The sequence below is a fragment of the Bufo gargarizans genome, chromosome 3 (genome assembly GCF_014858855.1).
Source record: "Bufo gargarizans isolate SCDJY-AF-19 chromosome 3, ASM1485885v1, whole genome shotgun sequence".
In the NCBI taxonomy this organism is placed as follows: Eukaryota; Metazoa; Chordata; class Amphibia; order Anura; family Bufonidae; genus Bufo; species Bufo gargarizans.
Genome location: NC_058082.1, coordinates 526,296,675 through 526,368,763, shown reverse-complemented (window position 1 = coordinate 526,368,763; position 72,089 = coordinate 526,296,675). Strand labels below are relative to the sequence as shown.

The window sequence follows — 72,089 nt, the reverse complement described above, 5'->3', positions numbered from 1 at the left end:
CCCCTGATGCACCCCTGGAGTCGAAACTCCCTAAAAGTGACCCCATTTTGAAACTACGGGATAAGGTGGCATTTTTTGGGGGAGTATTTTTAGGGTAAATATAATTTTTGGTTGCTCTATATTACATTTTTGTGAGGCAAGGTTACCAAAAATTGAAATTCTGATATTTCATCTCCATTTGCCATTAACTGTTGAGGAACACCTAAAGGGTTAATAAAGTTTGTATAATCATTTTTGAATACCTTGAGGGGTGTAGTTTCTTAGATGGGGTCAATTTTAGGGAGTTTTTACTCTAGGGGGGCATCAGGGGGGCTTCAAAAGGGATATGGTGTCAATAAAAAAGGCCATCAAAATCGGCCTTCCAGAAACCATGTCGGTCCTTTCCTTTTGCAGCCTCCCTTTTACGGATACAGCAGTTTACGACCACAAATGTGGCGTTTCTGTAAACTGCAGTATCAGGGTAATAAATTTTAACTTTTGTTTGGTTGTTAACCCTTGTTTTGTTACCGGAAAAAACGGACTGAAATATATAGCGGTTTTGGCACAGTTTTTTTGTTTTTTTTTTAACCGTGTTAATCTGGGTAGTTAGGTCATGGGATATTGTTATAGAGGAGATTCTTACGGACGCGGCAATATCTAATAAGTCTACTTTTTTTTTACAATTATTTAGGTTTTTGACTATATTATCTTTTTTGATACAACATTTTTTTTTTGGTATCTCTAAAGTCTAAGTGTCATTTTTTTTATTTTCTTTTAGCCAATTATCTTATGTGGGGGCTCATTTTTTGCGGGATGAGCGGACGGTTTTATTGGCACTATTTTGGGGGCTATATGACTTTTTGATCGCTTGCTATTAAACTTTTTGTTATGTAAGGTGACAAAAAAAATATTTTTTTGCACCTATTTTTATTTTATTTTTTACTGTGTTAATCTGGGGGGTTGGGTCATGGGGTATTTTTTTAGAGGAGATTCTTACGGACGTGGCGATACCTAATAAGTCAACTTTTCTTTTTACAATTATTTAGGTTTTAGACTATATTATCCTTTTTGATACCCTAAAAAAAATTTTGTATCTCTAAAGTCTAAGAGTCATTTTCTATTTATTTTTTTATATGATTATCTTATGTGGGGGCTCATTTTTTGCGGGATGAGATGACGGTTTTATTGGCACTAATTTGGGGGCTATATGACTTTTTGATCGCTTGCTATTAAACTTTTTATTATGTAAGGTGACAAAAAAAAACTTTTTTTGCACCTTTTTTTTTTTTTTCTGGACCGTGTTAATCTGGGGGGTTAGGTCATGGGGCATTTTTATAGAGGAGATTATTACCGATGCGGCAATACCTATGTCTACTTTTAATAAATTATTTTCGTTTTTTTGGGTGTCTCAAGTCTGAGAACCATTTTTTTTTATCCGATGTCAGTGCTAAATTGGGATATAAATTTAGTACTCCATGGAAGTGTGATACTCCCTGAAGCAACCGTCAATGCAGAGGCCCGGATGATCGGGGCATGTGTCGCACTGAGTAGTCGTGTCCTTCCGTATCCCCCTCCTGCGACACACTCTGCACTTTTTTTGGGTTCGTCCCTTCTTTCCAGTATGGGGGACCACACCTGGAAAGTGTTGGCCAGGGACGATCCGGGCGCCTACAGTTCCCGAGGTACTCCGGCCTGCTCTTTCCCGGTCCGAAAAGATCAGGGCCTTGAGGACTGCCTCATAGAACTGGAGGAATGTCCCTGTGCTGCCAGCGCTTCGGGATAGTACAAAAGAGTTGTACATGGCAACCTGTACCAAGTAGACCGCAACTTTTTTGTACCATGCCCGGGTTTTGCGCATGGCGTTATATGGCTTGAGGACTTGATCCGAGAGATCAACTCCTCCCATATACCGATTGTAGGCGACGATACAATCGGGCTTGAGGACCGTTGCCGCGGTACCTCGCACAGGGACAGGGGTGATGCCGTTACCATGAATTGTGGACAGCATAAGGACATCCCTCTTGTCCTTATACCTGACCAGCAACAGGTTTCCAGTGGTAAGGGCACGGGTCTCACCCCTGGGGATAGGTACCTGGAGGGGGTGGGCAGGGAGACCGCGTTGATTTTTCCGCACGGTCCCACAAGCGGACGTGGATCTGGCGGCAAGGGACTGGAACAAGGGGATACTGGTATAAAAGTTATCCACGTACAAGTGGTAACCCTTATCCAGCAGTGGGTGCATAAGGTCCCACACAAGTTTCCCGGTAACACCCAGAGTGGGGGGACATTCTGGGGGTTGAATCCGGGAATCTCGCCCCTCGTATACACGAAATTTGTAAGTGTACCCTGAGGTACTCTCACAAATTTTGTATAGCTTCACGCCATACCTCGCCCGCTTGGAAGGCACATACTGGCGGAAAATGAGTCTCCCCTTGAACGCAATGAGAGACTCATCAACCACGACCTCCCTTCCAGGTACATAGGCCTCCATGAATTTGGCCCCAAAGTGATCGATGACCGGCCGTATCTTGTACAGACGGTCATGGGCAGGATCACCTCGGGGTGGACATGCTGCATTATCGGAATAATGCAGACATTTCCGGATGGCCTCAAACCGGGAGCGTGTCATAACCGTACTGTAAAGTGGGGTCTGATATAGGACGTCCCCACTCCAGTACATCCTGGCACTGGGTTTCTTGACCAGGCCCATATGCAGCACGAGGCCCCAAAATGTCCTCATTTCGGCTGCACTGACCGGGGTCCAGCCACCGGGCCTGGCCAAAAAGGAGCCCGGGTGTTGAGCGACGAACTGTTGGGCGTACAGATTCGTCTGCTCCACCATCAGATTTACCAGTGGGTCACTGAAAAAATGACAAAAAAAGTCATATTCAGTGTAGCCCACTGTGGAAATCTGGATTCCTGATTGGCCTACGAAATCAGGAATCACGGGCTCGTATCGCTCTGGGCTACACCAGACAAGTTCACCGGCAGGGTGCTCCGGTGGATTTAACTGGTGGGCCGGGAAACCAGTACGAGCCCCAGAGCTGCTCGTACTAGTGTGGGCCACAGGGTCCCTAACATGGCGGTCCCCTTGCTCCGCCTGGCGGCGCCTCCGCCGCCTTGGGGGCTCATCATCATCGCTAGATGATGAGGAGGATGCGGATGACAACAGGAATGTGGGGTCATCCTCATCCTCACTGGGACTCTCGGACTCGGAGGCAAGCTGGGCGTATGCCTCCTCAGCCGAGAACGTCCGGCGGGCCATAGGGGAGTGTGTGTCTGCGTGTATATGTGCGTGTGTGTAACTCTTTATTTGGTGTGCGTGTGTGAGGGGGCACGGGTGTTCACGAACTCACCCTAAAACTAACAGAAAAAATAAATAAACTAACTAAAAAAAGGGCAAAAAAGTGAGGAAAAAAATTTCAAAACTGCTGATCAACCGTCCGAAGTTGATCAGCGGTGGGGTGTGCGATGCGCTAACAGTGGCCGGACGCTAAGTGCCGGTCACAGTCAGCGAACTCAAAAAAAAAAAAAAGCACCCCAAAAAAGGTGGGGGGGGGGCAAGTGGCAGGGGGAGGGGGGCAAGTGGCAGCACCCCTGGGGGGTCTAGGGTCACACAGCTGTGCTGTGGACCCCAGACACCCTAACTGGGGTGATGCAATAAAAGTTCAAAAAAACTACCTTTCCCTTTTTTTCCCCTGCCTATCCCAAACTTTCCCTAGCTGTCCCTATGTACCTGATGGGGTGCTGGGGGCAGAGATCGGGTCCTGGGGGGCACAGATCGGGGTGCAGGCAGCGGTGGCAGACACGTGCAGGCAGCTCCTCTCTCCTCCGGCGCCGGAACACAAAAGGAGGAGGAGAGGGGCGCCTGCCTCTTTTGAATCTGCCGCCGGACCGCCCACAGACCAATCAGAAAGCGATCCTGAGTGGTGATGTCACCATCACCACTCAGGATCGCTGGATGGTGATTGGTGGAGTGAAATCACACCACCATCACCATCCTGTTCCGGGTTATCGGGTCTTCAGAGACCCGAATAACCCGGAAACGCAGAAAACCGCAGGTCTGAATTGACCTGCGGTTTTCTGCGATCGCATACATGGGGGGGTCACCGGACCCCCCGACGCATTTGCCCCAAGTGCCTGCTCAATGATTTGAGCAGGCACGGGGTTCCGATCGCCGCCGGCCGCGCGGCGGTGATTGAAAATGCACAGGGCGTACATGTACGCCCTGTGTCCTTAAGTACCAGGGCACAAGGGCGTACCTGTACGCCCTGTGTCCTTAAGGGGTTAAAGAATTAATTTTTTTCTGTCCCAGTTGACAAGTAGACACGGACACTTTTTGCTTTCACATTTAAATTTTGCCAGTATACTTGGTGTAGAATGCCTCAGGGTTAGCAACTGCCACATTTAAAGTTACCTTTAGGCAGCCTTTCCTGTAGCCGGTTGCTCTTCTTCTCTCCTACGAACCTGCTCCTAACTATTTTATCTCTAATTGTATGGCTTCTTCTGAAGGTTATTAGGGGATTCTCATTTACATGATCTACAAGGCCTACATATTTTTTTAAAATATATATATTTTTTAATATGGCCGCCCGTATCGAGGGCGCACGGCAAGGCGCAGAAGGAAAGGACTGCTGCATGGTTTTAGGAATGGCAGATTTTGCTGGACTGGTTTTTAAACACCATGTCCACTTTAAAGCCCCCCTGATGCACCCCTACAATAGAAACTCCCAAAAGTGACCCCATTTTGGAAACTAGGGGATAAGGTGACAGTTTTATTGGTGCTATTTTGGGGTACATATGATTTTTAATCGCTCCATATTATGTTTTTTGTGAGGCAAGGTAACCAAAAAATTGCTGTTTTGACGCAGTTTTTATTTATTTATGTTTACAGCATTCACTTGAGGGGTTAGGTCACATAATATTTTTATAGAGCAGGTCATTAAGGACATGGCAATACCTAATATGTATACTTTTTCTTATTTATTTAAAGGGAACCTGTCATCTCCAAAAACCATCTGAAGCCGCTAGCAGTACCTGAGAGTAGCCAGCAGCGTTTTCCGTTCAGAAAACGTTCTTTTGTCCCCTTGCTTCTCTAGTCATTCTTGAAGTCAAGGGGGCCTCTTTGCTTCAAGTCAAGATAATCATGCCCCCTTCCCTGCCCCTGCCCCTTCCCTGCCCCTTTGCCTGTGACGATAAAAGAACGTTTTCTGAGCTTTAGCTGCATCGGCCTTCAGGAAGAAAATTATCATCGGAAACACGCTGCTGGCTACTCTCAGGTACTTCTGGTGGCTTGGGATGGTTCTTGGAGGTGACTTAAGTAGGGGCTCAGACCTTCACCCCTAATGTTTTATATGGTAAGATTAGCAGCAGGCCCTCACCCCTAATGTTTTAGGGGGTCAACTCAGCAGCAGACCCTTGCCCCTAATGTTTTAGATGGTCAGATCAGCAGCAGGCCATCGCCCCTAAGGTCTTAGATGGTCAAATCAGTAGGACCATGCTCCAAATGTTTTTGATGGTCTCCAGCATGCCATCAATCATAATTTTTCAAGGGTGTGTATGATGCCCTCCTTTATGTGTAAAAAAGATTGTATTGGAGTGCTGGTTCCTTGTAATTTTTGGCAGCCCTTTCACTTAGTGCATAGGCTTTATCAGTGTAGGAGTCTCACTACCTGAACAATTGTACAACAATTTGAATAATGCCTTCCTTTATGTGATATACAGGTTGTATCAAAGTGCCTCTTGCTTGTAATTTTTGGTAGCACTTGCACTTCATATACAAGTAAATATACAGGAAAGAATGTTTCCCAACAATTTTGGTTTTGTGCGTATTATTGTCAGTCTGTAAAAGTGGCGTACTACTCGGACAACATAGTTCCCAGCAGCGACCTGGGAGTCCAAGATGCAACCAGACATCCTCCCCATGCTGTTACCGAACTATTTCAGTGGTGTTTCCATCAATTTCGGACCTTTTCCTGTGAACTAGACACCCTCAACTCTTTAGAGCAGGGGGTACCTGGTTTAATGCTTTGGTTCTCCCATTGACTTTCATTGTGCTCGGGTGCTCCCTAAGTGTTCTACTCGAGCACCAGAGCGCAACAAAAGCACTTTGCTGCTCGATAAACACTAATATATATATATATATATATATATATATATATATATATACGGTATATATATATATATATACAGGGTGGGCCATTTATATGGATACACCTTAACAAAATGGGAATGGTTGGTGATATTAACTTCCTGTTTGTGGCACATTAGTGCATGTGAGGGGGGAAACTTTTCAAGATGGGTGGTGACCATGGCGACCATTTTGAAGTTGGACATTTTGAATCCAACTTTTGTTTTTTCATCAAACTTATTGGGAATTTCACAAGAAAAACAATGGTGTGCTTGGTTTTAACGTAACTTTATTCTTTCATGAGTTATTTACAAGTTTCTGACCACTTATAAAATGTGTTCAATGTGCTGCCCATTGTGTTGGATTGTCAATGCAACCCTCTTCTCCCACTCTTTACACACTGATAGCAACACCGCATGAAAAATGCTAGCACAGGCTTCCAGTATCCGTAGTTTCAGGTGCTGCACATCTCGTATCTTCACAGCATATGACTATAGACTACTGGCCAAGTCTAACAGATAAATTCTTTAGGCAAGAATTTAAAAGAGGAATCCTTTAGGGAAGGATTTAAAAGAGGAATTATTTTGGGAAGAATTCAAATAGTGTCTGCTCCCTTTTTTTTTTTTTTTTTTTTCTTGTCAGCAAATTTCTATCGCTTCTTATCTGTCGCTTTCTTTATGCTCTCTTGTATTTTATGATGTTATGAAGCATTAAGTAATTTTATGCTGAAGGTAAGCAGCAAATGAAGTAATTTTTATGCTGAAGGTAAGCAGCAAATGATACTGTAAAAACTGTACTATCTTTATTGTGCGTGTCCTGGATAACTGTAAGACGCTGCCCACAGTGCAGCTCTCTGCCCCCCTTCTTCTCCTCATGGCGTTGCGTGGACAGGGCTCGAGTGGCAGCGGAGGGGGGAGGGGGGAGGCTCCTGGGATAAGAAGAAGTTTGAAACAACTTAAGATTAACCGGTTACAGTTCTAGAACAAAATGTAGAAAAAAATTCACACATCTCTAACACTAGGGATGTCATAGCTCCCATGCGCCTTAGATCACAAAAGTATTTTCCCAAACTTGAACATATACCTCATCATGATGAGGACAGTGACCTTGAGGAACAGTTCACTTTTATGACTGTAGAGGACACCTTGTTAGAGAAACCTATTTAAGTTGATGATATTAATAAGATTGTTATTATACCCATAGTCCCTGTGGTTCCAGACGTACCATCTCTGCTATCAGCTATTCCTGCCCATGCAGAGTTTTTTCTCTGTTGTTTAACCCCTTAAGGACACAGCCTTTTTACACCTTAGGACCAGGCCATTTTTTGCAAATCTGACCAGTGTCACTTTAAGTGCTGATAACTTTAAAACGCTTTGACTTATCCAGGCCGTTCTGAGATTGTTTTTTCGTCACATATTGTACTTCATGACACTGGTGAAATGAAGTCAAAAAAATATTTTTTTTTGCACCAAAAAATACCTAATTTAACAAATTTTTGGAAAAATTAGCAAATTTCAAAGTTTCAGTTTCTCTACTTCTGTAATACATAGTAATACCCCCAAAAATTGTGATGACTTTACATTCCCCATATGTCTACTTTATGTTTGAATTGTTTTGGGAATGATATTTTATTTTTTGGGGATGTTATAAGGCTTAGAAGTTTAGAAGCAAATCTTGAAATTTTTCAGCAATTTACAAAAACTACATTTTTAGGGACCAGTTCAGGTCTGAAGTCACTTTGCGAGGCTTACATAATAGAAACCACCCAAAAATGACCCCATCTAAGAAACTACACCCCTCAAGGTATTCAAAACTGATTTTACATACGTTGTTAACCCTTTAGGTGTTGCACAAGAGTTATTGGCAAATGGGGATGAAATTTGAGAATTTCTTTTTTTTGTCAAATTTTTTATTTTAACCCATTTTTTCCACTAACAAAGCAAGGGTTAACAGCCAAACAAGACTGTATCTTTATTACCCTGACTCTGCCGTTTACAGAAACACCCAATATGTGGCCGTAAACTACTGTACGGCCACACAGCGGGGCATAGAGTGAAAGGTGCGCCGTTTGGTTTTTGGAGGGCTGATTTTTATGGACTGGTTTATTTACACCATGTCCCATTTGAAGACCCCTGATGCACCCCTAAAGTAGAAACTCCCTAAAAGTGACCCCATCTAAGAAACTACACCCCTCAAGGTATTCAAAACTGATTTTACATACGTCGTTAACCCTTTAGGTGTTGCACAAGAGTTATTGGCAAATGGGGATGAAATTAGCAAATTTAATTTTTTTGTCTAATTTTCCATTTTAACACATTTTTTCCACTAACAAATCAAGGGTTAACAGCCAAACAAGACTGTATCTTTATTGCCCTGACTCTGCCGTTTACAGAAACACCCAATATGTGGCCGTAAACTACTGTACGGCCACACAGCGGGGCGTAGAGGGAAAGGTGCGCCGTTTGGTTTTTGGAGGGCTGATTTTTATGGACTGGTTTATTTACACCATGTCCCATTTGAAGCCCCCTGATGCACCCCTGGAGTAGAAACTCCCTAAAAGTGACCCCATCTAAGAAACTACACCCCTCAAGGTATTCAAAACTGGTTTTACATACGTCGTTAACCCTTTAGGTGTTGACCAAGAGTTAATGGCAAATGGGGATGAAATTTGAAAATTTCATTTTTTTGCCTTATTTTCCATTTTAACCCATGTTTTCCACTAACAAAGCAAGGGTTAACAGCCAAACAAGACTGTATCTTTATTACCCTGACTCTGCCGTTTACAGAAATACCCAATATGTGGCCGTACACTACTGTACGGCCACACAGCGGGGCATAGAGTGAAAGGTGCGCCGTTTGGTTTTTGGAGGGCTGATTTTTATGGACCGGTTTATTTACACCGTGTCCTGTTTCAACCCCCCTGATGCACCCCTGGAGTCGAAACTCCCTAAAAGTGACCCCATCTAAGAAACTACACCCCTCAAGGTATTCAAAACTGATTTTACATACGTCGTTAACCCTTTAGGTGTTGCACAAGAGTTATTGGCAAATGGGGATGAAATTGGAAAATTTCATTTTTTTGCCTTATTTTCCATTTTAACCCATGTTTTCTACTAACAAAGCAAGGGTTAACAGCCAAACAAGACTGTATCTTTATTACCCTGACTCTGCCGTTTACAGAAACACCCAATATGTGGCCGTACACTACTGTACGGCCACACAGCGGGGCGTAGAGTGAAAGGTGCGCCGTTTGGTTTTTGGAGGGCTGATTTTTATGGACCGGTTTATTTACACCGTGTCCTGTTTCAACCCCCCTGATGCACCCCTGGAGTCGAAACTCCCTAAAAGTGACCCCATTTTGAAACTACGGGATAAGGTGGCATTTTTTGGGGGAGTATTTTTAGGGTAAATATAATTTTTGGTTGCTCTATATTACATTTTTGTGAGGCAAGGTTACCAAAAATTGAAATTCTGATATTTCATCTCCATTTGCCATTAACTGTTGAGGAACACCTAAAGGGTTAATAAAGTTTGTATAATCATTTTTGAATACCTTGAGGGGTGTAGTTTCTTAGATGGGGTCAATTTTAGGGAGTTTTTACTCTAGGGGGGCATCAGGGGGGCTTCAAAAGGGATATGGTGTCAATAAAAAAGGCCATCAAAATCGGCCTTCCAGAAACCATGTCGGTCCTTTCCTTTTGCAGCCTCCCTTTTACGGATACAGCAGTTTACGACCACAAATGTGGCGTTTCTGTAAACTGCAGTATCAGGGTAATAAATTTTAACTTTTGTTTGGTTGTTAACCCTTGTTTTGTTACCGGAAAAAACGGACTGAAATGGAAAAGTGCCAAAAATAGCGGTTTTGGCACAGTTTTTTTGTTTTTTTTTTAACCGTGTTAATCTGGGTAGTTAGGTCATGGGATATTGTTATAGAGGAGATTCTTACGGACGCGGCAATATCTAATAAGTCTACTTTTTTTTTACAATTATTTAGGTTTTTGACTATATTATCTTTTTTGATACACTATTTTTTATTGGGTATCTCTAAAGTCTAAGTGTCATTTTTTTTATTTTCTTTTAGCCAATTATCTTATGTGGGGGCTCATTTTTTTTTGCGGGATGAGCGGACGGTTTTATTGGCACTATTTTGGGGGCTATATGACTTTTTGATCGCTTGCTAATAAACTTTTTGTTATGTAAGGTGACAAAAAAAATATTTTTTTGCACCTATTTTTTTTTTTTTTTTTACTGTGTTAATCTGGGGGGTTGGGTCATGGGGTATTTTTTTAGAGGAGATTCTTACGGACGTGGCGATACCTAATAAGTCAACTTTTTTTTTACAATTATTTAGGTTTTAGACTATATTATCCTTTTTGATACCCTAAAAAAATTTTTGTATCTCTAAAGTCTAAGAGTCATTTTCTATTTATTTTTTTATCTGATTATCTTATGTGGGGGCTCATTTTTTGCGGGATGAGATGACGGTTTTATTGGCACTAATTTGGGGGCTATATGACTTTTTGATCGCTTGCTATTAAACTTTTTATTATGTAAGGTGACAAAAAAAACCTTTTTTTGCACCTTTTTTTTTTTTTTCTGGACCGTGTTAATCTGGGGGGTTAGGTCATGGGGCATTTTTATAGAGGAGATTATTACCGATGCGGCAATACCTATGTCTACTTTTAATAAATTATTTTCGTTTTTTTGGGTGTCTCAAGTCTGAGAACCATTTTTTTTTATCCGATGTCAGTGCTAAATTGGGATATAAATTTAGTACTCCATGGAAGTGTGATACTCCCTGAAGCAACCGTCAATGCAGAGGCCCGGATGATCGGGGCATGTGTCGCACTGAGTAGTCGTGTCCTTCCGTATCCCCCTCCTGCGACACACTCTGCACTTTTTTTGGGTTCGTCCCTTCTTTCCAGTATGGGGGACCACACCTGGAAAGTGTTGGCCAGGGACGATCCGGGCGCCTACAGTTCCCGAGGTACTCCGGCCTGCTCTTTCCCGGTCCGAAAAGATCAGGGCCTTGAGGACTGCCTCATAGAACTGGAGGAATGTCCCTGTGCTGCCAGCGCTTCGGGATAGTACAAAAGAGTTGTACATGGCAACCTGTACCAAGTAGACCGCAACTTTTTTGTACCATGCCCGGGTTTTGCGCATGGCGTTATATGGCTTGAGGACTTGATCCGAGAGATCAACTCCTCCCATATACCGATTGTAGGCGACGATACAATCGGGCTTGAGGACCGTTGCCGCGGTACCTCGCACAGGGACAGGGGTGATGCCGTTACCATGAATTGTGGACAGCATAAGGACATCCCTCTTGTCCTTATACCTGACCAGCAACAGGTTTCCAGTGGTAAGGGCACGGGTCTCACCCCTGGGGATAGGTACCTGGAGGGGGTGGGCAGGGAGGCCGCGTTGATTTTTCCGCACGGTCCCACAAGCGGACGTGGATCTGGCGGCAAGGGACTGGAACAAGGGGATACTGGTATAAAAGTTATCCACGTACAAGTGGTAACCCTTATCCAGCAGTGGGTGCATAAGGTCCCACACAAGTTTCCCGGTAACACCCAGAGTGGGGGGACATTCTGGGGGTTGAATCCGGGAATCTCGCCCCTCGTATACACGAAATTTGTAAGTGTACCCTGAGGTACTCTCACAAATTTTGTATAGCTTCACGCCATACCTCGCCCGCTTGGAAGGCACATACTGGCGGAAAATGAGTCTCCCCTTGAACGCAATGAGAGACTCATCAACCACGACCTCCCTTCCAGGTACATAGGCCTCCATGAATTTGGCCCCAAAGTGATCGATGACCGGCCGTATCTTGTACAGACGGTCATGGGCAGGATCACCTCGGGGTGGACATGCTGCATTATCGGAATAATGCAGACATTTCCGGATGGCCTCAAACCGGGAGCGTGTCATAACCGTACTGTAAAGTGGGGTCTGATATAGGACGTCCCCACTCCAGTACATCCTGGCACTGGGTTTCTTGACCAGGCCCATATGCAGCACGAGGCCCCAAAATGTCCTCATTTCGGCTGCACTGACCGGGGTCCAGCCACCGGGCCTGGCCAAAAAGGAGCCCGGGTGTTGAGCGACGAACTGTTGGGCGTACAGATTCGTCTGCTCCACCATCAGATTTACCAGTGGGTCACTGAAAAAATGACAAAAAAAGTCATATTCAGTGTAGCCCACTGTGGAAATCTGGATTCCTGATTGGCCTACGAAATCAGGAATCACGGGCTCGTATCGCTCTGGGCTACACCAGACAAGTTCACCGGCAGGGTGCTCCGGTGGATTTAACTGGTGGGCCGGGAAACCAGTACGAGCCCCAGAGCTGCTCGTACTAGTGTGGGCCACAGGGTCCCTAACATGGCGGTCCCCTTGCTCCGCCTTGGGGGCTCATCATCATCGCTAGATGATGAGGAGGATGCGGATGACAACAGGAATGTGGGGTCATCCTCATCCTCACTGGGACTCTCGGACTCGGAGGCAAGCTGGGCGTATGCCTCCTCAGCCGAGAACGTCCGGCGGGCCATAGGGGAGTGTGTGTCTGCGTGTATATGTGCGTGTGTGTAACTCTTTATTTGGTGTGCGTGTGTGAGGGGGCACGGGTGTTCACGAACTCACCCTAAAACTAACAGAAAAAATAAATAAACTAACTAAAAAAAGGGCAAAAAAGTGAGGAAAAAAAATTCAAAACTGCTGATCAACCGTCCGAAGTTGATCAGCGGTGGGGTGTGCGATGCACTAACAGTGGCCGGACGCTAAGTGCCGGTCACAGTCAGCGAACTAAAAAAAAAAAAAAGCACCCCAAAAAAGGTGGGGCGGGGCAAGTGGCAGGGGGAGGGGGGCAAGTGGCAGCACCCCTGGGGGGTCTAGGGTCACACAGCTGTGCTGTGGACCCCAGACACCCTAACTGGGGTGATGCAATAAAAGTTCAAAAAAACTACCTTTCCCTTTTTTTCCCCTGCCTATCCCAAACTTTCCCTAGCTGTCCCTATGTACCTGATGGGGTGCTGGGGGCAGAGATCGGGTCCTGGGGGGCACAGATCGGGGTGCAGGCAGCGGTGGCAGACACGTGCAGGCAGCTCCTCTCTCCTCCGGCGCCGGAACACAACACAAAAGGAGGAGGAGAGGGGCGCCTGCCTCTTTTGAATCTGCCGCCGGACCGCCCACAGACCAATCAGAAAGCGATCCTGAGTGGTGATGTCACCATCACCACTCAGGATCGCTGGATGGTGATTGGTGGAGTGAAATCACACCACCATCACCATCCTGTTCCGGGTTATCGGGTCTTCAGAGACCCGAATAACCCGGAAACGCAGAAAACCGCAGGTCTGAATTGACCTGCGGTTTTCTGCGATCGCATACATGGGGGGGTCACCGGACCCCCCGACGCATTTGCCCCAAGTGCCTGCTCAATGATTTGAGCAGGCACGGGGTTCCGATCGCCGCCGGCCGCGCGGCGGTGATTGAAAATGCACAGGGCGTACATGTACGCCCTGTGTCCTTAAGTACCAGGGCACAAGGGCGTACCTGTACGCCCTGTGTCCTTAAGGGGTTAAAGAATTCATTTTTTTCTGTCCCAGTTGACAAGTAGACACGGACACTTTTTGCTTTCACATTTCAATTTTGCCAGTATACTTGGTGTAGAATGCCTCAGGGTTATGTAGACTCCCCAGTAGGCTACTCCATTGTCCTCCAAGTTACACTGCACCCTTGGACTGCCCCTCATGGTTCTGTCCTTCTACAATATGTGGAAAATCTCCTCATATGTAGTCCTACTCGGGAGGCCTGCCAGGCAGACTGTGTTAGCTTATTACTGTGGTTATGTGAATGTGGTCACAAAGTTTCTAGGAAGAAATTACAATGGTGTATGGAAAGTGTTGAGTATTTGGGCTTTGTTCTCAGTAAAGGTGAGAGGAAAATCAGCCATGGCAGAATTACCTCTATACTGGGTCTGCCCCGCCCACAAACCAAGAAAGACATGTTGACCTTTTTTGGCATGATTGGTTACTGCCGCCAATGGATTGCTGATTGTTCCTACTATGATAATATTCTGAGACAAGCCACTAATACTGAGATGCCTGACTTCATTAAATGGTCTGATGAAATGTTACAAGTTTTTAGTCATTTGAAATGTTTCAAGTCCTGGTTTGGGCCTACCCGACTATGGCGTGATGTTTCACTTATTTGCCAGGGACAATTGTAAAACCATGGCGGGATTACTGGCGCAAGATCATGGAGGCAAATTCCGCCTTGTTGTTTTTTGTTTTCTTTTGTTTGTTTTTTCTCACAAGTGGTTCCCGTACAGGTTCAGGGCATGCCTGCGTGTCTCAGGAGTTTGGCAGCCTGTGCCATGGTCGCTGAGATGGCTACACCTATAACCCTAATTCACCCACCACATCTGCTGTGACTTTATGGTCCTTGTAGTTCCACAAGAAATTCTCCTGTTTGCACCCTGGAAAGTGCTCTCAAAAAGAACCCCTCCCATCATGTATTCACATCCCCCTCCTGTGCTCTTACTGAAACCCCCCCTCAGGAATTCAGGGTTGGGGAAGTGGAGGGGGGCTGGTAATTGGTAATGCATCTGCAGACTGTGAAGATATTTATGTATGTTATCCATAGATCTTCCAGACAGGGCTCCAGCATTGGATTAGATACAATGAGGTTTGCACATAACCTTTCTAAATTGTATGTTTCACTAGTCACGGAAGTGCCCACAGTGATTGCTCCATGATGCCAATTGGAAGTGTCCAATCCTATCAATTTAAATTGCACCCATTCTATGTCCTTATTCAGATATGAGTGAAAGTGTAGGGATATCTGCATCATTATATGATGTATGACATCTACCACACCCGGTAGTAACATCAATTTTGCCATGATGAATAGAATTCCCAATTCAGAGAACTTACTTATGCTGCTTAATAGAAAATTAGTTAAAATATGGAGAATTTTCTCATATTATTGGTGAGATTTGGAAAATGTAGTCCAATGTAGAGCTGGGGATTTAACCCCTTAGTGACCAAGCCTGTTTGGGCCTTTATGACCAAGCGTTTTTCTTCCTTTTTTCATCGTCGCGTTCCAAGAGCTATAACTTTTTTATTTTTTCGTCTATATAGCTTTATGAGGGCTTGTTTTTTACGGGACAAGTTGTAGTTTTTAATGGAACCATTTTTGGGTACACATAACTTTCTGATTAACTTTTATTAACTCTTTCTGGGAGGGAGATGGGGGAAAATAGCAATACTGCCACTGCGTTTTTACATTATAAATTTTACGGCGTTCATTTTTCGGTACAAATAACATAATATCTTTATTCTCTGGGTCAGTACGATTACAGTGATACTAAATACTTATAATTTTTTTTACGTTTTACTACTTTTTTTTCCAATAAAACCCCTTTTATTAACCAAAAAAATGATTTTGCATTGCCACTTCACAAGACCCATAACTTTTTTTTTTCTTTTTCTATGGAGTTGTGTGAGGGCTTGATTTTTGAGGGACAACTTGTATTTTTCATTGGTATCATTTTGGAGTAAATGGCGCTTTTTGATCGCTTGTTATTACGTTTTTTTCGGTGGAAACTAAGAATAAATTAGAAATTCTTTATTTTTTTTATTTTTATTTTTTACGGCGTTCACCATAGGGGATAATTTATGTAATATTTATGTAGTCCGGGTCGTTACGGACGCGGCAATACCAAACATATGGGGGATATTTTTTTTTTGCAATTTTTTTCATTGAAAAGCGTATTTTCAATGAAAAAAAAAGCATATTTTTTTATTTTATGGAATTTTTTTTATTTAATAAATGTGTATTTATTTATTTATTTTTTTACTACTTAAAAGTCCCACAAAGGGACTATAATATACAGTATTTTGATTGCTTTTAAAATGTAATGCATTATCTCTATAAGGCATTACATTTCAATAGCATTTCAATAGCATTTGAATAGCGATGCTATTCAAACCTTGACCAGCAGGTGGCGCCAGAGAGGCACGGCCTGCTGGAAATAACTGAAGACAGGCTCGGGGCCCTGATCGGAAGTGAGGTAAGCTTCCGAACACATCAGCACCCCGCGATCTTATTTTCGGGGTGCTGATGGGAGACAGAGGGAGTCCGCTCCCTCTGTCACCACTTTACATGCAGCGGGCGCCATTGCGCCCGGCATGTAAAGGGTTAAACAGCCCGGATCGGCACTCCTGCCGGTCCGGGCTGTTAGAGCAGGGTCCCGGCTCTCATGTGAGAGCTGGGTCCGTGCTCCCCGCTGCACGGGGGAGCCGTGCAGCGCTTAGACCGGGCCGCCGTAAAAACGCGGCAGCCCAGCCTAAGGCCCCTTAGTGACCGCCGTAAAAACACGTATGGGTGGTCACTAAGGGGTTAATGCATAGTGAAGATACTTGAGTCTGGGAGGAAGTGTTTAGGTCATCAGTCAGTCATATTGTCATCAGGACAGAGAGTGTGGAGAAAGTTTTCACTAGTCTCTAGGAAAGTTGGGTGGATTTGGATTTTTGAGCTTTCTTTAGCTATGCATGGGAAAATCCTAAGTGCTGCCTTTGTGGATGATCTTGGGATTCATCTGGAAATGTCTAGTGTAGGCTTGAGAGAAGTTCATTTTGTCCATCGTTGTTAAAGTTAAATCACACAAAGACCTACGCCGGGCGTGGCTGCCTATAAGTCCTCCCCACAAATGGGGGGAGGAAAGACTTTGTACAGTTGTGTTCAAAATTATTCAACCCCCACTGAAATTGAGTGTTTTGGCCAGTTTGACATTGATTTTGATCATTTCAGTCATCTTGTTTACAATTAAATCAAAGAGGCACTTGTAAGTCAGACAAATATAACATAACATTTATAATGAAATAACCACAAATGTATTTTCTGTGCTCACATCATTATCAGTTTTATTCAACCCCCAAGTGACATTCAATCTTAGTACTTAGTACAACATCCTTTTCCAGTTATAACAGCTTTTAAACATGAAGCATAGCTTGACACAAGTGTCTTGCAGCGATCTACGGGTATCTTCGCCCATTCTTCATGGGCAAAAGCCTCCAGTTCAGTCACATTCTTAGGCTTGCGCCCTGCAACTGCTTTCTTTAAAGGGCTTCTGTCACCCCACTAAAGTGATTTTTTTTTTTTGGGCTAGTGAAATTAGTTATATTGTGATATATGACAATATAATTGTGTTACTTACTTTGATCCAGCAGTTTCTGCAAAAAACGAAGTTTTAATATATGTAAATTCGGTCTCTACCAGCAAGTAGGGCGGCTACTTGCTGGTAGCTGCTGCAGAAATCCGTCCCCTCGTCGTGTTGATTGACAGGGCCAGCCGGGATCTCCTCCTCCGGCCAGCCCTGTCAGTATTTCAAAAATCGCGCGCCTGTGTGGATTCGGCGCAGGCACTCTGAGATGAGGAGGCTCGTCTCCTCAGCACTCCCTCAGTGCGCCTGCGCCGATGACGTCTTCTATTTCGGTGATGTCATCGGCGCAGGCGCACTGAGGGAGTTCTGAGGAGACGAGCCTCCTCATCTCAGAGCGCCTGCGCCGAATCCACACAGGCGCGCAATTTTTGAAATGCCGACAGGGCTGGCCGGAGGAGGAGATCCCGGCTGGCCCTGTCAATCAACACGACGAGGGGGCGGATTTCTGCAGCAGCTACCAGCAAGTAGCCGCCCTACTTGCTGGTAGAGACCGAATTTACATATATTAAAACTTAGTTTTTTGCAGAAACTGCTGGATCAAAGTAAGTAACACAATTATATTGTCATATATTGCAATATAACTAATTTGACTAGCCCAAAAAAAAAAAAAATCACTTTAGTGGGGTGACAGAAGCCCTTTAAGTCCCACCGGAGGTTATCAATCGGATTTAAGTCTGGTGACTGCGATGGCCACTTCAAAATGTTCCAGCCTTTAATCTGCAACCATGCTCTAGTGGACTTGGAGGTATGCTTGTGATCATTGTCCTGTTGAAAGGTCCAACGTCTCCCAAGCCAGACTGTGAGGCCTGGGCCATATCAGCCAGTCTTGAGTGGGACTCGCAGACTCCTCCCTCCTCCCATAGCAAGCATGGCTGCATGCTGGAGGTAACTGGTGAGCTGTTTGTGAGTCGGCCTCATGCTCCTGTATTGCCCATACGGCTTAGGTAGGAGAGTGTTAGGTCCCAGGCTACTTGAGAAACCTTGGCGTGGTGCCTGGGCTTAGACATGTTCTACACCGTAGGACATGTTGACTAATCTCTCAATTTTAAAATCAGTTTGAGGGTTTAGTGAGACTGCAGAGTGCATCTGTCTTTGCTATTGTTTTGTTATATTGTTATATTGATTATGACATCAGCACTTGCTACCTTGTGTGAGATGTCTATTGTGGTACTTGTGATTCGCCGCCGGCATCCTCCACCGTATGCATTTTGCTGGGGATAGGCATTAGCAGCGGGCCACAAGTGCAGGATTTGCTCCCCTGTATATATGCACGACTGCATGTGGGTTTGAGCACTTCCTGCTAATGCCACCCAGTCTTTCTAGTTTGTACAAAAAGGGGAGCTCAGAAGAAGTTTCCCTGAAAAGTGCCTTGCCACAGGCTGAAGATGAGTATTAGTGTTGATCACGAATATTCGAATTGCAATTTTATTCGCGAATATCGGCACTTCGATAATTCGCGAATATTTAGAATGTCGCAAAATATATTTGTAATTGCGAATATTCGATTTTTGTGAGAATACCAGTCCATGTGAATTTTTATACGAAAATTGATGAGCGGCAGGGGCAATATTCGAATTCGCAATATTTCACGAATATTTGGGCGAATATTCGCCATATATTCGAGAATTCGCGAATTCATGATCTCCAGGCATTATTTTCTTGATTGCGAAAATTTGCATACAAATTTTTGCATATAAAATTCGCATGAACTGGTATTTTCACAAAAATCGAATATTCGCAATTACGAATATATTTAGCGAAATTTGAAATATTTGCGAATTCTCGAAGTGCCGATATTCGCGATTAAACTTTGCAATTCGAATATTCGTGATCAACACTACTGGAGATCATGAATTCGCAAATTCGCGAATATATGGCGAATATTCGCCCAAATATTCGTGAAATATCGCAAATTCGAATATTGCCCCTGCCGCTCATCACTAGTCCCAAATATGGCACGCCACCTCCATTTTCACACAAGCAGCCACCTTGACAAGAGTATCGGAGCAGTCTATGCTCTGAGGCTCTCCTGTGGACGTTGCTACATTGTGCATGGCAAAGGAATTTTTTTTTTGTTATGTTCGCGTACCTTGCTCTCACTGGAGCTACCAGAAACACTGGATTTGTTAACTGCACTGATGCATAGCCTTTAGTGGCGCCCTATCCAGTAAAATGGCGAGGGCAGCGCATTATAACGAACATCTGAGTCGTTGACGTCACATTACACACTGCTGTGTGGAAGCTTCCGCCAATATAGCCTTTACACTGCGCAATCTTGCACAGGGCAAAGGATAGCATTGTTCATAAACTGCTTTGTTGCTCTTGTTAGAGGGGGTTGCAAGGATGAAAATGGAGCTTTGTTTGTACTGTTTTGAACATGCACGACACCTTTAAAAAGAATGTTGATTTTAACCTTCTGCTTTTTCTTGTGAGTTGGCTATCCTTTGTCTTCCAACTTTTTGTCCATATAACTATAGCCATTACTTTCCAAAGACGATACTCATGTGCACTACAGCTAAACTAGTGAAAGATATGTTATTATTTATCACACAACAGCCTGTCAGATATCCCTGCAAATAGTGTCAAAGTACCCAAATCAGTACTAACTTTCAAGTAAGTAACTTTCAAGATGTTTAAGGCTACTTTAACAACTGTGTTAGGTGCTTATCCCTCAGCTATTTACATAGACGTATCCGCAGCTATAATGCAATAGTTTTTATCCGGTCAGAATGCATCCGTTTGCATTACCTTTGAAATAAAATCTTAAAGTAAATGTGTAATGATTAGTTTCCAAATGCACCACATTGTGTCAGTGGAAATTGAAACATAACCAGTTACTTACATATTATTAACAAAATGATATGTTTTGGTCATTTTAGTCAGACCTACATATAAACACTTCAAACTAAATTTATTTGTATGTCTCCATGACGGAATCCAAAACACAGGTGTTAAAGAAGCCTAATAGGTAAAATTATAGTGTCATTTCAATTGAAAACACAATTTTTCTACTTTTGAAACATTAGTTATCAAATGAATAATCACAGACATGTAAAATTTGGTTAACAAATTTATTTAATCAAAAAAAAAAATATTAAATACAACTTTATTATGGAAAGTATAAACAATGTATCAACAACTAATTTGAATTAATGTATTTAAAAGGAATCTTTCATCAAGTTTATATTACCGTACTGAGGGCAGTTACAGAAATGTTGATTTCAGCGGTGTAACTTCACAATCATTGTTGCACAGGTATTGTAAACAGTCCTGGCCACTTGAGAAAAGTCAAGATTTTCATTTATTCCTAGTATTCACCTTTTATCGCTAGGAGAAAACTGTCAATGATCAGGAGATGGGTGAGAGAGATAGAGATTATGAATATCCATGACTCTTCTCATGTAGAATTGACTCTTTTCAAGGACCGGGCTGTAATGATTATGATGCTGTTTATCAGCAACCACTATCTTTTATCCAATGACACACCGCTGAAATCAGCATTTCTGTTACTACTTTGTACTGGCCGAAGTAAGGTCAGCCTAAAGTTGATGACAGGTTCCCACTTTTTCCGTTAAAGAGTAGGTGATTGACATTGAAATTGTAATCACTTAATTTAACACCCATATGTTAATTGTAAACAGATTTTATACAAGTTTCCTGGTTTATTCTATGTGGTTGTGTTCATTCTGCCGCCAATTGTAAAGGCTGAATAATTTTGAATGTTGAGTATATATTACAGTTTGTTAAAGAGGACCTTTCACTAGAATAAAACATCTAAACTAACTATACAGAAATGGAGAGCGGCGCCCAGGGATCTCCCCGCACTTACTATTATCTCTGGGCGCCGCTCCGTTCTCCCGGTATAGGCTCCGGTAGCTTCATACTTAGGCTCCACCCAGTAGAACCTGCCGGCGTCTCCTTCTCCCAGGCTGTAGCGCTGGCCAATCGCAGTGCTCAGCTAATAGGCTTCTTTTTATCTCGGGCTATGAGCTGAGCGCTGCGATTGGCCAGCAAAACAGCATGGGAGAATGAGACGCTGGCAGGTTCCTCTGGGTGGAGCCTAACTATGAAGCTACCGGAGCCGATACCGGGAGAACGGAGCGGCACCCAGGTATAACAGTAAGTGCGGGGGGATCCCTGAGCGCCGCTCTCAATGTCTGGATAGTTAGTTTAGATGTATTATTCTAGTGAAAGGTCCTCTTTAATTAATATCTTTCAATTTTTGAACTGTGATGATAATAATTATTCATCTTGAAATCTATCTATTCTAAGGTAACCAGTCATCAATGTAATGATTATAGCACTGATAGCTGCATTATTCTAGTGAAAGGTCCTCTTTAATTAATATCTTTCAATTTTTGAACTGTGATTATAATAATTATTCATCTTGAAATCTATCTATTCTAAGGTAACCAGTCATCAATGTAATGATTATAGCACTGATAGCTGCATAAAATAGATACATACAGACGTGGACAAAATTGTTGGTACCCTTTGGTCAATGAAAGAAAAAGTCACAATGGTCACAGAAATAACTTTAATCTGACAAAAGTAATAATAAATTAAAATTCTATAAATGTTAACCAATGAAAGTCAGACATTGTTTTTCAACCATGCTTCAACAGAATTATGTAAAAAAATAAACTCATGAAACAGGCATGGACAAAAATGATGGTACCCCTAACTTAATATTTTGTTGCGCAACCTTTTGAGGCAATCACTGCAATCAAACGCTTCCTGTAACTGTCAATGAGACATCTGCACCTCTCAGCAGGTATTTTGGCCCACTCCTCATGAGCAAACTGCTCCAGTTGTGTCCGGTTTGAAGGGTGCCTTTTCCAGACTGCATGTTTCAGCTCCTTCCAAAGATGCTCAATAGGATTGAGGTCAGGGCTCATAGAAGGCCACTTTAGAATAGTCCAATTTTTTCCTCTTAGCCATTCTTGGGTGTTTTTAGCGGTGTGTTTTGGGTCATTGTCCTGTTGCAAGACCCATGACCTGCGACTGAGACCAAGCTTTCTGACACTGGCTAGTACATTTCTCTCTAGAATTCCTTGATAGTCTTGAGATTTCATTGTACCCTGCACAGATTCAAGACACCCTGTGCCAGACGCAGCAAAGCAGCCCCAGAACATAACAGAGCCTCCTCCATGTTTCACAGTAGGGACAGTGTTCTTTTCTTGATATGCTTCATTTTTTCGTCTGTGAACATACAGCTGATGTGCCTTGGCAAAAACTTCGATTTTTGTCTCATCTGTCCACAGGACATTCTCCCAGAAGCTTTGTGGCTTGTCAACATGTAGTTTGGCATATTCCAGTCTTGCTTTTTTATGATTCGTTTTCAACAATGGTGTCCTCCTTGGTCGTCTCCCATGTAGTCCACTTTGGCTCAAACAACGACGGATGGTGCGATCTGACACTGATGTTCCTTGAGCATGAAGTTCACCTTGAATCTCTTTAGAAGTCTTTCTAGGCTCTTTTGTTACCATTCGGATTATCCGTCTCTTAGATTTGTCATCAATTTTCCTCCTGCGGCCACGTCCAGGGAGGTTGGCTACAGTCCCATGGATCTTAAACTTATGAATAATATGTGCAACTGTACTCACAGGAACATCTAGTTGCTTGGAGATGGTCTTATAGCCTTTACCTTTAACATGCTTGTCTATAATTTTCTTTCTGATCTCTTGAGACAGCTCTTTCCTTTGCTTCCTCTGGTCCATGTCGAGTGTGGTACACACCATATCACCAAACAACACAGTGATTACCTGGAGCCATATATATAGGCCCAATGGCTGATTACAAGGTTGTAGACACCTGTGATGCTAATTAGTGGACACACCTTGAATTAACATGTCCCTTTGGTCACATTATGTTCTGTGTTTTCTAGGGGTACCATCATTTTTGTCCATGCCTGTTTCATGAGTTTATTTTTTTACATAATTCTGTTGAAGCATGGTTGAAAAACAATGTCTGACTTTCATTGGTTAACATTTATAGAATTTTAATTTATTATTACTTTTGTCAGATTAAAGTTATTTCTGTGACCATTGTGACTTTTTCTTTCATTGACCAAAGGGTACCAACAATTTTGTCCACGTCTGTATATGCTGATTTCAGCGGTGTGTCACTTAAGAACTAAAAGTAAGTTGTTGTTGACAATCAGCATCATAATCATTACAGCCCGGGCCTTGAAAAGAGACAAATCTACCTGAGAGGAGTTTTAATTATTCATAACCTCATGCTCTCCCTGTCCATCTGCTGATGATTTACATTTTTCTCCTAGCGAGAAAGGGAGAAAACTAGGTAGAAGACTGTCAGTCATCAGAAGGTGGGCAGGAGAGCATGAAATATTTTTATTAACCATGACTCCTCTCAGTTGACTCTTTTCAAGGCCCAGTCTGCAATGATCGTGATGTTTGTTCTTGACAATCACTTACTTTTTACTTATAAATTATAGACCGCTGAAATCAAATCGCCTGTCTCTACATTATTATGCCGTTACTGTGGGCAGGATAAAGTTGATGACAGGTTCATTTTGACAGACCAAAGAATGTGTTAAAAGTTTTATTGTTTATTTTTTTTTTTGTTTAGTTAAATTTTATTTGATCTATGTAATATTTTTTGATAATTGTAGTACAATGCAAAGTGTTTAATAATTTTTTTAAAATTTTATTTATTCAGTTATGTAATTTAAATTATTTCATCTTTGTTTGGACACTCCATATTTGCTATATTGGGTGGTAGAGTTGGTGTTCGTGAAGTCCATAGTGATTGTATTTTCTGGTTCACTAATTTCAATTCTTTTATTGTCAAGTCTTCTAGATACTTTACATCCATTTTTTCATAAACATTTTTTACCGACCACCTGCTTTGGGTTTTTGGAAGAAATAGCTTTGTTCGGACGGTGCCCTTAGGTTCTGTATTTCTTTTCGGAAATTTCACAGTGGCTAGTTCTCTTCCTACGTTATAATTGTGGGTGAGAGCAGCCAACTTTGTTCTTGCCTCCATCGCATCTATCATGAAGTGAATCCTCTTCGTCCTATATTTTAATACCAAGCTGTGAAAGTTTTCTAATTTTCCAGTGTGACAATTATTTACAAGATGTTTCAAATCATCCAAAGGGGTTTTGTTACTTACAATTTTTTGAATGCTTAAAAAGGGTTGATGTTCGGGATTTAACCAAATAACTTTTTCTTCTTCTTTATCCATTGGCAATGTACCGTGGCTACAATGATTATATATATATCACTGTCCCATTCATGTATGTCCGTTACATGGTGTAATAGAGAGATCCATCTTTCTTTCAAATTTTCTACGTTGTCCCCGCAAGTTTGGATTGACCACCAGAAATGTAAAACAATCTTATCAATCCAAGGTGTAATTTCCTTGCAGAACTTCTGTATCCCCTTGAAAGCAATCTTTCCATGGTAATTTCAAAGGCATATTTCTCCATCGCTACTGAGGAAGAACACTGTGATCGTTGAACAATTTCAAAATCTAAAATCTTCTCTGTCATATTGTCTATGACAGTGTAGGTACAATATTTAGCATTGTGTCCTGGGCTGTCACATTGCCCATCTCCAGAAATGCAATGGGGATTATTTTTTAACTCTTCAAAGTTTCGTGATTGTTCTTCAATCCAGGCCAGATCTATTGCTGGAAAAAGAAATTTAGATTGATATCTGTAGTAAGATTTTTCAGAAATACTTACCATACCAAAAATGACCAAAAATTCTTTAACTTTTTGGAAATTTAAGCCACTGAATAAAATAGAGGAGGCTAACAATATGTTGCCAGAGCTGTATCGCGGAATTCTGGGCTGTGATTCAAAGACTGTAAATGTATGTCCTAGGTAACACTTAGCTTTGATCCTTACGGAGGATCCCTCAATAGATCTTGAAAAAGAACTTACAAGATAATTACAATCAGAATACTGACATTTAACTTACGGATAAAACTATCCAAGCAGGATTTAAAGACAATAAATTTCCTTTCTTGCACAATTTCTGCTTCTGTTAATTCTATTAACACTGGCTTTTTCGGTTGTTCTTTGGTTATCATTATCGCTGAAAAACCGTCAAAATCTGAATTGTTAAAACTTAGTTCTTCTGGTTGATAATCTTCATCATTTTCATCTAATGTTGGTTCATCCAATGAAATCACAGAATAATCTTCTACAGGAAGCAACAAATTTGTCAACGGCGACAAAGAATCATTGTTCTCCTTGGCTGTAAAATATAAATCTTCCTGGTCTTTATCCAACATTTGTTTTTTCTTCGACGGTGAATCAAAATCGGATATAACTGCCTGTATTGGTGTACTTGTAATTTGCTTACCGGAATGAGAATTGTAACTTTTTGTTGGTGAACGAAAAGCGCTTTCAGGTAATTGAATTGTATGATAAGTGTGGTCGTGAGTTTGGTTTGTAATGACTACAGAATTTTCTAAGGTGAAATCCGTTTGAGTAGAAACAGATACTTTTCCATCAACCGAGTTATCCATATAACTATCCTGAACTTCTGTGTTTGGCGGGCTGGATTTATCATTTGAAGTTGTCCCATTTTTTCTTTTTCTTTTTTGTCTCTTCTTTTTCTTCAAGTCTTCTTCAATTAAAATTTGACCTTCTTGCGCTTTAGAGAATAGCGTTGGTATAGCGTCCTTTTTCAACGTTTTTCCAACTTTGGTTGCCCTGTAACTTTCCTCAGCGAAATGCAATTAGCACATTCTGTATTTTTTAGACTTGTTATCTTCAGAAATGGTTTTAACAATTTGTTCTACAGTAGGTTGACATATATTTGGCCAGTTTGTAATAGCCATATTTTAATTTTATTTGGATCTGCTGGAAAGGGATGTAGACGAATTGATTCAGCCTGATCTTTCTTTCCTGTCTTGCTTAGACAATTTTTTATAACACACAAAGGTATTTTTTTGACCTGAAAAAAATAAAATAGTACAATATTATTATAAATGAAATTGGTTCAGTATAAAATAGTATACTATTAAATATTCAAGATTTTGCATATAGAGCTGAGGACATGGACTGCTAGATGGCCGCTAGCACATCCGTAATACTCAGTTCCCATAGCTCTGTGTGCTTTTATTGTGTAAAAAAAACGATTTGATAGATTTGCAAATTAACATAAGAGTCATATCTTACTTGTGTGACCAGAGAAGAGTCATATTTTAAAGCTTTGACTCATCTCAGGTTAATTTGCATAAGTATCAAATCGGTTTTTTTTTACACAATAAAAGCACACAGAGCTATGGGGACTGGGTATTGCGGATGTGCTAGCGCCCATCTAGCAGCCCATGTCCTCAGCTCTATACACACAATCCCGGTGACAGGTTCCTTTTAAATTAGATATTATAATGATTATTAAAATTTCATTAGCTAATATTGATAATTTAAGATGCTCAAAATAAGATTTTTTTTAACAATTTAAGTTATAACGAGATGACCAAGAGTGGAAGTATGTGCTTAATTTTAATACAAAACACATAGTGAAAATTTATATAATCAATGTGTATGACACTTAAATATTTAATAAATATATATTCCATTTTTGTTATTACTTACCAGTTATCTGTCTAATGGATACAAACCAATAACTTTGTCCACTATGAGCTGTTAAAAGTAAAAATAAATAACGTTTAAATTTAATTATATATCTATATTTAAAATAAAAAATATATAATTGTGGTGAAACCAACCTTGCCACAGTGTTTTGGAGGGGGCTGGTTGCCAGCCTCCTGCCCCAGGATTACGGCCCTTTGAGATACTTTTGCTAACTTTTAAACCCCTGAACCTATTCAAGTGAATTTTGGATAGGTTTGTCCCCAAGTTATACTGTTTAAATTGATGTAAGTTATATATATGGACAATGTAACCTCACAAAGTTGTAACAATTTATAATAAGTGTAACTTGTCAGCTTGGGAGGAATATGCTGGGTGTGGTTCTATTGTCCCATTGTCCCATTGTGTGTTTAAATGGTGATGTCTGTCCTGTTGTCTCCACATGTGTATTGGCGATCTCCCCTTTGTCCTGAGAGATAATTGGATTGCCCTCGGTTGTCTCTGGGACAGAGAGGAGGAAACCATGATGCATTGTGGGGATGTGTTGTATCTGTTCTGTGTCGCAGTCTCCCTTCTGGTCCTCTAGGGGGCGTGAACTATTGGTTGCTGTACTTGCATTGTGTGTTGTAAGATATTGATTGGTTGGATTTCAAAACCCTGTGGGCAGTACTATGTTTGTTTTTTATGAATAAAAGAGGCTGTATCTGAAGTACAGTCAGACCACTGCTGACCCTCAACACGGAGCCTTGTTTCGTCATTGGGGGGATTACCTGTATGCTGTTGGAGACTGATTGCCAGGAGTGTAAGATGACTGTACGCTTTTCCTGTTCGTCTGCCAGCAGCTATTCGCCAGGTTCCAGTTTGGAGTGCTATTTTGTATCCAGTTCTGGAGTTTGGTGTTCTGCTGTGCTGTGCCTGTCTCTCAGAAAGGGGCATATCGCCTAAACGGATCTTAACCCCTTGTCTGCTGAAACGGTCCGTTACAATAATTTATATAAAATTTTGTTTTATTTTTAAAAAAATGTATATATTGAATTTTGTTTACTATTTTTAAAATTTCTGTATAAATGATACAAACCAATAATGTAATCCACTATGAGCTGTTAATAGAAAAAAAATAATTAAAAAATTCTATATAAATAATTCTAATATATATATATATATAAATATATATATATATATATATATATTATTAAATCTTTATAAATATTTAGTTTGTTTAATACTTACCAGTATTTGTTGTAAATGATACAAACCAATTTTTTAATCCTCAGTTGAGCTGTTAAAAATTTATAAAATTGAATTAACATATATAAATTTTTATTATAAAAAAATAAAAATATTTTATTAATATTTTTTTTTTTATAAACTTACCATTTATTGGTCTAAATTATCCAAACCTATTGGGTAATTCGCTAGGAGCTGTTCAAAATAAATAACATTTTTATGATTTGGTAAACATAATTAAAATATTAGATCTTTAGGCAATGTAAACTAAAATAAGAGCAATTTCAATCGTTTTTATTCCAAAATGTTTTAAAATATGTAGAATAGATACATAACGAATACAGTCAGTCAATCACAATGTTCAAAACAGTCTCATGAAAAAGGACATGGTGAAAAATGATTGGTTTTCTGGATAAGCCAGAAGCTAGCAATCCGTAAAAATGCGGCCAGGATTAGTGCTGGACTGCAGGAGCATACAGCATGAGTGGTTGCATTGACCATGTACGCTACCTTCCACCGCTTGAGGACAGTAGTACACTGGTTTAAATAACAACAGTGTTTTACAGCATTGCGACATAAAGGAAAGCACTGAACTGAAGACATCCTGATGCATCCTGAACGGATTTCTCTCCATTCAGAATGCATGGGGATAATCCTGATCAGGATTCTTCCGGCATAGAGCCCCGACGACGGAACTCTATGCCGGAAAAGAACAACGCAAGTGTGAAAGAGCCCTAAGCCGTCCACTCCTGCTGTTCAGAAAAACTCCTGACTGCTCACGTGCAGGTTTCACTGTAGTGTAAAACTAGCCTAATGGTGCAACAATTGTTTTTGGAGAGTCTACATGCATGTGTCGATATACACAAAAAGTACTGGTACCCCATAGTGCCCCCAATATTGTGACAGTATATAGGGCCCCCATAGTGCTTCCCCTTTTCACCATAGTGACACCAATATTGTGCCAGTATATAGCCTTACAGAGGAACGGGCAAGGCAGACGCCTCTCTCCTGCTCCTCCGCAACATTCATCATTCATCTCCACCCCTGCTGCCTGTGGACAGAACGGGCCCCCCTCTGGCTATAGTTGAACGATAGAAAATAATATTTAACCAATTAACGATATTAAGAAATTTATGGTGAAAAATAACCATTTTAAAGGGAACCTGTCACCGGGATTGTGTGTATAGAGCTGAGGACATGGGTTGCTAGATGGCCGCTAGCACACCCGCAATACCCAGTCCCCATAGCTCTGTGTGCTTTATTGTGTATAAAAACCGATTTGATAAGTATGCAAATTAACCTGAGATGAGTCAGAGCTTGAAAATATGACTCTTCTCTGGTCAAACAAGTGAGATGTGACTCTTATGTTAATTTGCATATGTATCAAATCGTTTTTTTCCACAATAAAAGCACACAGAGCTATGGGGACTGGATATTTCGGATGTGCTAGCGGCGATCTAGCAACCCATGTCCTCAGTTCTATACACAAAATCCAGGTTCCCATTAAATAAAATTTTATAAAAATATACATTATACCTATTGGGGGGGCAGCAAAAATGAGACGTTAAACCATTTGGGGCCAGCCACAAACAGCCATTCTATACTGTATGGGGGCTGCTGCAAGGAGATATTATACACTGTATGTTGGAAGCCCTAAGTAGATGTTATATACTGTATGGGTCAGCCAGGAGATTTATTATACTGTATGGGGCAGACAGATGGAGACGTTATACCATATGGGGGCAGCCACAAGAAGACGTTATACAGTATAGGGGCCAGCCACAAGGAGACGTTTTACCGTATGGGGGCCAGCCACAAGGAGACGTTATACCGTATGAGGGCCAGCCACAAGGAGACGTTATACCGTATGGGGGCCAGCCACAAGGAAACGTTATACCGCATGGGGGCCAGCCACAAGGAAACGCTATACCGTATGGGGGCCAGCCACAAGGAAACTTTATACCGTTTGGGGGCCAGCCACAAGGAAACGTTACACCGTATGGGGGCCAGCCACAAGGAAACGTTATACCGTATGGGGGCCAGCCACAAGAAAACGTTATACCGTATAGGGTCCAGCCACAAGGAAAGTTTATACTGTATGAGGGCCTACCCAGCACGGTGTCCGTATAAAGGAGTCATCGGTGTGTACAGTATATACCCTGCACACTGTTAGTATACAGGGGGAGGTCTGCAGTGTGTGCATAGTATGCAGGTTGGGTGGGGGAGTCAGCAGTGTGTGCTTAGTATACAGGGTGGGGTCAGCAGTGTGTGCCCAGTATACAGGGTGGGGTCAGCAGTGTGTGCCCAGTATACTAGGGTGGGTGGTGTATTTTAGTGGGCTGGCAGAGGATGTGTCCTGTGGCCATATGATAAGGACTTCATAGGATAACCCCTTCTATTACACGGCCCCATTGACTTCTATGGGCTCACATAGGCCCCCGTAGCTGCAGTGCGAACAGCACATTTGACATGCATTCCTTGAACATTGCCATGCCACCTGGAGAGCATTAAATATCATACTGATCCAGATGCTAGTGCGTCCAGCTGCATGCAGCAAAATGATCCACCACATACAGCATGCACTTACCTTCATCCTGTCAGAGGGAAGGGGGGTTCTCATCATTGTGTGCCCAGTATACGGAGGTGCATCCCCGGCGGGCACATGTGCAGCACTTACTCCATGTCTGGCCGCGGCTCCTCATCGCTCCTCTCCCGGCGCTCCTGGGTGAGGATCTACTAGCCAACCATGCCAGTTCCATTTGCGGGGAGCCAGGCAGCACAGCCGAACCTCCACCAGCCTGGCCAGCTGCTGCCTGACGTGCCGCTACACACGCTTTGCCTGGATGACCTGCAGACTACAGCCTCCTGCTGCAGGCTGATCTTGCGTCCTGCCATGAGCGCTCAAAGGGCTCCGGTCTCCGCTCCCCGCTCACTCCTCCTCAGGCCTGTACTCCACAGGAGTTAGACCGGAGGAAGAAACATTGTCCTGCGTCTACTCAAGGCCAGCCGCAGAGGTAACGTTGGACACCGGCAGCCCCCTGCTCTTGCCGGACGATACTGCTTACAGACGGGTGACAAATATCCCAGGCGAAAGGCTGCGGCTGTGTAAAGGTAAAAAAAATATGAAAATATGAGGGACATGATTAAATATAGATAGTTAATACCTGTGAAATAGTGCACACTCGTAGTGAGTGGATCCTGTGAGGTAGGAACTCTAGCGCTGGATCTAGTATGGCAGGGGGACAAGATTGTTCGGAACTTTCTAGGATGTTGTGGCGTAATGGGGGAGGAGACATAAAACAAGCAATGTTATTGGTGGAAAGAAAAGAAAGGCGAGAGCATGCGCGAGAAAGAACGAGATGTACTGAATAGGGGGCGGGGAATAGGCTATGACATTTGGATGAAATCGAAAGCATTATGCTAATGAGGGTTACAGCGGGAAAGCATTCTGGGGGCCAAATATTCGGAACACGGGGGTGCTGATAAAATTATGGATGCATCCCTTAAAAGAGTATTCGAAGATAAGTTTGGAGGTACCTTTACTTTTATATGTATAAACAAGGTGACAGGTTCCCTTTAATAAACACTGGCTGGGCGATGCCTCCTCCTCTGTGCCCAATTCCTGCTTCATGGGGCGAAAGCCAGCATGGCAGACTTTGTATTTCCACCTGTCTTTCTTTACAGACCACAGCAGCTGACTATGGCCTGACCATTGAGGCCAAAGGCATAGGTGCTGTGGGGCCTGGGAAATGGCCGACCATTATATATACTGGCACTACAAGGGTAGCATTATATATACTGGCACTATGAGGGAAACAGAGGAGCATTACATATAGTGTGCCTACAGAGGGGAAGGGGAGCATTATATTTACTGGCACTATAGGGGGCATTATTCATACTGGCATTACAGGGGCCGTGATACAAGAGGCCCTGCAGAGGACATTACACATACTGCAACTACAAACCGGATTCCAAAAAAGTTGGGACACTATACAAATCGTGAATAAAAACTGAATGCAATGATGTGGAGGTGCCAACTTCTAATATTTTATTCAGGATAGAAAATAAGTCACGGAACAAAAGTTTAAACTGAGAAAATTTACCATTTTAAGGGAAAAATATGTTGAATCAGAATTTCATGGTGTCGACAAATCCCAAAAAAGTTGGGACAAGGCCATTTTCACCACTGTGTGGCATCTCCCCTTCTTCTTACAACACTCAACAGACGTCTGGGGACCGAGGAGACCAGTTTCTCAAGTTTAGAAATAGGAATGCTCTCCCATTTATGTCTAATACAGGCCTCTAACTGTTCAATCGTCTTGGGCCTTCTTTGTTGCACCTGCTTCTTTATGATGCACCAAATATTCTTTAAAGGTGAAAGATCTGGACTGCTGACTGGCCATTTCAGTACCCGGATCCTTCTCCTACGCAGCCATGATGTTGTGATTGATGCAGAATGTGGTCTGGCATTATCTTGTTGAAAAATGCAGGGTCTTCCCTGAAAAAGATGACGTCTGGATGGGAGCATATGTTGTTCTAGAACCTGAATATATTTTTCTGCATTGATGGTGCCTTTCCAGACATGCAAGCTGCCCATACCACAAGCACTCATGCAGCCCCATACCATCAGAGATGCAGGCTTCTGAACTGAGCGTTGATAACAACTTGGGTTGTCCTCTTTGGTCCGGGTGACATGGCGTCCCAGATTTCCAAAAAGAACTTTGAATCGTGACTCGTCTGACCACAGAACAGTCTTCCATTTTGCCACACTCCATTTTAAATGATCCCTGGCCCAGTGAAAACGCCTGAGCTTGTGGCTCTTGCTTAGAAATGGCTTCTTTTTTCCACTGTAGAGTTTCAGCTGGCAACGGCGGATGGCATGGTGGATTGTGTTCACTGACAATGGTTTCTGGAAGTATTCCTGAGCCCATTCTGTGATTTCCTTTACAGTAGCATTCCTGTTTGTGGTGCAGGGTCATTTAAGGGCCCGGAGATCACGGGCATCCAGTATGGTTTTATGGCCTTGACCCTTACGCACAGAGATTGTTCCAGATTCTCTGAATCTTCGGATGATGTTATGCACAGTTGATGATGATAGATTCAAAGTCTTTGCAATTTTTTCGCTGGGTAACACCTTTCTGATATTGCTCCACTATCTTTCTGCGCAACATTGTGGGAATTGGTGATCCTCTACCCATCTTGGCTCTGAGAATACCCACTCTGAGAATACCCAAGCTCTTTTTATACCCAATCATGTTGCCAATTGACCTAATTAGTGTTAATTGGTCTTCCAGCTCTTCGTTATGCTCAAATTTACTTTTTCCAGCCTCTTATTTCTACTTGTCCCAACTTTTTTGGGATTTGTTGACACCGTGAAAATTTGAATCAACATATTTTTCTTTTAAAATTATAAATTTTATTTCAAGACACGGAGGCTTCATATTGCTTTAACTTCCTTTACTGACAACCACAGCAGCAAAGAAAAAATGAAAGTATTAGCATATCGCCATGGTAACTGTCCCTCCCCACACAGTAGACCCTATATAATGTCCAACAGTCTTCACCACTTCCTCTTTCTTTGCTGCTGCCACAAGCTAAGTACCCTAACTGATCTTGCAGCATTGTTTAGTTGTTGTAATTCCATTTTGTGTTCTCTGTTTGAGTTAATATTCGTGTTGTCACAGGGGTAATTTGTTTCCTATTTAGTCTTTCTGTTTGTGCTATTCCGTTTTTCCCTTTAGGTTTTATTCCACAGGTTTTTTCCTGCGGTCGCCCCTGACCTTCCCCTGTGCCTCCCGCTCCTGTCTCCATTCCGGGGGCGGGATCGGGGGCCGTTTTGGCTTACCCTCTTATCGCCTTCCCCCCTGCGTGATCGCACGTGTCCCCGTTCCCCTCTCTTGCTCTGGTGGGGTCCGGTTCGTTCCCTTGCTTACCGCCATCTTCCTCGGCCTCCAGCCGGCGTCTAGTGCTGGAGCCGTATTCCCGTGAGATTTCGGCTCGGGATCTCGCGGCGGCCATTTTCTTGTGGTCTTTTTTCCTTTTCCCCTAGTGCTGTTGCTTCCGTTTGTGCTAGCCACGCCTACTTCCGCCCTCGGCTGCCGGTTTTTTCGCGCTGCTCCTTGCACACTGCTGGGTGACTACCCTCTGTGTGCCATTAGCGTTTAGGCTGCTGTAGTTAGCGCAGCCCTCCTGAGTGGCCCACATATTAGCCCACTAACATTTCTTCCCTGGGATTGTGCCGATTACTGCAGCGATCATGTCTCAATCTGAGCACCCCCTGGATTCAGAGAGAGACGCACATGTCTCTCCTCCTGCTCTTACACCCGCTGAGTCCTCATTCTCCGCAGAAGCCTTTCAGCGGTCAGTGTCTGAAGCCATTATGGCTGCTATGGGGACCGTTACCAGTACCCTGACCAGGTCCATTTCTGATGCCCTCGCAGCACGTCCTGGTGTCTCTAATGACACATTACAGGCTGACTTACCTGTTCCTCACACCTCCAGAACCACTTTGACTGGTGAGACCAATGCCACCCAAGAGAGCGCGTTATCGCGCAAAAGAGCCTCATCCCGCCGGGCAGAACGGGCGCGGAGTTGGAAGTGTGCGAGAACGCACCCTGAAAATGAGATCGACTCTGATGTCGGCTCTGATGAGGAGGTGAGATTTGAGGACATGGAGTTCCCCGAGGACGATCCGTCCGATTCTGGCCCAACCGACCTTGTGTCGGCTCCTAACTCCGCACCTCTGGGCACGTCGTCTTCGGACGCTATACAGGGTCCTTCGGGCGTCCTGACTGACCCCCTTGGGGACCCACTGTTTGACCCCGACCACCTCCACCACCCTAGGTCTTCAGAATGGTTGCCTCTGGACCATGTGGCACAATACCTGGAGGCTCGGGTGCGTTGCCCTCTATCAAAAGAGGCACGAAATAAGATGAAGGCAGAATGCCCCAGACCCATCGTGGCGAATAAGGTGTGTGAGACCCCGTCAGTGGACCCGAAAATGATCCAATTTTTAGCCAAGTCGGGGTGGAACCCCAGGAAGGGCCTTGAATCGGCCTTGAAGGCTTGCCAGGACAAACTCCTGGATATTTTCGGCCCATTGGCCAAGATTTTTGACATGGCAGAGATAGCCAGGGAGTCTAACACCTCTGTGGATCCGGAGGATCTCCGTGGGTGGATCCAGAGGGCCATCTGTATAGCGGGAAACGTCAACAGTTCCCTGTCTATTGAACGCCGTAAGGCTATTTTGTTCAAAATTGAGCCCAAGTTGGTGAACTTGTCCCTCACCGAGGCTGGTAGTGGAGCTCAGGGTCTCCTGTTTGGTGACTCTTTTATTAAGGACATGGGAAAATTTGTTGGAGCCTTTACAGCCCTTGACAAGGCTCAGTCTTCCATGAGGAAGGTGTTCCAGGGCCTTTTTTCCTCTAGGGCCGGCAATTTCAGGGGCCGTTCTGCCGGCCGCTCCTCCTTCCATGCCCGAGGCTCGGGCAGAGGCTCCTATGGTCAGAGACCTTTTGCTCAAAGATCCTCCTTCCAGGACTCAAGGCCTTCACAGAGCTTCTTCCCGTACCGAGGTGCTCCTACCCGAAGACCGTTCAGAGGAAGTTCCGGTTTCCGTCGGCCCCTTGGTAAGTGTTCCTCGTCTGTTTTCTTCTCCAGTTCGTGTAGGGGGCAGACTCCGACTTTTTTCTCGTGCCTGGGAATCAATCACGTCGGACAGCTGGGTGTTAGCGACTATCCAGGGTTTCCAGATAGAACTGGTTCAGCCCCCTTATCATCTCCCTGCTCCCCCTCATATCCCTACGTCAGGTCCAGCGGCTCTTGCCATAGACAAGGAGCTCTCGGACCTTTATCTCAAGGACGCAATCGAGTTGGTGCCTTGCCCTTCGGTAGGTCTGCTCAGCAGTATTTTCTTGGTGCGAAAGAAAGGGGGGCAGATGCGCCCCGTCATAAATCTCAAACCGCTAAACAGGTTTGTACGTTACAGGCACTTCAAGATGGAGGGGATTCATCTACTCAGGGACCTCCTCCTTCAGGGGGATTGGATGGTGAAGTTGGACTTGAAGGATGCCTACCTCACGGTCCCGGTCGAGAGGACATCCAGGGATCTCCTCCGTTTCCTGTGGAAAGGTCGGGTTTGGCGTTTCACCTGCCTTCCCTTCGGTTTGTCTTCGGCCCCCTGGTGTTTCACCAAGGTCATGCGCCCCGTGGTGGCTTGGCTCCGCAGTCGCGGAATCCGGTTAGTCATCTACCTGGACGACCTCCTTCTTATGGCCCAGGACCCCGCTGTCCTCCGCTCGCAGTTGCAGGTGACTATGAATCTTTTATCCCGTCTGGGTTTCCTCATCAACCACGAGAAGTCATCCCTGGAACCGTCCAGAGTTATGGAGTTCCTCGGGTTTTCGGTGGACTCCGTCATGGAAACCCTCAGCCTGCCTCTGGCGAAGGTCCGAGACATACGCAAGGAGCTACGCAAGACGCTGGCTGCCCAACAGATTACTCTTCGTCACCTGGCGCGGATCATAGGACTCCTCTCCTCATCCATCCAGGCGGTGTTCCCGGCTCCTCTCCATTACAGGGCCCTTCAGCGTTTGAAGCATGCGCACCTACAGACCGGGGCTTCGTACGCGGATTCGATCTCTCTGGATCCCGAGACGCGGGACGAGCTGCGCTGGTGGATTGCGAACCTTCAGGCATGGAATGGGAAAGCGATCTGCGGTCCTCGTCCGGATTTCACCCTCGACTCCGACGCCAGCCTTCTCGGGTGGGGGGCCCACTGCGACGGCATTTCCACTGGAGGTCCTTGGTCTCAGGAGGAGGCCTCACTCCATATCAACGCCCTGGAACTCCTGGCCGGATCTTTTGCTGTCCGCAGTTTTGCCAAGCACAGTGCCAGCGCCTGCATTCGCCTTCGCATGGACAACGTGTCGGCTGTCCGGTATGTCAACTCCATGGGCGGTACGCATTCGAGCATGTTATCACATTTGGCCAAGGAGTTCTGGTCCTTTTGTCTCAATCAACAGGTGACGGTGGTGGCGGAGTATCTCCCCGGTCTTCAGAACGTCCAAGCGGACTGGAGCTCTCGATATCTCAGGGATGGCAGCGATTGGAGGTTGGATGGTCGGGTGTTCTCTCATATCTCATCCCTCTGGGGTCCGTTCTGTATAGACCTGTTTGCGTCACGGCTGAACTCCCAGTTGCCGCGTTTCTTCAGCTGGCGTCCGGATCCAGACGCAGAGGCCGTGGACGCGTTCCTGCAGGATTGGCACGGGCAGCTACTCTACGCGTTTCCGCCATTCGCGATGATCCCTCGGGTCCTGACTCAGGTCCGTTGGCAACAGGCGGAGTTGGTGTTGGTTGTGCCGTTCTGGACCTCCCAGTCATGGTTCCCTCACCTGATGGACCTTCTCATCCTGCCGCCGTTGTTTCTGCCGGATTTTCCGGACCTTCTTTTGGACTCCGCAGGCGCACAACATCCACTGTTACTGGACGGCTGCCTCCGTCTACTGGCTTGCAGGATATCAGGCGTTTCGGACAGAGCGAGGAGCTTTCGGACGCTGCTAGAAGACTCTTGGAGCAGTCGTGGGCTCCTGGCACCAGAAGGGCCTATAGAGCGGCCTGGCGAGCATGGACTGGTTGGTGCGTCACACGGAGTGTGGATCCCCGCTCAGCCCCTGTCTCTGACATGGTAGAGTTTTTGACTTCTTTGTTCGAGGAAGGTAAGGCTTACCGGACCATCAACCTTTATCGGTCTGCGATTTCTTCTTTCCATCTGGGCTTCGAGGGTCGGCCTGCCGGGCAACACCCTCTGGTTTGTCGCCTTCTCAAGGGTTCCCGTTTATCGCGCCCTCCACGGCCGCGGTTTTCTTCCACCTGGGATGTTTCCCTGGTGTTGGATTTTTTCGCTGCCTGGCCATCTAACTCTCAGCTTTCTCTTCGCCAACTTTCTGCCAAGTTGGTTACCCTCCTTTGCCTGATTTCTTGCAAGAGGGTTTCTGATGTCAGGGCATTGGATGTCGATGCTAGGTCTTTTTACCCGGAGGGGGTTACTTTCAATATTTCCCGCCGTACCAAGACCCACATCCGCTCTGTGTCTTATCCCAGTTTCCCTTCCGTTCCTAACCTTTGTCCGGTAGCTTGCCTCCGGGAGTATGAGACTCGTACCTCTGGCCATAGGTCGTCTGAGAGTTATCAGTTGTTTCTCTCTTACCGGCGTCCGTTTTCTCCGGTCGCTACTCCCACTTTGGCTCGTTGGGTCAAGTGGTGTATGTCGTTGGCAGGGGTTGATACCTCTGTTTTCACCGCTCATTCCACTAGAAGCGCTGCTTCTACTTCTATGTTGATGTCGGGTGCTCGCTTGGAGGACATTATGAGGATCGCCGACTGGTCTCGGGTTTCGACTTTTAAAGAGTTTTATTTTCGTCCTGCTCCTCATGTTTTTTCTTCAATGGTTGTGCAGCTTTGAACTTGCAATATGAAGCCTCCGTGTCTTGAAATAAAATTGTGGGATTTTACTAGTCTATGACGTAAAGTCATGATTTTATGAAAGACACGGAGGCGAGTATTGCCCTCCCTTGATGTTTTCCCTCCCTTGGATTATTGATTATTGATTGTTTAATTGATACTGTGTCGTTTGACTGATTTATGTTGATAACTTTTGATCGAGTTACAGGTGGCGTTTGTTCATTGGTACGGAGCGTTTTCCTTTCATGCACTTTTGTTTTCTTGCAGGTTGACTTGTCTGGTGAGGCGCTTCCAGGTGATCCTGTGTGGTCTGTTTACCTTTCCAGTTCGGCTGTTCCGTTTGCAGGAGGACTCGTTTGGTTGACCTTCGGTTCCTAGGATGGTTCCGGTCGTGTTCTCTCCGGTGTTCCGTTTGAGGTTTCCAGTTTTTCCTGAGGTCTCCGTGAGGGTTCCAGGAGTCGTTGTTGATGGAGGTGGCATTCGCCAAGAAAGAGGAAGTGGTGAAGACTGTTGGACATTATATAGGGTCTACTGTGTGGGGAGGGACAGTTACCATGGCGATATGCTAATACTTTCATTTTTTCTTTGCTGCTGTGGTTGTCAGTAAAGGAAGTTAAAGCAATACTCGCCTCTGTGTCTTTCATAAAATCATGACTTTACGTCATAGACTAGTAAAATCCCACAATTTACTCGGATTAAACGTTTGATCTGTCATCTACGTTCTATTACAAATAAAATATTGACATTTGCCATCTCCACATCATTGCATTCAGTTTTTATTCACAATTTGTTTAGTGTCCCAACTTTTTTGGAATCCGGTTTGTACAAGGGGAATTATAATACAGGGGGCATTTTACATACTGGTGCTACTAGGGGGGCATTATACAGGAGGAAATACAGGGTATAATATACATACTGGCACTACAGGGGTATTTTAATATAGTAGGCACTACAGGCAAGTTACAGTGTATAACTTAAAGAGGGCATTAGAACTACAGGGGTCACTACGGGGGCGGGGTATTATAAATACCGGTAGCACTGTAGTGGTATTACTACTGGGGTTACTGTGGGGGCATTATTTTTTTGTATAATATAGAGGACATTATGAATGAGGGAACTCTGGGAGAGAGTTATTACTATTGGTGGGACTCTTGGTAACATGTAGGGAACTATCTGTATGGTACTTCTATTTCTGCAGTATAGCACATCGGGCACACTATTAGAGATAGCAGAAGGATGACAATGTTGGGGCACCAGGAGCAGGAGGAGGATGATCGAAAAGTGAGAAATCTGTGTGTGCAATCTCTGCTGAGACGAGACATGGCTCAAAGAACTCATCATGGTGATCTGCTCCTAGTGGAGAAGATGAGGAATGAGAACATCTAAATCAGTGGATATATTACCATATGTAGTAAGTATGTAGGGCTCTGTTCTTCTGTATATTTGGTAGTAGTGTAGTGTAATATCCATCCAAATATGTATTTAGCAGTAGGGCTTAGCATTTCCATTTTTGCATCAGACAGCAGAAAACCTAGAATCTGCCCTCAATAATGTCACTTCACCGCCCCTACCTGGACCAAACCACTGGATGCAGGGTGAATGGTGGAGAAAGAAGGTGACAGATCCCTGCTATTGTATTCAGCTTTAGCCGTAATCTGAGGATGTGAATGGAGTTGAAATAGGTTCCACTGGCAGGAGACCCCCTCTGATCCTTGGGGCCACACTATGGATGATTACTAATGTTGAGCGAAGCATCTAAAGTGGAATTCGATAAAAAAAAAAATATAGAGTAAATTTTTCCTAAAATGGTGGCTGAAAATGAAAAAAAGATACTCACCTTATCCACTTGATCGCGGAGAGGCTGTCCCCTCCTGTCTTGATTGAAAAAAATCTGCCAGAGGACCTGCGGTAAGTGTGAAGAAGTCACTATGTGCGGCCAGAGTGATCACTGGTGACATCTTCACATTCGCCACAGGTCCTTTGCTTGCTTTTCTTCAATCAAGACCATAGCGAAACACCTATCTGTGATCAATTGGAAGAGGTGAGTATCATGTTTTTTTTTAAAACCCCAGATTAACCCCTTGAGGACCTTAATGTGAGTCTCAGATGCAGCAATCAGCATTAAACGTGGCATCTGTGGGGTTAAATGACTGGCGGTGGCGCAATCGCCGTTCACCGCCACTGCGCCCACTCCATACAATGAAAAATGATTCATTAGTGAAGTAATTAGTCACAAATCAAATTTCTTGACAAAGTTTAAAGCAAACCTTTCACCTCATTTTCACTTAATAAACTAGCAACAGTACCTTATAGATCATCTTCAGTGTGTTCTTATACATCCTTGTGCCGCTTTCATGCGCTGTATATGCCTGAAAAAAATTGTCTTATAAAGTAATTATTTCCTGCTCCAACAGCCACGCTAGAAGTCAAGGGGGTAGCCCTTCCCTCACTTCAGGCTGTACCTCCACTGCCCTAACCCCGCCTCTATGCACTGTAATTGACACCCTGCTCAGTCGCCGGGACCGCGCTTGTACAGGCTGCGCATGCGCCGTCCTCCTCATTCGCCGCGTGATCCCGTCTATCGCGCAGACTCAAGCGCGATCCTGTAATTCAGTTACAGGATCGCGCTTGAGTCCGCGCGATAGACGGGATCGCGCGGCGAATGAGGAGGACGGCGCATGCGCTGCCTGTACAAGCGCGGTCCCGGCGACTGAGCCGGGTGTCAATTACAGTGCATAGAGGCGGGGTTAGGGCAGGGGAGGTACAGCCTGAAGTGAGGGAAGGGCTACCCCCTTGACTACTAGCGTGGCTGTTGGAGCAGGAAATGATTACTTTATAAGACAATTTTTTCAGGCATATACAGCGCATGAAAGCGGCACAAGGATGTATAAGAACACACTGAAGATGATCTATAAGGTACTGTTGCTAGTTTATTAAGTGAAATTGAGGTGAAAGGTTTGCTTTAAGGAAGCTGCCAAATCTAATTTTACAAAACTTTGCTCATCTCTAATGATTACAATATGATTACAGCAGGGTATGTTGTAAGCTGCTATTCTGTAAGCAACTGGAAATGAAGAGTTATAATTTAACAAATATATAAAAGACTGGCATGGTGAAAGACGAGTGCAGCCATAAAAAAGCTTCAAAGCAAAATATGAATGTTCTGTTTAATACCTTCAGTTCCTTTTTCATCTGTCTCATGCAGTGCTCAGAATTTCTGCTGCACAACACGTAGCCCCCTCTAGTGGCTAATGATGTGGAAGGCAGGAGGAGGAGGTGGAAGCTTTACCCTTCTCTCTTTTTTTTTCAGCCAATAATGAGTGTCTGCCCCCTTTTGAACTGCACATATCGTCTGACAGGAAACAAAGGTATAAATATAACCTGAGGGGCAGGCAGCAGAGGTTCAGCACAGTAACTGTCTGGCTTCTTTGAAAGACAATAGCAGAAGCAGCTGATGCAGCCAGGGAGCTGTCAGATTGCATCTGTCTACATTTCCTCCATGGCTTGTTTCGATAAGTGTCACTGTTCTGTAGACAACAGGAGGCATAGCAGTATCCTATACAACATCCTGAAGAATGAGGAGCACCAGGATTCACACAAAGGCAGGAATGAAGAGCACTCAGGAGAGAATGGTCAAGCTTGTTCCTGTGGCTCTCAGAAGAAAGTCAGTCTTAAGAGCCCCCAGGTCACCTGTAAGGCTGCCTCAGCAGTGCTAGTGAAGACCCTAAGATTTGTCAAGAGCCTGCCTTGCTTCCAGGAACTACCCTTGGCTGATCAGCTACTGTTGGTCAGGAGCTGCTGGGCTCCTCTCCTGGTGCTGGGGCTTGCACAGGACAAGGTCGATTTTGAGACTGTTGAAACATCAGAGCCCAGTATGCTGCAAAGGATATTAACTAACAGACAAGGAGCAGAGAAGAAACATCACCAAGAACATCATGAGACACTACTTCTTGGACATAATCTCCAGCAACATAAAGGCACACAGCTACCAACAGCCACAGAGATCAGGTGGATCAAGGAATTCTTGGAGAAGTGTTGGAGCCTGGGGATTAGCAACAAAGAGTACGCCTATCTGAAAGGGATTGTCCTCTTTAATCCAGGTAAACATAGTAAGGACCATTCCAAGTATAAACTGAAATAGTAAGTTTATCAATCAAGCATGGACACACAGTAAGGCTGTTATACCTACCAAGGTAAGATCACTGTGCAGGAGTAGCAGAGCTGAAGTCACAAGCAATAGGTTTGTATAAAATTACTGATAGCACAGTCATATCACATTGAGCACTCACCTATAGATTAACAAACTCGGTACTGCTACATGGGTATTGATTGCTTTTCTGTTTCATAGGTACTGTAGATGTAGCATTTGTTGATTGATCTGTATAGCTTTACATCCGAGGCATGACGTTTATTGATAGGGCCAATGCTGACAGTATTAACATCAGTATTTGTAAGCCCAAAGCAGGAGTAGAACCTGCAGAGAGAAGAAGGGAAGACGGGTGCCTCTTCTGTCTGCCGGACCCTCTTCTGGCTTTGACTTACAAATACTGATGCAAAATACTGATCAAATACTGACGACGTGAAAGTGACCTAAGGGGGGTTTATTTTTATTGCACTTATTAAGGTGAGGAAATGCAGAAACCAGATGTTCGAGCTATGAGGGAACGGAATATTAAAATCTATGTACGATCTGTCTCTCTCATATATATATATATATATATATATATATATATATTACATTATCTATTACATAATTGTGCCAATCCAAGAGAGGTGTGCTTCTCTCTTGCCATAACCTAGGACAATATCAGTGTTATCAGTGGTTTTACATAGGACTGCAGGAAGGGGAAATCTATGAAGCTACGATCACCATACAAAATAAACAGTGACAACATAATTTCCGCTCTGCTACACTGGAATATGTACCGTATACTATGGTAGGGCTGTTTGTCATTGTAGCGGTTCTGAGATGACTCTGCTGATTTGTCATGAAAGCATGATGGTGGTTTTCCTTGGTATTGCTCAAAGTAGCTTAAACCAAAGGGTGAAAATGGATTATTAAACAAATTTTAATAGGCACGATGTGTTAACTTAGGAATTTAGACTTGATTTAGCTGTTGTACATTACATTACAATTACATTGTCCCTCAGCTTCTGATATCAACCCAGAGCAATATCAGTCAGAAATCTGTAACTTGTCAAATGAGAATTGTGACAACGTTCTTATTGTTGGAGGCTGTGGTGAGAACACGTTGTATCATTTAATACTAGTTTTATTTGTAATCATGTCCGATTATGATACCATGATGCAATGACTAGTTCACAGTGATGGCAGTAGTAGTAGTCAGTTACCGCGCTCGTTGTCGTTAATAAGTAGTCTTGTCTACATCCTTGGTTCTCAACTTGTCGTATGTGTGCCACAGTGGGTGCACTCCATTCCTCAACCTGCCTTCAACTGTATGACCTTAGGGGTACTTTGAGAACTTCTATGAACCTTATCTGTGTAGTAAGCTCAGAGATGCAAGTGTGGAGTCCAGTGTTTCCCATGACCAAACCAGTGCACGTGGAGACCATGGAAAAAGTAAAGCAGACAACACCAGACAGCAACGTCTGTGGGGTTTAAAGTGTGTGTCAATGACTAGGATAGTATGTGCACTCCTGGCACATTCATGTACGAATGGACGATAAGGGTGCCAGTCACATATTCAGGTTTTTTTATGTAGTTTTTTTAAGAAGAGGTTAACATTTTTGTACGTGGATTAGTGATACTTTACTTTGGGGTTATTTTACCTTCCAAGTTCCTTTTCGTCATTTTTTACAATTTGAGCCTTAATTATCATGAAAACTAAATACATTCTAAAAGAAACAATAAAAACACAAAACAATACTGTCCCTTTAACTAAATGATACTACCCATCTTTGCCTTTGGACCCATGTCCTGAACTGTCAAAGCCAATAGCATCTGTTCCTCTAGAATCTTTGGATCCTCATGCAGCATGAAATACGTAGCTGGGTGGTTGTTTTCCATAGGGACAGTAATATGATATACTGTAAATATTTTTGTATAGTATACATAATATAAAACAATTATTTTACAGGAATACATGTGTAAAATGTGTATGTGGAAGTGTAGATGTAGCAGGGCTGAGTTTGTCATTCGACACCTTGCGTTAGCCACTATTTTAAATGGGAGTTAAAGGCAGTGTTGGACTGGGGTATTTAGGGCCCACCAGTAAAATTGATTTTGGAGGCCCACTGTAAAACTACATGCAAATGAGACCTGCCCACACAGTGGCAGCAGCAAGATGCCACAAGATGATTGATTATGGGGCCCCTGCAATGACTTTGAGACAGCAGGCTAGACTCTGTAGTATGTTAAATAATCTACTCAGTTTTTTATATTGATGAATAGGCTGGTACAGATGGTGTACGCTGCCTATCTATATGTAGTGTAGTCAGAGTACTTTGCCATGTGCCAATTATGCAGAAGGTGGGTAACTAGGACCTGCCTTCTTCTGGGGCCCACTGGGGGATACACTTGTTCCGTGTGGGCCAGTGCGAGTCTGGTTAAAGGGAACCTGTCCTGTTTAACATGGTGTCAGGCAGCATGTTATAAAACATGAGGAGCTGAGCAGATTAATTTATAGTTTTCTGCGAGAAAATTCATTAAAATTGTATTTTAGATATTCAAATTCTTGCAGATTTTTGGGGAAGTCAAGGAGGCGGTCCTATCAGTGATTGACAGCTATCCATCTATGACTTGTATATAGAGAGAGCTAACAATCACTGATAGGACTGCATCCTGGACAAGAATGAGCAGGAATTTAAATATATAAAGTTGATGTTTTACTGAATCTTTCCCAGAAAACGATATATGAATCTGCTCAGCTCCTCCTGCTCTATAACCTGTTGTCTGTAGCTCATATTGCATTTTCATTGTGACAGGAATAGGTGTTCGAATGTTATTTCAGGTGTCCCTCCGTATCTTTATTATACTTTACATCACATTCTTTAGTAGTTGATAATTGAGCCTTTTCTTTATTTTTGCGTTCACAGATTTGCCCGGATTGCACTGTGCTCGCTATATCCAAGGATTACAACAGGAAGCCCACCAAGCCTTAAACGAGCATTTGAAGATGATCCAGAGATGGGATCACTCCAGATTCACCAAGTTAATTATTGTCCTGTCCATGCTGAGATCCATCAATGGCACCGCCATTGCAGAACTGTTCTTCAGACCCATCATCGGCTCTGTAAATATGGACGACATGTTATTGGAGATGTTGGGTGCAAAAATATAACTGCAAACCTGACAAACTTGAATTAGAAATGACACATTATTAATAGGATAGGAATTGTACATAATTCAGGTTTGACGAAGCTGCAGAGTGAACTAGCCTGATCCCTGAACGTGTCTTCATTTTGGCTGCTTGGGTATATGAATCATGTACGTGCACCTCATTAGATTTTCTGTACAATATCTAGTTTTCATGGTAGAGCAAAGTGCTTAACTCGCTGGCTTTCTGTCTTTCTAGATACACAGACGTCTACAGAAAAGCATATACAGATTAGCGCCAAATATTCATAAAGTACCTTATCCACATACTAAGGTGCAATGCAGTTGTTATAAACTATGGCAGATCATCAGAAGTGCACTAACATTGGCATCACATTATCATTGGATTTGCCATATTTGATCTAATACATGGTATGTTTGCTTAGTCTATAACTGTACAAATATATGATGTGGATTTATTAGACTCTGAAGCCAAAGGTTTTATAGGTAAGCCAGCTTTAATTTCCGGCGTATGTAGTGTGCCAGCACTAATGAATGGTAGTCAGTAGACGGTGTACATACTGTGACGTATGTGGTATGTTAGAGAAGTAAACTCATAAGGGCTACATACATGTCCACTCCTTTGGATGGAAGTAATTAGCTTGATTCCTTTAAATGGTAATACTGTTAGATTAATGAAGAGTAGCAGACAAGCCATTTGCACTTATCAGAAAGGAACAAGCCTATGTTGAAGCTGTTCTGTCAGCTCTCCTGGCATCTCCTGGTCTATTTTAGTAAGTACACTCCCTATGAAATATCAGTTCTGGAGCACCTTAGCTTAGAAGTCTGCATGACACCATGCTTTTGTTATTCCTCCTGAAAATATGTTATTAAAGGGGTTGAGTCATCAGTAGGATATGCCATAAAATGGATGTGTGTCCCACCTCTGAGACCATCTCCAGAACTGGCCCCCAAAAGTGTGACGTGATCTCCATTCATTTCTACGGAGTTTTGGAAATAGAGGAGGTAGCACACACGGCTATTTTTGGAAGTCCTATAGAAATGAATGAAGAGCGCACTGCACAAGCTCAACAACTGCTTCATTTACTTCTACAACATGCCGGAGATAGCAGAGTCAGTGCAAGGCAAATTTCTTCAGTCCCATAGAAATGAATGAATGGAAGGCGGCCATGTGTGCACAGCTGCTCTCCGCTCACTTTAGGGGTCACAGAGATGGCATAGCAATAGGCTACCAATGTCTAAGATGATACCATCCCATGTCATCAGTAGATAGAAAAGAAATTAATAGTTTTCAACATAACGAATAGCAAGCTTTTGGGACTATTTCTTCTGACTTTATTCATAGATTTTCAAGGAATAACAAAAGAATCACAGAATTGCTATTTCATGGAACATATATTTACAAATCAGACATGTCAAAATAATTGACAGGTCCTGTTAAATGGAGCACAAAAAATAATAAGTCCCCAGCAATCCATCCCTTCATCAACTTCTTTCCTTTGATCCGCATATTACAATCAAAACTACAAAATAAATATATTGTCCTGTGTCTGAGGAGCTCAGCCTTGTCTCCTATCTCCTCCTCACTGTCCTGTGTCTGGCTGTTAGACAACTGGCTGGAATAGGAGCCTCCCCTGTGTCCTGTTTGTTGTTGGCAAAAAGATTGTTAATCCCACTGCCAAAGCTAAGCCTAACCTTCTCAGTTGGTCTCCAGCTGACAACGGAACAGATCAGCAGAAGATTAGCCCCTGAATCCAGTGCCAAATTTCTACAAGACATTTCAGGACCCTGCAGAAACTCCTACAGACTGGCAAGCAGTTCGGCCATGTTGATTCCTGTTTTTTTATCATTCATTTCTAGGGTTAGTGTTTCTTTAATGGCTCGTATGGCAAGGAACACCTATGTGCTTTTACAAACTACCACTCAGCCTTCAGCATTAACTGGAATTCTGTCGCTGTTTTAAGTGCAATTTTTTTCCATAGTGTATATATTATTAGCACATATACAGTATAGTTACTAATACAACGTCATCATTATTAACTGTATCTACTTAGAAAAAAAGCCACTCTGTGAGATGTTATAGCTTTCTTGTATCTTTTATTATTGAAGCAAAACCTATGAAAGTTTCATTTATTGTGGTTTAAAGTATTGTAAAATATGTAACTTATTGTTTTTACAAAGACAATATTTTTTTATTGCAATAAAAATATTCTTCAAAATGTTGCTCTATTTCCATGACCTATCTCCTGAGGTCTTAGAACTGATTTTCAGAAAAAAATTGTATTCAAATTTTGTCAACACACATAAACACACATGCAACCTTTTTACATATTTCTGAAATGAAAACAAGGAAGAAAGAATATTAACTATTACTACCCCGGGGCAGTTTTCACCTTCCTGCCCAGGACATTTTTTGCAAATCGGACATGTGTCCCTTTATGTGATAATAACTTTTAAACACTTTTACTTATCCAGGCCATTCTGAAACTGTTTTCTTGAGTCACAGGGTACTTCATGAAAGTGGTAAATTTTGAGTCAATATATTTTTTTCTTTATTTATAAAAAAAACCCAAATTTACCAAAAAGTTTGAAAAATTTACAATTTTCTAAATTTAAATTTTTCTACTTTTAAGACAGATAGTAATGCTTCATAAAATAGTTATCAGTCACCATTCCCCATATGTCTACTTTATGTTGGCATCATTTTATAAATTTCATTTCATTTGTTTAGGACGTTAGAAGGCTCAGAAGTTTAGAAGCCATAGATAATAGAAACCGCCCATAAATGACCCCATTTTAGATACTACACTCCTCAAATTATTCAAAACTGATGTTACAAACTTTGTTAACCCTTTAGGTGTTCCACAAGAATGAAAGGAAAATGGAGGCAAAATTTCATTTTTTATGCAGATATTCCATGTTAATAATTATTTTTATTGCAACACAGCAAGGGTTAACAGCAAAATAAACATCGAATCCTACAAATCCTGTACATAAGAGTTGTGCTAACGGCTTATGAAACAAAGTGATCCAAACAGTTATTTGGGGGGGGGGGGATCTGTGGATGACACTGCTATGGGGGAAATCTGAGTATTGCACTGTTATGGGGAGGATCTGTGGATGGCACTGTTATGGGGGATCTGTGGATGGCACTGTTATGGGGGATATCTGGATGGCACTGTTATGGGGATCTGTGGATGGCACTGTTATGGGGGATCTCTGGATGGCACTGTTATGGGGGATATCTGGATGGCACTGTTATGGGAGATCTGTGGATGGCACTGTTATGGGGGATCTGTGGATGACACTGCTATGGGGGATCTGTGGATGACACTGTTATGGGGGATCTGTGGATGACACTGTGATGGGGGGGTATCTGTGGATGACACATATATAGCATCTTATGCTATGTGCCATCCACAGATTACCCCCCATAACAGTGCCCCTGCAGTGTGAATGACCCCCAATACAGGGGCTGGGGGCCGGCATCTGGATTAGGAATGACAGCGGGGACCGTTGCAGTCCCTGTATTCAAATGCACCGGCCCCGCTCACTGTAGTATAATCTTATGATCTAACCTGCATTGTTAAGATCAGCTATAATAATCCATCTGTATTACTTACATTACAACATTAAGTTCCATAGCAGAGAGGAGGGGGGAGGCAGGCCGGGAGGAGCGGCAGGCGGCGCGTCACTCACTACGTCACAAGCCTGTGCCGCCTGCTTCTTTCATAAAGTAGGTGGCGCAGGCACTTGACGTAGTGAGTGACGTGCCGCCCGCCCGTCCTCCCGACCTGCCTCTTCCCTCCTATTGAACTTAATGTTGTAATGTAAGTAATACAGATGGATTATTATATTTTAACAATGCAGGTTAGATCATAAGATTATACTATAGTGAGTGGGCCGGTGCATTAGAATACAGGGACTGCACCGGTTCCCGCTGTCATGGATTCGTCGGATTCAAATTTAGTAAATGAGGTCGGGATTAGAGTCCACGAATCCCTCAAATCCAACAAGATTCTAGGGATTTGTGGATTTGATGGATTCGTCGTCCCACCTCTAATGATTTTGTATTTGAAGAGAACCTGACGTACCCCTACAGTGGAAACTCTCAAAAAGTGACCCCATTTTTGAAAATACACCCTTCATAGAATATATTAAGGGGGCTACTGAACACTTTGACCCCCTAACCATTTTACAGAATTTGGAAACACTTGGCTATGATAATGAAAAGTATAATTTCTTCCAATAAAATGTTGCTTTAGCCCATTTTATTTTTCATTTTCACAAGGGGTAACAGGAGAAAATGCATCCCATAATTTGTTACCCATTTTCTCCTGAATAAGGCAACCCCCATATGTAGTGGTAAACTGCTGTGGGGGCACAGGATTCAGAAGGAGCGCCATATGGCTTTTGCAGCGCAGATTTTGATAGATTGGTTTGTGGGTGCCATTGATTTTTATTTTTTGAGTGATTGTCTTATATAGGGGCTCAAGTTTTGTGCGATGAGATAACATTTTCATTGGTACCATTTTAGAGTACATAAGACTTTTTGATTGCTTGGTATTACACTTTTGTGAGGCAAAGTGAAAAAGTGTTTTGGCATAGTTTTTTTTTACAGCATTCACCTGAGGTGGCATATCATGTGATATTTTTATAGAGCAGGTTGTTACGGATGCGACGGTATCCAATGTGTCTATTATTTTTCTTTTTGTTAAGCTTTACACGGTAAAAGCATTTTTAAAAGAATAAAATCTTGTTTTTGTGTAGCGATTTTCGGAGAGCCGTATTTTTAGTTTTTGGGAGATTGTCTTAGGTAGGGCCTCATTTTTTGAGTGATGAGATGACAATTTGATTGGTATCATTTTGGGGTAAATACACCTTGGTATTACACTTTTTGTGAGGAAAAGGCACATTTTTTTATATTTTTTATTAATTTTTTATTACTTAATTATGGGGGAAAAACACTTTTTTTACTTGAAACTAAAAAATGTTTTATTATGCAAAACTTATTTTTACTTTTTTCCCCACAACTTTTGGGGGTCTGATCCCTTTTAAAATGCATTACAATAGAACTGTATTGTAATGCATTGGCTGTAAGTATATTACCAGTGTAGTACGCTTAAAGCCTTCCTGCCCGTGAGATCCAGGGGGCTGGATCTCACAGGCTAACACGGAAGGCAGCCACGATGCCTAAGGAAGGAATCAGGCTGCCGTCCCAGCCATCGGGTCCCTGTCACTGCAGCATGGGGACCCGATGGGGACAGGGAGGGAGCTCCCTCCACTCACCCTGCACGTGCTGCGGTCAGCGCTGAAATCAGCATAGTTAGGGTTAATGTGCCGGCATCTGTGTTTTCACCGATGCCGGCGCATACAGCAGGGGTCTGGCTAACGGAAACAGCTGGTCCCCTGCAGCTGATAGTACTAAGTCGCAGGTCGGGAAGTCCTGCAATCACCGTACTATTACGATGCTGGTTTAGAAGGGGTTAAAGGTGAATTTTTATCACAGAGGTTGCTGGGAATATAAAAAAAAGACAAGCTCACTGTTATGTTGTTTCCCTATATCCCATAGAATATCAGTTAAAGGGGATCTTTAACTGATATTCTACTTAAATATTAATTTATGATAAATATATTCCCAAATACCTTTCATTAGTTATGATGGCTTGTTTTGTCTAGGGAGCAGTCATTAGGAGAAATAAAATGGCCGCCATCCTGTTAGTACAATTCTCGGAGAACCCCTTTAAGGAATCGGCATAGTACAGCAAGCTTGGCTATTTCTGTAATCCTGACTGATCCCTCGCATTCTCAATCACAGGCCATCTGACACCTTGACGGGGTTAGGGGACTTCTGTTCTAGATTTATCATATACAGGTCCTTCTCAAAAAATTAGCATATTGTGATAAAGTTCATTATTTTCTGTAATGTACTGATAAACATTAGACTTTCATATATTATAGATTCATTACACACCAAATGAAGTAGTTCAAGCCTTTTATTGTTTTAATATTGATGATTTTGGCATACAGCTCATGAAAACCCAAATTTCCTATCTCAAAAAATTAGCATATTTCATCCAACCAATAAACGAAAAGTGTTTTTAATACAAAAAAGTCAACCTTCAAATAATTATGTTCAGTTATGCACTCAATACTTGGTCTGGAATCCTTTTTCAGAAATGACTGCTTCAATGCGGCGTGGCATGGAGGCAATCAGCCTGTGGCACTGCTGAAGTGTTATGGAAGCCCAGGATGCTTCGATAGTGGCCTTAAGCTCATCCAGAGTGTTGGGTCTTGCGTCTCAACTTTCTCTTCCCAATATCCCACAGATTCTCTATGGGGTTCAGGTCAGGAGAGTTGGCAGGCCAATTGAGCACAGTAATACCATGGTCAGTAAACCATTTACCAGTGGTTTTGGCACTGTGAGCAGGTGCCAGGTCGTGCTGAAAAATGAAATCTTCATCTCCATAAAGCTTTTCAGCAGATGGAAGCATGAAGTGCTCCAAAATCTCCTGATAGCTAGCTGCATTGACCTTGCCCTTGATAAAACACAGTGGACCAACACCAGCAGCTGACATGGCACCCCAGACCATCACTGACTGTGGGTACTTGACACTGGACTTCAGGCATTTTGGCATTTCCCTCTCCCCAGTCTTCCTCCAGACTCTGGCACCTTGATTTCCGAATGACATGCAACAGTCCAGTGCTGCTTCTCTGTAGCCCAGGTCAGGCGCTTCTGCCGCTGTTTCTGGTTCAAAAGTGGCTTGACCTGGGGAATGCGGCACCTGTAGCCCATTTCCTGCACACGCCTGTACACGGTGGCTCTGGATGTTTCCACTCCAGATTCAGTCCACTGCTTCCGCAGGTCCCCCAAGGTCTGGAATCGGTCCTTCTCCACAATCTTCCTCAGGGTCCGGTCACCTCTTCTCATTGTGCAGCGTTTTCTGCCATACCTTTTCCTTCCCACAGACTTCCCACTGAGGTGCCTTGATACAGCACTCTGGGAACAGCCTATTCGTTCAGAAATTTCTTTCTGTGGCTTACCCTCTTGCTTGAGGGTGTCAATGATGGCCTTCTGGACAGCAGTCAGGTTGGCAGTCTTACCCATGATTGCGGTTTTGAGTAATGAACCAGGCTGGGAGTTTTTAAAAGCCTCAGGAATCTTTTGCAGGTGTTTAGAGTTAATTAATTGATTCAGATGATTAGGTTAATAACTCGTTTAGAGAGCCTTTTCATGATATGCTAATTTTTCGAGATAGGAATTTGGGGTTTTCATGAGCTGTATGCCAAAATCATTAATATTAAAACAATAAAAGGCTTGAACTACTTCAGTTGGTGTGTAATGAATCTAAAATATATGAAAGTCTAATGTTTATCAGTACATTACAGAAAATAATGAACTTTATCACAATATGCTAATCTTTTGAGAAGGACCTGTATGTCTGTGCTAAAAAATGCTACTTTAAAGCAGTTTTCCGAGATATTTTGACTGATGACCTTTCATCAGGATAGGTCGTCAGTATGTGATCGGTGTGGGTCAGACACCCGGGACCCCCGTCATTCAGCTGTTTGAGAAGGCAGCAGTGCTCGCAGTAGTGCCAAAGCCTTCTTGCAGCTTTGCTTGGGCCATGTGAAGTCATGTCCATTGGTCATATGGCCTAGATGCAGCTCAGCCCTATTGAAAGGTGGGCTGAGAGAACAAAGTGGTGCTTCTGCAAGCTCCGTCATTTGATCTGTGGGGGCCCCAGGTGTAAGACCCCCACTGATGAGTTAGAATAAAGGAAAAACACTTTAAGGATGTGAAGCCTAGATGAAGTAGATGTCATGTTCATTAACAGAGCCTGATCCACTCATTCTCCTCCTTTACATCCACGCAGATCAGCACGCACCCCAATAAAGCTTAGCAGCATGGGTACAAGCCCTGTATGCATCTTGAATTCACAGAACCAATACCTGATATTTGATGGCAAGGAGGACGAGCAAGAAAGGGCATGTATCTGATTAATATGCTGACTAGTGTTGATCGAGCACCGTAGTGCTCGGGGGCTCGGGCCGAACACATCGATAATGGAAGTCAATGGGAGAACCTGACCATTAAACCAGGCACCCCCTGCTCTTAAGAGAGGAGGGTGTCTGGTTCATAGGAAAATGTTAGAAATTGATGGAAACAGCACTGAAATGGTTCAGGAACAGCATGGGGAGGATGTCTGGATGCATCTTGGACTCCCAGGTTGCTGCTGGGAACAATGTTGTCCGATTAGTAGGCCACTTTTACAGACTGACAATAATACGCACAAAACCGAAAATGAAATTGATTTTAGAGGAAACATTCTTTCCTGTATATTTACTTGTATATAAAGTGCAAGTTCAGCCAAAAATGTTGTTGATTTTCGGAACTGGGGCCATGATTAAAAGGGACGGCCGTTGACATCCGTATTGCGCCGTCTAGAAGTGATATTCGTTGACCGGCAAACCTCACCCGGCCCGGACACGGAAAGGATTGACAGATTAATAGCTTTTTCTTGATTCTGTGGGTGGTGGTGCACATTTGTCTGGTTAAGGGCCGCTTCACACGAGCGGATGCCGTGCGTGGCATCCGCTCTGTGAAAGAGTGCCAAGACCCGCTGCAGACTGCAGAGGCACGGAGCGGTAACATGACTGTTAATGCTCCGTGCCTCTCTGTGATCTCTTTACTACGAAATCACAGTAGGTATACTCCCTGGTGCACGCTCCCCGGATCAAGTAGTGAAGAAAAATGGGTCAGGAGCAGCACAGCAAACGGCTTGTAAAGGGCGATCTAGTGGTCTTGCAATAGCTGGGCAAGGGGTCACAGATCCAACGTGATCCAAAGGTATATAGAAAAGGTAGGAGGCCAGCTCAAGTGGATCTACACATTGAAGTCTTTACAACCCTTTGGGTTGAATTTAGAATTCAATGTGGCAGGCATACGTTGATCTCTCTTGTGTTGTATTGTCTTGTATTTTAATGTTGTATATTTTTTACTGCATTACCATATAATTGATTGCCCAAAACACCCACCTATTTGTTTTCTTTAAGGGACGGCCTGGTTGGCATCGGGGCCCCATAACCATTGGGCCCACATGCCACTCACTCCTGACCTTTGCATTCACAATGTGGACCTTATTTACTGTATTATTTGTCAGAATGTATGGGGTTATGTGTCACTGTGTTTGTCACTCCATATAGTATTTGCTTTGACGTGTGGGTTTTGCCCAGCTGTTGTTTCGTTGATCGTTTGTGCGCATGTCTGTTTTTCGCATCGCTATGCGACGCGACTTTGGTCCGTAAGCATGGCGCCGCTTGATGACGTCTTTCCAGCCGCCCGTATTGATGATGCATAGCTGGCCGCTTCCGATGACGCGAGCGGGCCGCCGTTTGATGACGCTCATCAATGCGAACAGGCGGAGCGGAGAGCTGCCCTCTGGCGTACACATCACGTGCTCAACGGCGCTCTGCAGTTGACGCGGTTTGATGATGCGATGGAGATAAACAACATGCGCATTATGGACGACGCAACGCCATCACCTGTAAGGAGAAATGGACGACACAATTCCCCACAGGTGAATATGGGATTCTAGTCAGCTGATCTATGTGAGTAATTTGGATGACATCTAGCGATGGGTGGGTGTTACCTGCAGTCTCTGGATTTTACTGGTTGAGCAGTATAGTGGGCGTATCTAATATGGGTATTTATATGCAGTGATTTTATTTGTTATACATGCTTGATAAAGGCTAGTCATAGCCGAAACGTCGCTGTTAATTTTATGCCTTGTCGTGAGGCGCTCGTTTGAATAAAGAGGATTTCGTGGATATGCTGCTGTGGCCTCCTACCTTTTCTATATACCTTTGGATCACGTTGGATCTGTGACCCCTTGCCCAGCTATTGCAAGACCACTAGATCGCCCTTTACAAGCCGTTTGCTGTGCTGCTCCTGACCCATTTTTCTTCGTAGGCATGGTTAGGTCACTGTCGGAAGAGGACACCGTCTATTAAAAATTTAAATTTAATGTCACTGAAATTTTTTTTGAAGCATACACATTGCACACCAGATGTGGGCCTGGTAAGGTCACTGTCAGAAGCGGACACCGTCTACGGAAAAACTGCACTGGATGTCACTGATATTTTGGGGATGCGCACACTTTAAACAGGAGATGTGGTGCGGATAATTTAACTGTTCGCAGCATTCTATTACACTGTATTTTGCACAGGATGCCCTAAAAATATATATTGCTGCTGTCACACACAATTGTCCTTAAAATGACTTTTTGGTCTCTGAAAGTTTTTTTGTATAAAAATCTACCAATTACACTTACTACACTGTCTGTCACAGCTCTTCCTATGCACAGCTCTCCCTAAGACCTCAAGCACACGACAATACTTTGTTTCCGTGTCCGTTCCGTTTTTTTTGCAGATAGGATGCGGACCCATTCATTTCAATGGGTCCGCAAAAAACGCGGACAGCACACATGTGCTGTCCGCATAAGTATGTCTGTACCGTTGCTCTGCAGAAAAAATAATGTATGTCCTATTTTTTTTTAGTTTGCGGACAAGGATAGGCATTATTACAATGGATCCGCAAAAAAATGGATCCGCAAAGAAAACGGATGCCATACGGAACGTTATCAGTTTTTTTTTGCAGATCTGCAATTTGCGGACCGCAAAACACATATGGTCGTGTGCATGAGGCCTAACACTGAGCAATTTAGCGCAGGTTGAGCTACAAACATACAGTTGCAAGAAAAGGTATGTGAACCCTTTAGAATGATATGGATTTCTGCGCAAATTGGTCATAAAATGTGATGGACAATCACAGTATGCTTAAACTAATAACACACAAAGAATTAAATGTTACCATGTTTTTCTTGAACACACCATGTAAACATTCACAGTGCAGGTGGAAAAAGTATGTGAACTCTTGGATTTATTAACTGGTTGAACTTCCTTTGGCAGCAAAAACTTCAACTAAACGTTTCCTGTAGTTGCAGATCAGACGTGCACAACGGTCAGGGGTAATTCTTGACCATTCCTCTTTACAAGAACTGTTTCAGTTCCGCAATATTCTTGGGATGTCTGGTGTGAATCGCTTTCTTGAGGTCATGCCACAGCATCTCAATCGGGTTGAGGTCAGGACTCTGACTGAGCCTCTCCAGAAGGCGTATTTTCTTCTGTTTAAGCCATTCTGTTGTTGATTTACTTCTATTGCTATTGGGTCGTTGTCCTGTTGCAACATCCATCTTCTTTTGAGCTTCAGCTGGTGGACAGATGGCCTTAAAGGGAACCTGTCGCCTCTACTATGCTACCCTCACTAAGCGTTTCTAAATGTTCATTGTGTTACCCTAAACATATAAATTACACTTTTAATTTCATTTGCAGGCGAATTCAATAAGTTTTATGCTTTTTTGTACTTCCCGCCTTTTATGCAAATTAACATAAAAGAGTCATATCTCACTTGTGTGACCAGAGAAGAGTCATATTTTCAAGCTCTGACTCATCTCAGGGTAATTTGCATATGTATCAAATCAGTTTTTTGACACAAAAAAAGCACACAGAGCTATGGGGACTGGATATTGCGGATGTGCTAGCGGCCATCTAGTAACCCATGTCCTCAGCTCTATACACAAAATCCAGGTGACAGGTTCCCTTTAAGTTCTCCTGCAAAATGTCTTGATAAACTTGGGATTTCATTTTTCCTTTGATACCAATCCATGCAGACCCTGACACAGCAAAGCAGCCCCAAACCATGATGCCCCACCACTATACTTCACAGTTGGGAGGAGGTTTTGATGTTGGTGTGCTGTGCCTCTTTTTCTCCACACATAGTGTTGTGTGTTTCTTCCAAACAACTCAACTTTTGTTTCATCTGTCCACAGAATATTTTGCCAGTACTGCTGTGGAACATCCAGGTGCTCTTGTGCAAATTGTAAACGTGCAGCAATGTTTTTTTGGGGATAGCAGTGGCTTCCTCTGTGCTATACTCCCATGAAATCCATTCTTGTTTAGTGGTTTACATATCGTAGATTCACTAACAGGGATGTTAGCATATGCCAGAGTCTTTTGTAAGTCTTTAGCTGACACTCTAGATTCTTCTTCACTTCATTGAGCAGTCTGTGCTGTGCTCTTGCAGTCATCTTTACAGGATGGCCACTCATAGGGAGAGTAGCAGCAGTGCTGAACTTTTTCTATTTATCGAAAATTTGTCTTACCGTGGACTGATGAAAAGCAAGGCTTTTGGAGATACTTTTATAACCCTTTCCAGCTTTATGCAAGTCAACAATTCTTAATCGTAGGTCTTCTGAGTGCTCTTTTGTGCGAGGCATCATTCACATCAGGCAATGCTTCTTGTGAAAAGCAAGCCCAGAACTGGTGTGTGTTTTTTTATAGGGCAGCTGTAACCAACACCTCCAATCCCATGGATTGGACTCCAGTTGGCTGACACCTCACTCCAATTAGCTCTTGGAGATGTCATTAGTCTAGGGGTTTACATACTTTTTCCACCTGCACTGTGAATGTTTAATAAAAACATGGTAACATTTAATTCTTTGTGTGTTATTAGTTTAAGCAGACTGCGATTGTCTATTGTTGCGACTTAGATGAAGATCAGATCACATTTTATGACCAATTTGTGCAGAAATCCATATCATTCCAAAGGGTTCACATACTTTTTCTTCCAACTGTATATATGTGTATATACATAAACTGAAATCATCATTCTGTATTCCAGTAAAAGGCCCCATATATCATTACATTAGATACATCCCCCACTTAACTCCTTAATGCCCGATGACGTATATGTACGTCAGATCTGGACGTGACTTAAAGCCCTGTACAAATTGCAAAAAAAAAAAAAAAAAGAAGGGTCAGTCAGCATATCCCAATGCGCAGGTGCATGTTGCTATGGCTGAAAACACAAAATAGAACAAAACATACAATGCAACAGCTCTCTGCAAACCAAGTAAAGTACAAAAATGAATTATATTAGAGATGCTTGGCAAATCATTTTGTACAAAATTATTTTAGCCTGTCTGCTGCACGTCAAGGCGATCTCTGTAAGACGGGAACCTAACACTAAATTCTACCTGTTATGTGCCATGATGGCTACCATACAATTCAGGGCGTGTAGGTTCCAAATGCATCCTGGGCCCACTTTAATTTTTATCATCTTTGGTGCCAAAATGGCCTCCATTATATCCAGGGAATGCAGGTACCAACATGCATGCAGAACCCACTCCACACATCTCGTGGTGCCAAATGGCAACCAACGAATGCAATGAGAGTCCACCCTATACCTCTCCTGGGGCCAAATGGCTTCCAGTGAATGAGGGAGAGCAAGCTAAGCTTTATACTCACACTAATTAAAATCAGCCTATGGGGCAGACAGGCTGGTCAGGAGTGCACGACTGAGGTGTCAACCACACCTCCAGTACAAACTGCAAAGAAAAAAAAAAAAGGTTTAGTCAGCACATCCCAATGCGCAGGTGTACATTGCTATGGCTGAAAACACAACGTAGAACAAAACATACAAGGCAAATATCCAGGGAATTCAGGTACCAACATGCATGCCGAGCCCACTCCACACCTCTCCTGGTGCAAATTAGCCACCAACGAATTAAATGAGAGTCCACCCTATACCTCTCCTGGTGCCAAATGGCTTCCAGTGAATGAAGGAGAGCAGGCTAAGCTTAAAGCCCAGTGAAGTAAATGTACTGCATGGTGATCGGGCTGGTGCTGGAGCTGCGCCCGCCCGATCAGAGACAGGGGACCCCTGGTGCATGCGCCGGACATCGGTGAAATCACAGATGCAGGCACATTAACCCCTGCACGGCCACGGTCAGCACTAACTATGGGACTATGGCACGTGCGGGGTGTCTATCGGGTCCCCGCGCTGCTGTGACGGGACCCAATGGCAGGGAAGGTAGCCCGATGCCTTCCTTAGGTATTGTGGCTGCCTTCCGAGAAGGCCTGTGAGATCCAGCCCCCTGTATTACATTGGCAATACACTTACAGCCAATGAATTACAATACAGAAGTATTGAAATGCATTGTTAAGGGAATCAGACCCCCAAAAGTTAAAGTCCCAGAGGGGAACAAAAAAAAAAAAACTGAAAAAAAAACGTAAAACATATTAGACATATATTTTATGTCTATTTTATGTATTGCAGCATCTGTATCGACTGGCTCTATAAAAATATCACATGACCTAACCCCTCAGGTGAACACCATTAAAAAAATAAAAAAAATAAAACTGTGCTAAATAAAAAAAATTTGGGGGCATATTACATCATTAAAAGTGCAACACAAAGAGATCAAAACGGTGTATGAGCCCCAAAATAGTTACAATGTAACCGTCACCTCATCCCGCAAAAAATGAGCCCCTACCTAAGACAATCGCCCAAAAAATAAAACAAATATGGCTCTCTGAATATGGAGACACTAAAACATGATTTATTTTGGTTCAAAAATTCTATTTTTGTGTATTAATAAAATACAAAAATATATATATATACATATTAGGTATTGCCACGTCCGTAATAACGAGTTGTATAAAAATATCACATGACTCAACCCCCCAGTTGAACACCACAAAAAAAAAAATGCAATATGTGACGAGAAAACAATCTCATAATGGCCTGGATAAGTAAAAGCGTTTTAAAGTCACTACCCCATAAAGTGACACATGTCAGATTTGCTACAAATGGCCTGGGCAGAAAGGTGAAAAATGGCCCGGTCATTAAGGGGTGAATTAGAATTTTTTATGAATTCTGCGTTATCTAAATTCTGGACATTGTGTGATTACAGGGGTTTCAGTTCCCTCTGTACTGCGCAGGCCTTCTACAGAGAATATGGTGGTGGTTGTGGTCTCGGCATTGGAGGAGGAGGAGGAGGGAGAGCATGCTGGGCCCTTCCAGCATGCAGATGCTCCACCAACAACTGATGTGGGCGAAATGGTGGAGGCCGAAGAGGCTGGTCCCTATCAACAGCCGCATTCCCACCCCAGCTCCAGATGAAGAAGAAGAGGACGAGGTTGTCATCAGCCTCCGCTGATGTGCACACAATAATATAATTCTGTATCCATAACATGTACAGAAACACAACTCTGTAATCTACATAAAAAAAGTTAACTAAACAACAAAATAACATTATACTTTACATAACTACCACAAACTAACCAACTAAATACAATTATACTCTACTGAACTAGCACTAACTAACCAACTAAATAACATTATACTCTACTGAACTATCACTAACTAACCAACTATATAATCATCATAAATATCATTAACTGACAAATTGTAATGCAAATCTTCAGTGCTTTAACAAATACTCCACACAATGCACTAATTGACTCTTAATCTTAATTGAAAGTAATTTAAATATTTTTTTAATCCTAAAAGTATTTGGCAAATAAATAAAAAAATATGCAGCTGCAGCAGGATGACCAAATGGCAATGCTGGAGTTCAAAGCCCAGCAAAAGGTAATATGGGAGCAGCAAAGGATGTTACATCAGCAGCAGCGGCATCTGTATAAGAAGGTGCATCAGCTGGAGGAGCTGCGCCGTAAGGAGATCTAGGAGTTGCTGGACCTCCATAATCAACAAAAAAAGTTGCCTTAAAGGCATATTTGTTCCTCAACATTGTTAATAAATATTTCTTTACGTTCTAACGTGTGCTTTCGTTTTTGGATATTGTTATGTTTTTGATTCATTTTAATCTATAAGGTTGCAGGAAGGCCCCTTTAGTCCTGGGGCAAACTCTTCGGGATCAGGACAGACAGCAGCAGCAGGTAAAAGTAATGGTGGAGTAAACGGCCTACACAAAACTCAGTAGGATCAGGACAGACAGTAGCAGCAATAGGTATATGGTAACTGTGTAGTATAAGGCCTACACATAGCTCGACCAAACTAATCAGGACAGACAGCAGCAGGTAAATGGTAATAGAGAAGTTTAAGGCCTACACATAGCTCCACCACACTCATCAGGACTGACAACAGCAGGTAAATGTTATTGGTGTAGTATAAGGCCTACACATATCTGGGCCAAACTCAGTCAGAACAGACTGGAGCCAGTTCTTTGTTTGTAGCAGGAATATGTTCCCAGGAATGGGCCCCCGCCAGAAAGGGGAAACCACCCCAAAAAAACGTATACACCTCTGACTGCAGTTGATCGGACACCTGGATGTTGCGGTTCGACGGGCCCGAACCCTATTGAAATCAATGGGGACCCAAACTTTTGGGCTCTAAAATGGCTCTAAAAAAGTCCTGGAAAGAGATAGAGGGCTGCAAAGGGAAGCAAAATGGGGGTAAGAGTAGGACAAGTGCCCTGCAAACAAATGTGGATAGGTAATGAACTTAAAATAACATAAAATACATAAAAATTATAAATAATAATCTTGAACTAGGAGGAGGAGATGGATGTGGAATAGGAGGTTGAGGAGGCGGTGACCGTGGCTGTGTAGGTGGAAGTGGCGGTGGAGGAGGAGGCAGCCAACAAATTTCTTTTTATTGTCCCCAAAATATTGGGACATATAAATAAAGAAAACAAAGAATAAGTGCACTTGAGTTTAACAATGGCTGGGTTAGGCCAATATAAATGTCTATTCTTCACAAGGTACAGACAAGTCTTGTGGGATCCATGCCCGATTCATTTCAATAAATGTTAGCTTGTCTACGTTGGCTGTAGACAGGCGGCTGCACTTGTCTGTGATAACACCCCCTACCATGCTAAATACACGTTCAGACAATACGCTGACTGCAAGGCAGGCCAGGATCTCCAAGGCATAAAGGGCAAGCTCAGGCCATGTGCCTAGTCTGGAGACCCAGAAGTTGAAAGGGGCAGACCCATCAGTCAGTACGTGTAGGCGTGTGCACACATACTGTTCCACCATGTTGCTGAAATGCTGCCTCCTGCTAAGACGTTCCATATCAGCTGGTGGTGCTGGTTGTTGTGGTGTGCTGACAAAGCTTTTCCACATTTCGGCCATGCTAACCATGCCTTCTGAAGTGCTGGCGGTGCCTTAGCTGTGTTGGCGACCTCATCCTCCTCCTCTGCCTTTGCCTTGTGCTTTCACTGATCCCTCAGTGTCAGTTGGGAATGCCCTCAGCAGTGTGTCTACCAGCGTGAGCTTGTAGTTGCGCATCTTCCGATCATGTTCCAGTGAGGGAATTAAGGCTGGTACGTTGTCCTTGTAACAGGGACCCAGCAGGGAGGCCACTAAGTAATCAGCACAAGTTAGAATGTGGGCAACTCGGCAGTCATTGCACAGGCACTGCAGCATGTAGTCGATCATGTGTGCCAGGCTTCCCAGAGGCAAGGACAAGCTGTCGTCTGTGGGGGGTGTATCGTCTGTGTCCTCCGTATCCCCCCAGCCACGCTCCAGTGATGCCCACGAGCTGTGTTGAGTGCACCTTGCTTTAAACATGGTTCCTCCTCATCCTCCAGAACTGTGCCCTGGCTGAACAATTGAGTACCTGGCCAATGCTGGTGCAGGAACCCACCCTCCAAGCCACTTGTTATTGACTGGCCTGATAACCGTGGAAATGACCCCTCTTCCTCCTCCTCTTCCTCTTGTGCCACATCCTCTTCCATCATCGCCCAAAGCTTTTTTTTCAAGGAGACATAGAAGTGGGATAGTAACGTTGAAAACGGCGTCATCGGCACTGGCCATGTTGGTGGAGTACTCAAAACAGCGCAACATGGCACACAGGTCTCGCATTTAGGCCCACTCATTAATGGTGAAGTGGTGCTGTTCCTCAGAGCGACTCACCCGTGCGTGCTGCAGCTTAAAATCCACTATTGCCTGCTGCTGCTCGCACAGTCTGGCCAGCATGTGCAAGGTGGAGTTCCACCTTGTGGGCACATTGCATATGAGGCGGTGAGCGGGAAAGCCGAAGTTACACTGCAGCGCTGACAGGCGAGCAGAAGCAGGGTGAGAACGCGGAAAGCGCGCACAGACGGCCCACACTTTATGCAGCAGCTCTGACATATCGGGGTAATTTTTAAGGAATCTCTGCACCACCAAATTCAGCAAATGAGCCAGGCAAGGGATGTGCATCAAGCGGGCTAGTCCCAGAGCTGCTACTAGATTTTTCCCATTATCGCACACCACCAGGCCGGGCTTAAGGCTCAGTGGCACCAACCAATCATCGGTCTGTTGTCCACAGCTCATGCGCGGTGTGGGTTTTTTTCCCAAACAAATGAGTTTCAAAACAGCCTGCTGTCATTTACCCCTGGCTGTGCTGAAGTTGGTGGTGAAGGTGTTATGCTGACCGGATGAGGAGGTGGTAGAGGAGGAGGAAGCAGAGCAGGAGGAGGAGGCAACAGGAGGCAAAGAGAAATGCCCTGCAATCCTTGGTGGCGGAAGGAAATGCGCCAAACTCCTATCCGCCTCAGGCCCAGCCACCACTACATTTCCCCAGTGTGCAGTTAGGGATCCCTGCCCATGCTTACTGGTCCACATATCAGTGGTTATGTGGACCTTGCCACAGATGGCGTTGCACAGTGCACACCTGATTTTGTCCCCCACTTGGTTGTGCAGGGTAGGGATGGCTCGACTGGAAAAGTAGTGGCGGCTGGGAACCACATACTGTAAGACAGCCACCGCCATCAGGTTTTTAAAACTATCCATCTTCACCAGACGGAATGACAGAATTTCAAAGGCCAGGAATTTTGAAATGCTGGAATTCAGGGCCAGGGATCGTGGTTGGGCAGGGGGGTACTTCCTCTTTCTCTCCAGTGTTTGGGAGATGGACAGCTGAACGCTTCCATGGGACAGTGTGGAGATTCTTGGAGACGGTGATGGATGTGGTGGCGTTGCTGCCACATCCTCTGTTTGCGGTGTGGCAAGTGCCACTGTCACTCCAGAGGTGGAGGAAGAGGCCAAGACAGCAGCAGAAGAGGAAGCAGGAGGAGCCAGAGACCTTTCTTGGTTTTTGAGGTGCTTACTCCACTCGTGCTTTGCATGTAGATGCCTGGTCATGCAGGTTGTGCTCAGGTTTAGAACGTTTATGCCTTGTGGCAAACCACTTGTGTCTTGTCGTCAGCACATTGTGTGATGAACTGCCACTCCAGGGAACTCCTTGGAGCTGGCTTTGGTGTGCTTGGTCCCTGGGTGCAGTGGGCAGTAGCAGGCGTACTGTCTAGGGGACGGCTGCCCCGCTTGTGCACCCTGCTCCCTCTTTTGCTGGTGCCTCTGTGTGACCACCGCCTCTTCCTCTGATCGGCATACGTCACTCACATGACCTTGATGCCATGTGGGGTAACCCTGCTAACAGAGTCATCAAAAAAGAATAAGACTGCTGCATGACTTGAGGCTCATACTGCTTGGCTGATTTGCAAGGGGGTGAGGTGAAAGACAGATGGCCATGAGCTTTAAGTGCCAACTTTGAGCTTTCAGCAAGGGACCAGGTGGGAGACAATGTGAAGAAACTGGAAGCACTGTCAGCCACCCAATCTACAATCGCCTGTACTTGTTCTGGCCTCACCATTCGTACAGTTGCATTCTAGCCTACCAAATAATGCTGAAGGTTCTTTCGCCTACTCACACCTGAGGAAGGTGTTTCACTTGTGCTTGTAGCTGGCACAGATCGACCACGTCCTCTCCCTGCAACAGGAGCTCCACCAACACCAGCAACACCACGATCAGGGCCATGTCCCTTATTTAACGCTCTCCTCATTCTCAGACGAGAAGGTAAACGCCAATAGTCAACAATTAAGTTAACTGACAGTAAGGCTGTGCCGGTGCTATAAAGAAAAAAAGTTGCTTGAGGTCACACAATAGTGTGACAGGCAAATTTAATACAATTACTTCAGTCGCAAAAAATGTGAATTTGTCAACCAACAATGTAACAGCAGTATTGACTGGTTTTATTGGACTGTCTGAAATGCAGCGCAGGTCGCAAATGTACTATCTAGCACAAAAAGTGTGCTTTTTTTCAACCAACAATGTAACAGCAGTATTTAAAGGTTTTATTGGACCGCAAGAAATGCAGCACAGGCTGCAAATGTACTATCTAGCACAAAAAGTGTGTTTTTTTTCAACCAACAATGTAACAGCAGTATTTAACAGTTTTAGTGGACTGTTCGAAATGCAGCGCAGGCCGCAAATGTACTATCTAGCACAAAAAGTGTGATTTTTTTTTTCAACTAACAATGTAACAGCAGTATTTAAAGGTTTTATTGGACCGCAAGAAATGCAGCACAGGCTGCAAATGTACTATCTAGCACAAAAAGTGTGATTTTTTTTCAACCCAAAAAATTTACTTTCTAGTACATAAAATGTGAAATTGTCAACCAACAATGTAACAGCAGTATTTAATGGTTTTTTTTGACTGCCAGAATTGTACCGCAGGCCGCAAATGTACTATATATACTATATAGCAGAAAAAATTGGAATTTGTCAACCAACAATATAACTGCCAGAAATGATGTGCAGGCCCAAAAAATTACTTTCTAGCACTAAAAATGGGAAATTGTCAACCGACAATGTAGCAGCACTATTTAGTGGTTTTATTTGACTGTCAGATATGCAGTGTCGGTGTCAAAAAGAGAAAAAAGAAATGCTTTAGATCACACAAATATGTGACAGACTAATGTAATTGAATTATTTTCATTGCAGGAATTATTTTGATGTATGCACTGCTGGCTGCAGGGGTACTTGACCTCCAAAAAAAAAAGGGAATTTGCCCCCCTGGAATCTAACAGATGGATTTAAGGAATAGATTTTTCCTGCCAGATATTCAGCACAGGGGTACTTCACAGAAAAAAAAAAAAAAATGTGAATATGTCCCCCCCCCCCCCCCCCCCTCACAGGGCCCTGAAGTCACAGATGGATTACCTAAATTATTTTCCCTTCCCCTGGCACATATGCAGTGCAGGTGTCCTTGAAAAATGCCTAGATGTCGCCCACTGAGCTACCAGAACAGAATTAAAGTAATGTCCCTGGCACATATGCAGTTGCAAGTGCACTGAACTTGCAAAAATGGTCGCTGACACCCACCTAACAAACAGACTGGTTAAAGCTTATTTCTCTTTGGCACTGGGCTCAAGGGTACAAAAATGTAGCATAGCACCCACAAAAATAATTGCTGTAGTTTGCAAATTTAACACCAAGAACACCAGAATTGTTTCCTAATCTCTCCCTCACAGCTGCAAAATCCTCTCTCTACACTTATATAAAGGCTGGGTCACATGCTGCACTGGCCAATCACAGCCATGCCATTAGTAGGCATGGCTATGATGGCTTCTAAGGTTACATAGTTAAACGCTTGTTGATGTTGATCTACAGCCTTTCAAAAAGTGCCAAGAAATCGCCGAACACCGAATCCGAACTTTTACTGAAACATCCTAAACTTTACAGTTTGGGTTCGCTCAACCCTAGCTATAATCTTTTTTTTTATATAGTTGTAATTTTTTTTCCAATCTGAACTTCAGATGAGAAACAAAATGACAGCTATTAAACAAAGAAAATTATAACACTATATTAGCTAAATTGCTCTACATTCGTTTTTTTGATTATTCGCTATATTGCTATATATTCTTGTTTTAGAATATTACAAATATTCTAAAAAACAAATATATAGTACTATATCGAATATATTAGTTTTTTTTTAAAATATTCATCTTTTTTTTTTTCAATCTGTACAGTTTTTCGGCATAATCCTCCTCAACAAGAGTCCCCATTACCATGGGAACACCTGGGGGTTAGAATAAACCAACGCATCTGAGTTTTTTCACAATCTCACTGAGATCATAAAACTCAGATCCAATTGCATATTCTATCCCCCAGGCAAGCGTCCCCGTCACCATGGGAACACGTGGGGGTTAGAATATACCATCGGATCTGAGTTTTCACGATCTCACTGAGATCATAAAACTCAGATCTGATTGTATATTCTAACCCCAAGGCAGGCGTCTCCGTCACCATGGGAACCCCCCGAGGTTAGAATATACCATCAGATCACAATCTCGCCAGGAAAACTTCCCCATCACCATGGCAATGCCTGGGGGTTAGAATATACCATCAGCTCTGAGTTTTCATGATCTCACTGAGATCGTGAAAACTCAGATCCGATTGTATATTCTAACCCCCAGGCGTTCCCATGGTGACAGGGACGCTTGTCGGGGAGGAGTATGCTAAAGTGGAACAACTGTACAGATTGAGAAAAAAAAAAGACGAATATTCTAAAAAACTAATATATTCAATATAGTGCTATATATTTGTTTTTTAGAATATTCATCATTTTTACCATCTAAAGTTATGATTCCTCCCTTCTTAAGTTGCTTATGGGCCAATGACTCATTGGCCTACAAGCAAGAAGCAGGGAGGAATCATGTTTTCAGATGTTAAAAAATGACGAATATTCAATATAGCGAATATATAGCACTATATTTGAAATATTTGCAAATTCTCTAAGTTGCGATATTCAAGATAAATATTCGTAATTCGTAAATTTGCACTCAACACTAATTCCAAGATGACAATGCCAGGATTAATTGTGCTCAACTTGTGAAAGAGGGAGGGAGCATAAGACATCATTTTCACACATGGATTGTCCACCACAGCGTCCAGACCTTAACCATATATATATATATATATATATATATATTTTTTTTTTTTTTTGGTTGGCCTTTTTTTACCTGCTACTGTCTACCATTATTCTGCAAAGTTATGTGTCGGCATTCTAGTACAGTCAGTGTTGACAAATACCTGTTGATGCTGTCTGTCCTGATCGTGTGGAGACAACCAGCATGGACCACTTACTCTCCATAGGACTTTGTCAAGTATAGAGTATTTGAATTCTCTTAAACTGGTGTGCATGTTTCATATTTGTGCATTTGCTCTGTTCATTATGTATTGTCAATAATTATATAATTATATATATATATAAATATTTATTTATTATTTCATATAATCGTGCGTTATTCTGCTTCATTGACAAAATATAAATGTTTAATAAAAGTTTATTATTTTGCTGAAATTGGGTTTGGGGAGGCACAGTTGTGCTTCTCACTGTAGCAAGGTGGGGACCGCATGTGGCCTTCCCTGGTCAAAAGCTCTTGTGCATTTAACATTGTACACCAGATTGATGAACCTAATGAAAGTTTCTTATTTTCTTTTTGGTTTACATACGGACTTAGGTTCGAACATGGTGTTGTATGTCGTCCTGGAAAGGATGCCTGAATTCCGTGTTGACCTCTCTACATGGTTTGGCGTTATACTCATCCGTGTTGTAATCCGGTTTTGTGAATGGAGCTTTATTACATAGAAACATAGAATATGTCGGCAGATAAGAACCATTTGGCACATCTAGTCTGCCCAATATACTTTTTGCTACATGTATATATCGCTATAAATATTTATATGTTAATTATTGACAAATATGTAATGATAATTTGCACTTGCTAATTTTATATTAACACATCTTTAAACTTGCCACCATTTTGAGAGTGATTATACTCATTGCATCACATATTTATGTCTGTAAGGCGGAAACTATGCTCCGACAAGCACAGTTAACAAGACGGGACGCTATCTCAGATCAATGCTGGTTAGTTCTTAGCCCACACCTTCAATTTTTTTGTATTTTAACTTTTTTTTTCAAATATTGTTAAAAATTCTCACTCAGATGAATTAAGCTAATGTTATTAATACACATAGTGGTAGTGACGTTATTAATCTATTCACTGTATGGATACAAGTATCAAATGTTCTTATATTTTAAAATTATATTTTATTTATAGAAAATGTAATAAGCATGTTAATTTTGCGTGATGCACTTAATAATATTTTTCTGTGAAAAATCACAACATTTGGTATTAAACCTTGAACTTGCCACTATTTACTTTGGTCACTACTAGAGACTTTTTTTTATAGTTATTTACCCCGTCTGCCGGGGGCACATTCCTGGGAACACTTTCCTGCTGCAAACTAATAACATGCTGCTATCTGTTCCTGCTGAGTTAGGTCAAGCTATGTGTAGGCCTTAAACTACAACGATAAATAACCATTTGCCTGCTGCTATTGTTCTGATGCTTCTTAGTTATGTGTAGGCAGTACACTCCACCGTTACCAATGACTGCTGCTATTATCCTGATCCTTCAGAGTTAGGGCTCTTTCACACTTGCGTTGGCCGGATCTGTCGTCTAGTCCATTTGCCGGGAATTACACGCCGGATCCGGAAAAACGCGTGAGAACGCATCATTTTTTCATTCCGGATGCGTCTTTCCGGCTTTTTTCCGGCTTTTTTCCAGGTTCACTGTCTTCCGTCTCCTTGTTAGGCTCCGGCGCCATCTTAGATTCCCGGGCCGCGCATATTGCCGCGGCTTTTTTAATAAATTTGTCCATATCCCCACAGTTTGAGGGCTGTTTGTGGGAAAGGGATGAGTCCCCAGTCTTTTGCTGGCCGATTTTGCCCATATTTGCAGCTCAGCAGCTAACGTTTGCTGTGAAAAGGCCGGAATCAAGCAGCAGAGCTCAGGCGCACACGTCCATTCAGGTCTGGCGCTAGCTCCGCCCCCCTCCCACCATTTCTTAATAAGTGGACAATTCCACCAGACGTGAAAAAAGGTTCCCCTATCCGCACTGCACCTCTAACACGTGTCATTGGCTGTTACCGAATACAACGAGGTGATATCAGGCGTTTTATACCATCTGGTCAGGATCTTATATCCATTCTCTTGTATGCGAACACATCTGGATGAGCAGTGCGGGGAGGACAACAAGTCTGGCAATATGGAATATGATAGTTCCTGTCCCAAATCCCTTTCCCAGTGGCGGACAAAGGCTGGTTTGGTAGGGGTCGATGGGATGTTCAGCTTCTTGAAGAGTTGTGAAATCAGTTTCTGTGGAGGGGTTGGGTTGGATATAAGGGCCTCGGACCAAAGTAAAGGGCGGTAAATGTCCCCAATTGTGACGTGTTGAGATACGAATGCATGTACATATGATGTGGAGGAGATATGTTTGCGGTCAGCATTAAAGATCATTTGAAACTCTTTAAGTTTGATTAAAGACCCGTTAGGCTCGAAAAGAGATTGGATCGGAAGCAACGACTCCCTCAGATCTCTTGGAGTGCATTCTACTATCTCAGGTAGGGCCGTCCCTAAAATATCACTAATGGATAGGAGGGGTGAGGGGAAGGGTATGGAACAGTGAGAAGACTGAAACCATTTCCACGTATTCAGGGTAGCTTGAATTATAGGAAATGATGATGAAGGGGGTATATTAGAAGCACTCCTATTACCTAGCAATAAGGATCTAAAGGGTTTATTTACTAATTCCTGCTCCATTGCAACCCATGGTTTTGTGCTACCAGGTCTAAGCCATTCTATTATTCTAGACAACAGGACTGCTTTTCCGTATAACTCTGGATCTGGTAAGGCAATACCCCCGGAGCATTTCGGGCGCGATAAAAGCTCATAAGATAACCTTGGTTTCTTCCCTCTCCAAATAAACGAGCGGAATAGCTTTTTTAAGGTAATATAATAGGTTCTGGGGACTGGGATGGGAAGAACCTGTTGCAAGTAGGTGAGGCGGGGGAGTATCAGGGACATCAGTAGATTTTTTCGGCCAAACCAGGAAATAGTTGGGATTTGTCTATACTGGAAGAGATGTCTCTTAATAACGGGGTATAATTCAGTGCAAACAGTTCTTTGGTGTCTGGACTAATTTTAACCCCTAGATATGTTAAATAGGGGGATGACCAGTTAAAGGGAGAATCTTTTTTTAAGCCATTTTGAGTCGATTGAGAAACCCCCATACATACCACCAGTGATTTTTGTTTGTTAATTTTGAAGTTAGAAATAGAGCTGTAGGTATCAAGAAAGTTTTGAATTATGTGTATGGAATCTTTGGGGTTGGAAGTCATGATCAGGATGTCATCCGCAAATGCGGCAACCTTATGAACCTTGCCTCCCAACTTTACTCCCCGAATTCCTTCGTCCTCTCTCAACTTCAGGAGAAGCGGCTCCAGAGCTAGTACGAAGAGCAAAGGAGAAAGGGGACAGCCTTGCCTGGTGCCGTTCTGGATAGAAAAGGGGTCTGACAGATCTCCATTAATCAGAACAGAAGCCGAGGCCCGAGCATACATTGCAAAGGTGGACTGTACAAAGGGACCAGGTAGGCCAAATCGGCTAAGGACGTGTTTCAGAAAAGACCAATTAATTCGGTCGAACGCTTT

The 72,089-nt window shown here is 43.2% G+C and overlaps 1 protein-coding gene across 2 annotated transcripts; it reads left to right on the top strand.

The window, feature by feature from the left end:
• The first annotated feature begins 42,000 nt into the window (after window positions 1–42,000).
• On the top strand, window positions 42,001–48,108 carry NR0B1 (nuclear receptor subfamily 0 group B member 1). 2 transcript variants are annotated; one of them, XR_006388329.1, is made up of 3 exons: window positions 42,001–42,698; window positions 45,655–46,045; window positions 46,134–48,108. XR_006388329.1 is itself a non-coding variant. In XM_044287186.1 (2 exons), exons 1-2 carry the CDS (start codon window positions 42,053–42,055, stop codon window positions 45,897–45,899), a joined length of 891 nt encoding a protein of 296 aa, XP_044143121.1. In that variant the 5' UTR covers window positions 42,001–42,052; the 3' UTR covers window positions 45,900–48,108. The 2 variants fall into 2 exon arrangements, 1 of the variants encoding a protein (XP_044143121.1); XM_044287186.1 differs by having other exon boundaries at window positions 45,655–48,108.
• Window positions 48,109–72,089: the final 23,981 nt, after the last annotated feature.

Bases quoted from the DNA above. Each gene is read 5' to 3' on its own strand.
- NR0B1 (XM_044287186.1), top strand. From the start codon at position 42,053: ATGCAGCCAGGGAGCTGTCAGATTGCATCTGTCTACATTTCCTCCATG. The intron at 42,699-45,654 runs GTAAACATAGTA...TTGCGTTCACAG, and splicing joins GATTGTCCTCTTTAATCCAG to ATTTGCCCGGATTGCACTGT.